This window comes from Crassostrea angulata, chromosome 5 (genome assembly GCF_025612915.1).
Source record: "Crassostrea angulata isolate pt1a10 chromosome 5, ASM2561291v2, whole genome shotgun sequence".
Taxonomy (NCBI): domain Eukaryota; kingdom Metazoa; phylum Mollusca; class Bivalvia; order Ostreida; family Ostreidae; genus Magallana; species Magallana angulata.
Genome location: NC_069115.1, coordinates 36,932,779 through 37,004,867, shown reverse-complemented (window position 1 = coordinate 37,004,867; position 72,089 = coordinate 36,932,779). Strand labels below are relative to the sequence as shown.

The window sequence follows — 72,089 nt, the reverse complement described above, 5'->3', positions numbered from 1 at the left end:
ATAAGGTTTCCGCAAATTTTCTCTTGCGTTCCGTTTTGGCTTCAATTGATATATTCTCATCTGAAGTTAGCTCTATAAAGAAGAAAATTGTTAACTATGAAATAGTGTATATAAACATCAAAGCTGTTCAGTCAAGATCTTTTGAAAGCGGGCATATAAAGTTTCACTAAGATGTTTTTTATGATTTATCAAATTATCAGCTCGTCCAGTATCGCATACAATTTATAAATCAACGACAGTGACGTAAAAACAAAACAAGGTGACGCATTAATAGGCAATGAGGCAAGGCAAGAGTAATGCGCACTAGCAGGACAGATAAAAGTATTTGCGAACAAAAGAGGAGTAAAACGGGTAGAACATTTCTTACATATTCTCTACGAGTGGCGAGATATCATTAGAGACTGTTTGATGACAAGGACCCTCAGGAATTGGTTAAGCACAAATTTACATTCGTGAATTGTCTGTGTTCAGTAAAATTTTCGTATGTTTCTCAATAAGTAAAATAAACACCAGACACGAATTATGTTCCTTTTCTGTCAGTGACCCTTGATATGGGTTGATCGAGTTGAAGTTAAAAAGACATACTAGTTGAATGAAAGATGGAAAGGAAGTACTGATAATAGACAAAGAAAGGATAGTGGAGCTATACTTAACGATCATAATGAGAATGCAAAACATAGGGAAACATTCGTCTTTAATGATTGTAACTTGTAATGTGAATGCAATTTTTATAAGTTTAAATATTACCTTTATCTTCTATAAGTTTCAGCAGCAATTTTTTTACTGTATATTCGTCCTCAACAAGCTCTTTCATTTTGTCTATATACTTTTTTTCCATGTCAGTATCTATGGCTCTCTCTTTTGCCTCTTCTAACCTTTGCGCATACATGAACAGTGTGTTTGGTATTTTGTTATCCATTCTTTTACAAATTTCAGATATTAAGCACCATGTTTCTTTAAAATCAGTTTCTGATATAGTAGGTGAGGAGATGTGCCCAAATAATTTATTCCTAATTAGGCGAATTCGTTCTATGTCATCTCCTTCTGTTGTTTCACTTTGAGCTGGCATATTTGATGTTCCCCAATTTTGAGTAGGATGTTGAATATTCGGACAGTGATTGCGTAAAAGTGTATACAGCAAAGATATATCAAACTCCTTGTAACCATTGACTTTTGCATTGCTTATAAGAACTATTTGTTCTGGTCGAAGGTTTTTAAAAATATTTTGTTTGACTTTATTAAGTATTTGACATGGTCGAATCTCCCTATGCAACAGATCTTGTAATATTGAGGTTAATTCTTCAATGATGACTGAACTCAATCTGAAGAACCTTGTCCTATCGTCATCAGATTGTGCTTTACTTAATGCCATTCTAAAAACAAAAGATAACATTGTTTATGCATTTCCTAAAACAGTGCTAAAATAGAACTTGTAGGAGACCAATTGTTACCTAAAGACAACATATTTAATTTAACTAATGCTTTAATTTTTTTTAACAATATGATGACATTCAACAGAAATATATAATTAGTCCATATGATTGACTTGCAAAATTTATAGCAATATTATAACTGTATCATGGCGATTGCTCTGAAATTAAGAAGAATGCATTGTAAACAGGTCCTTATATTTGCCCTAAAATTAAAATCCTAAGTCGTAGTCAAAAATTATAAAAAAAAAAAAAAATAAAAAATAACAACACATTTTTCATAGATTTTGAGGTGGAAAATAACCTACAAATAAAACTAATACATTCTTTTTGATATAACATGATACATTTATAATGTGATTTTCTTCATAGGCGACATATGTTAAAATGGTTTTCTATTACCAAAAAAACCCACTGAAGAAGTGGTGTTTTCTGCTCAGTTAAAAAAAAAAAGACACATTGTTAATGGTATTACATTTACCCTCATGAAAGTCTAATATAATTACTATTTATTAATTCTTAATTGTTAGGTTTTTTTTATGATAAATGTCACATTTCATTTTTTTGAAAATTTAAAAAAAAATCATTTAAAGCATGGCAAAATGTGAATGACACCGTACCGAGTTCTTACATCCTTGGCCATTGTAGAAAAAAGTAACCCATGTGTCATTTTATTCAATAAAACAAGTTGCAAGGGTATTGTTTTGACCCTTCCGTCAGTCAGTAAAGATATGTCTCCCATTCAGTAAGAACTGTTGTATTAGGAGGAGTTTTACTTTTAAACTTTTATTTAATATTGTTTTGAAACTGCTTATTAAAAATGATTTTCTTATCAGCTTTATAGCTTAGATATCACACGTTGAATGTTTCTAAAAAAAAATGTCAGTTTTAATATATCATTGCAATATCCAATATCATTGTAAAACCACTATAAAAATATCACAAAACGTTGTAATTAATTAAGGTTTTCCTTTTTGCATCGGAAGACCTTACAATCATTCTGAAAAAAAAAATTAACACAGGACAGGACATATACTTGAGATATTTTTTTAAAATCCGCGGCCAGAAAAATGAAAGTCGTTCCCACGGAACAAAAGTCGTGCCAACGAAATTAATTTCGATTCAACAAATTCTATATATTCAAATAAATTACAATTAAAGGATTTCTTCGAATAGTTATACGTTTAATGTTTCATCTTTAATACTAATTATGTCGCTTATGTTTTACTCGGACTTTTTATTTCTATTCATTAAATTTATATAATATAATATATATATATATATATATATATATATATATATATATATATATATATATATATATATATATATATATATATATAAACACCTAGAGTTCTTCTCAAAACCCTTCGATTCTCACTTTGTTACAACAACAAAAATTCGTGGTAACGAATTATTTTTCATTGCCACGACTTTTATTTCGTTGGGACGAGTTTTTTATTTCATGGGAACAAAATTTGTTTCGTAGGAACGGATTTAATTTCGTGGCCACGGATTTTTCTTCGTGGGAAAGACTTTTATTTCGTCGCCACAAAAATGGTTGGCAAAAAGCGGGAAATAATCATATTTCCCAGGACGATACCATTACTGGTATTTCCCAAGAAATACTGGGAAATAAAGTATAATTACATATCATAGTTCTTCATACTTAATCTTAATCAAATTTGATGGAATGTAGACAGTACAACTTGCCAGCTACAGCTATTAAAATTGTATAATTGTCTTTGATTTTAACAAGTTTTAACTGGCCAGTAATGCATTGGTTATCTTCTTATGAATATTTAAAAATTGGTTCATTCAAACACCATTGTTATTTGTTTTAATGACTTTAGTCAGGTATATCAATCCCTAAAACAGGAGCTCAAAACTGTCAAGAGTCAATTATTTAAACAACATGTGTGATCATTTATTTGTTACTTATAACACCTACAGTACTTATAACAGTTTATTATGTTGTTTGAATTATAAATCTGTAGCTTGGGGTTCAAATAGCTAGACTAAAAATTGTATTCTAGGAGCTATGGAAGTCTTTGGGAATAAGTGATCTGGTAAATTAAAGATAAAAAGATTAAAAATTTGTATTTCCCAGTTTAGTGAAAATCAGTAGTATATACCAGGGCGGGAAATACCGGTATTTGCAACAGGTAATTTCCAGTACTGGTACTATCCGGGCAACCCTGCCTACGAAAGACTTTTATTTCATAGCCTCGGGTTGAAAATAAAATATATCGAGCATATGTCCTATGGCAGCCACCAGAAAATACAGTTTGAGCCAGATCGGTCCATTTTCGTGGGGATGAGCACTGTTTTAAAAAAATATTAAATGAAATTTGGTTATGCACTAAATGAGACATATAGCGCCTAAAGATGATTCAAAATAAATTCCCGAATGTTTTCATTGAAAAGTAAATTTTCATTTCAAATACACGTACTTCTTTTACTTGAATTTAAATGTCTCTCTCTCTCTCTCTCTCTCTCTCTCTCTCTCTCTCTCTGTCTCTCGATCGATCGATCGATCGATTGATCGATCGAACTTGGAGTATATATATGTTCATATGACATGAAACATCTTTCCTTATGTCGTTATTGGAAGATGTGTTAATGAAATGGTTTTAATACATGGTAATTAAACTTATTTAAGTCATAATTACTGTATTATGCCTCGGTCAGATTTAAACCGGTGGTTGGGGGAACAAAATTCCTTGTTTCGTCGGAAACAAAATCGCACCACTCTTATTTGAACGCTGTGGAGCAGTCACATTTAAAATTTCTAGAACCACCGATATCTTTTAAAGTTTTAACATTAATTGGGCGCTAAATCGTAGCTCGATCACGAGTGTCGAGCTTAATTTTGATTTTTTACGGTTGGCCAATTAAACAAACACTTTTGCAATTGCAGACTGTTCACCCGTAACCACGTAGGCTTCAATATATTGAGAAAAAGTCTGCAGCATTGCGTTGAAGGAGTGGGAGCTGATTATTGACCGGTAGATGATAAATGTATAGATGCAGCAATATATACCCTACACTTTAACTTCACTTTTTGTATCTTTTTCTCCTATTCATTTTTTTTACACGGTTCCATAAAAGTGGGGGACCAACTCCATGTTGGTTCATTTTTTGTATCTAAATTTAAGAAAATTCTTTGCTGTGCAAAATAGCGGGGGGGGGGGGGGGGGGGGGCTGGACCTCCCTTGATGCTACGTTCCTGGGACGGACAATGCATTGTCTGATTGTTGGTCAGTTTTGGAAATGTGAATAGGGTTCACTGACATGAAAACCGGGACTTACAAATGTACGCTGGCAAAAGAACATTGGGTTGATTACAATACAACGTTCAAAGCATAATATATATATTAACATACATACATAATATCAATTGTCGATGATTGATAATATTTATAATAAGGAGATGATTTTTATCAAGAGGTCCATGGGCCATATCGTTCACCAGAGGAACAATAGGTATGATAAAATCAGCTTAATGGAGTTATAATTCAAACTATCTGGACAATGTAGTATATAATACATGTCAATCCTTTGTATATTTATCTCCATTCCCCTGGATATTCTTATGTTTATTGTCAAGCTTCTTTTCAAACAGGATGATTTTATAATCATATCACATGTTGAGCCTTGCATTTCTAAAAAAGATTTTAAACAATTGTTTATATTTGATGTAAACCTACATCAAACTCTAAGCCCCTTGTGAGGCCAAACAAAACGTCCAAGGGCCAAAGTCTAAGCAATGTTAAAGAATTAGCAATATGTCAAAATGCTTGCATGTACATGAACCTGTATATTAAAACATTTCAGTTGTTGTGAATAATTTAAATGGTTTCTTTCATAAAATTGGATTCCCAATGTAGCCCCACACTACTGCTCAAAATTTTAATTTGAATCTACATAATCTGAGGTTGCTTTCGTCAAAGTCACTGATTTTCTAGGCAAATGGTTCTTTAAAAGATTTAATTTAAAAATTTCATCGATATTTTCGTATGTAAATTTTTGTACCCTCACTTTGTGACTACATCTTACCGCAGGGGAATATATTTTTTTTAATTAATTAAATCTCCCTTACCTGAAATTGTTTTCAACAAGTAACAACTTTCCTAACCATTTGGTTTCTGTGAAGAAAATTATTTTCTATACATTCCTATGTTAAAATTCGACCCCTCATTTGCGGCCCAATCTTACTAATGCACATGTAGACTGCTTTCACCAGTGCCTGGCATAGTTAACGTGTCTAATCTGCAATCTGTGCATTTCAAGTTCATATACTACAATTGATAAACAAATACGTACCTGCAAACATCTTGGTGGTTTAGATGCGTGATCCTTTTTCCTCGGTTGTTTTGGTCCTGTCCACGACAACCTCCAGAGGTATGCCGACTAGGGTGATCAGCTTTTAGCTTGGGTCCATCCGGCTATATCCGCTTTTGTACCGATCTTACAAGCACAATTGTCTCTCACTGTTTTCCCCACTGTCCCTCTCTTATTCTCGAAAACCATATCGATGCCATTTCTGCCTCTCTACTTAGTCGCCCAATGAGCTGTTTTCCCCAATCCAATAACTACAATGCCTCCAAGGAGGGCATGCCACAAGGATTGTCCAACAAAGCCCCACACGCCAACCTCAACTGGGTAACGCCATACTCTTCATTCTCTTTCCTGTTAATCTGCCACAAGCTCCTCCATCCTCTCTCCTCTCAAATAACTCTCAGCTCCACCTGCCTACTTGACGAAAAAGAGATCACTATGTCAGGTCGCTGGTTGGTGGTTACTACCTACATTGGGAATTGCATTCTGATCTTCAAAGAAGCTTGCATTTGCTAGACTCTTGCCATGCCAAGACGTACTCTGCCCTCCCCAGTGCCGCAACTCTTCTACCTCCCTCCCGCTGTAACAAAGTTTGCAAACTTGAGTCGCTTGTTCTTTTGTGGTTTCTTTCTGGCTTTCTTGAAAGAGTTTGCAAGTACTGAAAGTATTGGGTCATGCCGCCGCGCATACCGGCCTTCAGACAATGCTACGGAACATGATGACAATATATGCTCAAAATTTGCTGGTTTTCTCAGATAAGCCCATATTGCCAAAAAAAAGAACAGTTTCTTTTAATGTTTGCCCAAAAATTCAAATATTGTTGAAATCCCATAAAAAGACACATACATCATCTTGAATATGTGTATTTATAAAGTACTAAGCTATAAAAATCTATCTTGTTTCAGAAATAAATTATGACTTCAACATTTTGGCATATTTCTAAGATTTGGTCAAAAATGATGAAAAACGTCACATTTTCTCAAAATGGAAAATGTGTCTGCGGCCGTTGTCCACTGCAAAATTGATATATTTTAAGTGATATAAATACTTAGGTTATAATGTGGGTTTAATCGTAGACGACGGCTGCAGATATACTTTTCTGACTAAGGGAATCGATGTAATCTGCTCAGTTTTATAAACACTATTGGAAATGCATTGTTTATGACGTCACAATTTACCATGTAACTGTCTAATCAAGTAACCATTTATAGATTTTTAATTTATAATTATGCTTGTGTAAATGAACATTAAATTTTAGTTTCTAAAGATATCTTTAAAAATCACTTCTAAACAGAAAAATATGTCGGAAACTGTAATTAGTTTTTTGGTGGGCTTGGTAACACAACATTCACTGATATGTGTAGAAATTGCAATCTGTATGGTTCCATCAACCATATGTCAATCCAGGTCACTTTCTGCTGCCTTGCTGTTTCCAAACTCGCCAAGCTTCCGTGTTTCTTCATGCCTACTGCTTTAACCATTCTTAAGTTTTCCTCCATCGCTCAGACTTCCTTTTACACTAGCTTCCTTTGCATTCCTTTGTCTGCTGTTCCCAATTTGGTTGATGTTACTTTTACCGAGCCTAATCTCCGGTCTGCTACATTTTCCACAATGGTTGCTTGCTTCAGGCGTAACTCTGCTTCAAGGACCGTTTCTTGAACAGACCATTTCCTGTCTGCTACTAAATTAAATCTGGCTACGCGCATATTCTCATCTTTATTGTCTCTAAGTGTCAGATGTTGTCGTTCTTATATACTTCGTCAAGAGATGAAAGCGGAAGTTGAAGTTGAGAGACCAACGCTACTAAAACATTGTGGTATTGATAGCTATCGGCGAAGAACTTTTATAGTCAGGCGCTTCATAGCTTCTATCCTGTATATTGGTATAGCATACACCTGCGAAGGCCACAGAATCTGAGGAAGTACTCTATGCTGGTATATCCAGGTTTTGTATTTTCCTGGCAGTCCACTGCATCCACTGTTGTAGTTTTCTACAGTGTTGGTTGTGCTCTTAGTGTCCCTCAGTGGGTAATCAGTGGATACTTCCCTAGGCATTTCACTAACGTCTCTGATACGAATAGAATTATATTCTATTCAAGCTGGAAATTGTAGTGTGTCACCCTTTCTTTAGTCAACACCGGACCTCTCGACTTTATTGGTTTGAATTTCACCATAGCCCAATCGATAAACTCTTCTATGTCTTTACGGGTCCATTTTGCTTCGATTGTGGTCTTATCAATGATCGTCGTGCCAACCTCAAAAGCACGCAGTGGTGGTTGCGTATGCCTGTCTTCATCCATTGGCTTCTACTCATTTTCTCCTCTGATTTTACCGGTAGGTTCATAGCCACCGAGAATAGTCTGACTGAGACAGTACGACCAATGACTATCCTAACTTCTAATCATTGCAATGAGGTCATGTAATATCAAACTGAGGGTCTCAGATTCAGTCTGTTGAAGTATTCCTCTTATAGATGTATTCTCTTCGCTGGAACATGATACTTCTCCAAGGTTAGCTGAACAAGTTTGTTTGGCATTGGTCCATAGGCATTGGCAAGATCCAACCAATTAATAGTTAGCTCACCTTTCCTTCTCTGGCCTGTCTAAAAAGTTGTGTGCTCAATGCAGCCTGATACACCCATGATTTCTTCTTTCTGCACTATTATGTCAACATAGTTGTAAGTCAAAATGTACCTAGTCATAAGCTTCGCCATTACTGAGAGCAAGATCTTTCCTTTCACGTTCAAGAGTGATATGGTTCATAACTGCGACATGGTCTTTAAAGTCACCTCCTTTGGGATATAGCATTTTTCTGTCCGATTCAAACTATCTGCCAGACGACCTCGTCTTCAGATGACCCGGATATGTTCCCATAGACGTATTGTCAGTCTTCCCCCGTTCTTATAAACTTTAAAGAATATGGTCCTGGCGATTTTGCTGTTCGTGTTTTCCTGATGACCTCGTTTACTTTTTTGACCGTTCGTTCACTTTCATCAAAGATGCGTTCTGGTTCACTTACTTGCATAAGTTTGGATTGCTCAGGCAATTCTTCATGCCTTCTTTCATAATTGTTGACTTATTTAAAATGTGTTTTTTTTCCGATTCCGCTTTCTTCATCAGCAGCTTACCTTAGCGTTTTTTCTCCTAATATCTTTGATTATGAATTAAACTGGGTTTGCTGTAAACCTTGTTCTTGTTCTTCTTGCCCTTTCTTTCCTTTGCGTCCTGCTTCTTTTTCAGATGTTCTCTCATACTTTGACTTAGCTTCGCCAATGCTGCTCTTTCCTTTTTGGAAGCGACTCTGTGTCTCTTTGACAACTGTCAATTATGGCCATAGCCTCCACTTTTAGGTCTATTCATCCAGCTAATGATGTGTTCAGGATAGAATCTACATCAAAATCGAAATGCCCCTAATCTGCTTTGTTCTAATTAGGTGGGTAGCTGATGTTCTGCTTCCGTTCTTGAGATATTGTTGTATCAGGTCTCGACTCAGACATCGCCTGGCTGTGAATCTCTGAAACTTTAACCTGCTCGTCAGCTTCATCGCTGTCTAAAAATGGACGCTGTGGTCACTTTGTGGTCACTTTGGTCGATCTCCTGGACCATCTCCTCTGTCTCATCAGGTTGCCGTGTGTGTTGTGCCTATCGCTTTTTTGGTCTGTACCTCATGCTTGCCATAGGGATCTTTAGCCCCTTGCGTTCTTCAGAATCTTTCCACAATTGCATGCATGCAAGTTGATCTGTTAGTCATTGTCATTTCAGTCCTTGGACGGTCGTTAGTTGTATCCTTATAATCATCATGGTTAGGTCGATCATCCTCCGCAATTCTCGTGCGACCTAGGGTGTATCTTAGTATGTATCTGCCTGGCTATAGCGTAAACAGTAGGTTCCTCTTCACAGATATATCGTGAAATGTATTTAATTTATTCGACTGAGTAAAAATTAAATATTCATATATTAATGCAAATTTTAAATACATTAGTTTTTCCGCTTTAATTAATGTTTCTATGGTTTTCTGCATCACTGTACACTTTTAGTTTCTCTCGAAATCAGAGAAATATGGAATGAGAGAAAAAGAAAGCATATGTAACAATATTTCATCTCATACGTGTGGTGTATTCTATCCGTGTGATAAACTTTTGCTATTCAACGAGTGATGATTAATCAAGTACCTCTTGTCAGGACTATTTTTGACCTAGCCCTTCGTCTGAACGCATCAGTTACTGAGTTTTCAAAGATTTGTCTGTATATTCCACATGATTATTTCATGCTGTGAACAACATGCTAGGTATGCACGTTAGCAACGCAATTAAACAAAAAATTATAGAAGGGCATTACATTGATCTGGCCTCTCTATTGCCTTCTAGACCTGGTATTGCCTTCTAGACCTGGTGGGGATGAAAAGAAATTAATTGTAAATAATATGGGGGAAATAATATCCAAAGATGCTAACCCCAAAAAGGTTGATATCATAGAACAGTGGACTGATCTCATGTTTATATTTGCTGGGATTTATCTTAGTGGCAACCCTGCTAAATCCATAGAGCTTTTGAAATACATATGTACATGCAGTGAGTTAGGATGGGGGCTAATAGGGGAGCAGTGAGATGGAAAGAATATGATGTTCAGTATAGGTTACGTAAGGCTCATAATCCAGCATCACCATGAGGGGAAGAGGATTCTGAGCTCTGGTTAATGTACATGACCCCAACTTCAACCGTCAATGCTCCTCAAACCCTGCCTAGAGCTACATCTATAGGAAAGTGCTACAACTTCAATTTCAAAGGGTCTTGCGAAAAGTTTCCTTGCATGTACACTCATAGTTGTTTAGGCTGTAGCGGCCAGCATGCTATGATACACAGCACTATTGCTCAAACTCATATGCATAATTTTCGTGCCCCCAGATTTCAAACACATCAACCAAGGTCACAACAATCCTATTTCAGGGGACCCCAGAACTCAAACAACCTGCGTCCCGGTTTTAGATTTACAAACCCACAAGGTGTGGGGTCTCGGCAAAACCCCTCATAAACTCCCGGCACTAGAGGAGTACTTGTCAGATTATCCAAAAACTCAGACTACGAAAAAATTATTTTTAGGGTTTTCCCAGGGTTTTCAATTATATTACACGGGACCAAGAATTCATATTCAATCGAACAATTTGATATCTGTGTGTGAACATCACAACGAGCTTCGAGAAAAAATAATGAAGGAAGTAGACGGGTCGGGGGGGGGGGGGGTGGGGGCATTTCGGGATCTACCAATTTCAAACCTCCGCATATTTCCTATTGGAGTGGTGCCAAAGGGGGACAACTCTGGTTGGAGATTGATAACACACCTCTCATTTCCTAAATTCAATAGCGTAAATTTTTTCAAAGACCCAGAGGAAAGCTCAGTTATATATACATCTTTTGACTCGCCTATACAGATGATTGCTACCATTGGTCAGGGGGAATTTACAGCAAAATGCGATTTGAAATAAGCTTTTAGACGTTTGCCAATACATGTATGTCCAGGGGGTTTTGACCTACTTGGTTTTATGTTTGATGATATGTACTACGTTGATAAGTGTTTACCAATGGGGTGTTCAGTGTTATGTTACGTCTTTGAAGAATTTTCAACATTTTTAAACTGGATGGCAATTAAAAAATCTCATGTAGACACAATAGACCACTATTTGGACGATTTTATATTTGCGGGTCACAATGCTTCTGTTTGTAAGGACACCATGTCAACATTTCATAGTATTTTTCATGATCTAGGGGTACCTTTAGCTGAGGGTAAAACTGTAGGTCCTACCACTTGCTTAACATTTTTAGGTTTGGATATCGACACTATTGAATTGCTGGTAAGAGTATCTTATCCAAAATGTGTTGAACTCCGAAATCTTTTAAAAAAATTGTTTACACTCAAAAAAGTCAAACTTAAGCAGTTGCAGTCATTGCTGGGAAACTTAATTTCTCTACAAGGGCAATTCGGCCAGGCCGCGCATTTGTTCGGCGCCTATATGACGCTACTATCGGTGTCACGCAACCACAGCATTACCTAAGAGTTACTCAATCGATGCGGGAGGACATTTTTATGTGGTTTAGGTTTTTGGAGGATTTTAACGGTGCAGTTTATTTCTTAGAAGAAGAATGGTATTCAGATCAAAATTTCAATTTGTTCACCGATAGCTCAGGGTCTGTTCAACTAGGATGTGGGGTGTATTTGAATGGGGAGTGGTGTTTCTTTAGTTGGCCCAAAAATTGGAAATATATCGATGGGCATCACGACATGACCCTATTAGAGTTTATCCCTGTGGTTTTATCTGTTATCATTTGGGGCAACAAATTAGCCAACGAAAAAATTACATTTCACATAGACAATCAGGCATTGGTTGCAGTTTTGAACAAACTAACCTCTAAATCTGAGCTTGTAATGGTATAAGTTAGAGCATTTGTCTTAAAATGCATGCGACACAACATTTTATTTCGTGCAGAATATATTTCAACCAAATCTAATAATATTGCTGATGCCATTTCTCGTAAACAGTGGACCAGGTTTCGCCAGGCTGCACCAAACGCAAGGAGGGACCCCGAACCCATCCCCCAGTCATTTCACAACCTTATTTCAAGTTTGAATTTGATCGGCTGCTAGAAGCTGCAATATCCGATAACACACATAGGGTTCAAAAAGTCGGTTTGCTGTCGTATCAAAAATTTTGTCATCAGTTAGCACTTGCATATTGGCCTCCAACCCTAGGTTCGGTGGTTCAGTACTTATTGCATCTATCAACATCTGGCCTTGCTTATTCAATGGTGCGTTCGTATTTGTCTGCAATTTCTTACCACTGCAAATTACAAGGAATAGGGGGCCCAACTTCTCAATTTTTAGTTACAAAGCTTTTGCATGGCATGAAACGCTTAAATCACAATTCTGATACAAGACTGCCTATAACTAAAGACTTGCTTGAAAAAATAATTTTGGTTTTACCCACTACATGCACTAATTCTTATGATACAGGTCTTTTCTCGGCAGCAGTTTCACTGGCATTTCATGGTTTAATCGTGTCGGTGAATTGACTGTTCACTGTTAAATTCCGAACAATATTGTACTTGGTATGGAAAATCTAACTTTAGACATGATAAACAGCTATTGTTAATCAATCTCAAACATTCCAAGACTGACCAGGTAGGGAAAGGTACCATTTTGCAAACTGGTAAATCTGAGGGAGTTGCGTGTCCATTTAAGCTTGTGGAGTAATATTTAAGTGTCAGTCTGTTGACTGCAGGGCCTTTTTTTGTCACTTTGATAAGACCCCGCTCACAAAATACCAGTTTACGGCAGTACTCTCAAAAGCAATAGTTCGTCTTAAGTTACAGGAAAACACAAGATACAAATCTCATTCTTTTCGGATTGGAGCTAGCACTGAATTGGCATTGCAAGGTTTTTCTGCGGAAACAATTCAGAAATGTGGAAGATGGAAATCTTCTTGTTATAAGTCATACATTCGCATACCAAAATTCTAACTCATAGGTTTTGCTTATCTATTATAGACAAACAAAAAGTGTGGTAAGTGGAGTCCTCAATACTGAAGCATGCTCAATTAGAAGCATTTTTAAGACCTGGAGGTCTTCACCTGAACTTGAAAAGGCTAAAAATTTCATTATGGTGGCAGGGGTACAGTGGCCTGAAATTGTCTCAAGTAGAGCAGAAGCTTAAAACCCTTGCAAAGGTGGCACCTCCACCTAATGTCATTTTAATACACTGTGGGGGAAATGACTTAGGGGAGACTTCAATAAGAAAACTCAGCCTAGTTTGCATGAAGCTTTTTCAATTTATTCAAAGCAACTTCCCACATTCTTAGGTCATTTGGACTTGTATCCTTCCATGCATACAATGGTGTTATTATCAAAACTCTCGTGCTATGGAATCACAACGTAAACGCCTTAATTCTTGTGCATCCAGGTTGGCCTTACGGTATGACGGCGCAATTATCCACCATCCTGATATAAAGCGTGACTCCTTGTTATACCCGCACTTTCTAAGGAAAGTTAGGGTATATTGTTGTTACTCTGTTCCGTCCGTCCGTCCGTCCGTCTGTCACGTTTTACTTTCTCAAACTGCTCTTACATCTTATAAACCAGCAATCTGAACTCTTAGAGTTTGATTTGGGGTGTCATGTTGTTTTGTAAAAAGGTTTCAAAAATTCTCTGGTAGTCCTGAGGTCAAATAATTGGTAAAAAATGACGTTTTTTAACAAAAAACCTTCTTTCTCCAACTCCTCCTACATTTTCAACAGTAGACAAATCATCTCTTGGAATATGTTTTAGGGTATCCTATAGATGCGCAATAAGGTTTCGAAATTTTCAACTTTGTCCTGGGGGTCAATTAATTGCTAAAAAATGACGGGTTTTTTTTACAAAAAAACTGGTTTCAAAAACGTCAATTTCTTTTTGCAGTAGCCAAATGATCTTCTAGAATATGATTTGGGGTGTCATATTGAAGTGTGATCAGGTTCCAGAATTTTTATTTATTAAGGGGATCAGGGGGCAACAAAAAATGACGTTTTTTTACAAAGTATGGTTCCCAGAACTCCACTTACAACTTTTGGGGTAGCTACGTCAACCCTTTGGATATAATTGTGGCTGTCCTAAAGATGTGCAATAAGATTTTAAAAATCTAAATTTGATCCCGGGAGTCAAATAGTAGCAGAAAATTGACGTTTATCACTTAAAAAAACCAACCATAGATCCCAGAACTCTTCTTATGATTTAATGGATAGACACACCATATCTTGGGATATGATAGGGACTGTTCTATAGATGTGCAGTAAGGTAAAAATTTAAATTTCAATCAGGGAGTCAGAAAGTAGCAGAAAATTGACGTTTACCACTTCAAAAAAATCATAGATCCTAGAACTCATTTTATGATTTAATGGTTAGACACATTATATAAATAGTGCCTGTTTGGGAGGGTAACAGTTGAAATTGATACCCCGAGAAAACCAGCTTCGCGTCGGTTGACAATGGTTTTCGAGGGGTGTCAATTTCAACTGTTATCCTCCCAAACAGGCACTATTTATTTTGTTATACTGAATGTCTTAATTTTTTAGAAAATTTTACTGCTTTTATATAGGAATAACGTGAATTCTACAGCGAACCGTACGCGCATACTTTTTGCGCATGTAACAATTTGTAATGTTACCCGTTGCTAAGTGTGTTGCTAGCGCTGAGGATAATAGTATATAAATAGTGCCTGTTAGTACGTTGCTAACGCTGATGGTAATAGAACGAATTATGAACTGCGTCTTAACCAATCAGATTTGAGTATTTAACATGAAAGTATAACAAAACGGATTATGAACTGCGTCTTAACCAATCAGATTTCAGTATTTAACTTGAAAGTATAACAACATATCTTGGGATATGATAGGAACTGTTCCATAGATCAATGTAGATGTGCATTACGGTTTTGAAAAAAATAAAATTAACCCTGAGGCCCATTACCTACATATCTGTGGATGCCCTTTAAGGATCAGGAATAAATATGGATAAGGGGTGGGGATCTCAACCGTTTTCGAGATATTCGTGTACTTCTTGTTCGAAGGGGATCATGACCATCCCTCGGGGCCCATGACCTACATACCGTTTGATGGCCCTTTACACAAGGATCAAGAATATATATGGTTTAAGGGTGGGGATCTCAACTGTTTTGAAGATATTAAGGGACTTGCTGTTTGAGGGGGTCAGGACCACTCACAGGGCCCATGACCTACATAACATTTGATGCCCCTTGACATCAGAAACATGAATATATATGGTTTAGGGGTCATGATTATAACAGTTTCTGAGATATATGGTAATTTCAAATTCCTGGGGGTGGGGATGACCCCAGGGGTCAGATTTAGTAAACCCTATAAATTGCCAGTTACAGTCAATATATGATTATGAAAACCCTATATTATTATCTTTGTCCGATTTCAAGTTACCATTTAAAATAGAGTCTACGATCCATCCTACAAGGTTCAATGTTAGACCCCACACCGTTTTGACACCCGTTAGGATCATGACTTACATGCCATAATGATCTGATGCGCCATGACCTAAGAAGGAATAATATCTTTGGATTAAGGTGGGGATCTCGATGTTTTTAATGATATTTGATAATTTCAGGAATAGCACTTGGGATCATGACCTACTTACCATCTAAAATGCCTTGAACAAAGAAACAATAATATAATATGTACATGATATATGATTCAATTTAAGAACCCAGATATAGATCAATCATCTATGTTTTGTAATACTTCCTATGTATATGTATACATGTATTAGTTTGTGTTTTGTTATATACTATTCATGTTCATGACTGTAGTATGGCTTAGTCTTGTTTTAAATTACATTAAAAAATTGTCAAATATATGACTTGGAACTCCCACCTCAAAACAAACACATAAATAAACCGCCCCCTCCCTTTATTGTCGAATGATCTATTAAATCAAAATATAATTTGGGTGTCTAAAAACTTTTATAAACTGGTAAAAAATGTTGTTCTTAAAAAAATTACATTACATCTTGCATAATTGACAAATGATCTATTGAGATTTGATCAGAGGTCATTTTTCTACCTTGGGATCAATAACTAGTATTGATTGACAAGTTAAAATTAATAACAATAAATGATTGAAATTATAAATGTTTATACTCCACATTCACCCCCCCCCCCCCCCAAAAAAAAAAATAACCTGGTTCTTAAGATTCAGTCTTCTTAATACATTCTTACATGTGTGCAGTAGCAAATTTTAAATCATTTCTTGATTGCTTTTTCTCTCTTGATGCACATTAACATTTTGAAATTGCTTAATTCAATTTTTAAGATTTATAAACAAAATGTTATATGCATGTGTATTCGCCTATTTGGGGCAATTGTAAAGTCTCCTAAACAAAGCAGAGACATCATTAGTCTAGGAATTACCCACATGGATCAAACACTACTGTAACATATGAATGATAAAATACTTTATTGGGAGTTGATTTTAATCAACTCTCCTATGCACTTACTCGGGCAAAGCGAGTTAAAGACAACACCTGGGGGTCGTTAATGTACTTTTCACCATTTGATGCATCATAATGACATTAGAAGATATTTTGTATTTTCCTGTTTCGTGGGGTCAGAACAGCTAGTCCCATAAGGTCATGACCTACATTGTATTTGATGCATTATACTACATTAAGAAAGAAATACTCCTTCCTTCCTATTATAACTCATATAAAAATGATAATTAAGTGTCTAGTACACTTACTTACATGTAATACACAAATTTAATAAGAAATTGTTTATACAGGGTCAAGATTGGGTCAACTCAATAGTGCAAGTCTGACAAATGAAAAAAATAACTTTTGCAACTAAAATGACAGAAATTTTACAAATGCAATAGAATAGGTAACGACGATAAGCTTATTTAAATATTAAAAGATGATGATACAGTATGCTGTCAAAGGGAGATCACATTTAGAAAGTGAAAGTAGAACTTATGTATGCTGGCATCTCATTATATTGTGAAACTGCTACTACATGTATTGTGCTTACCTATATTGGTCAGCATCATAATGATAATCCAATTAAAAAAACACAATAATGAATTCCTTTAGTTTATCTTAACTAATCCTTTTCTGCATATGGAAAACACAGACATGTATGTATACACGCGAACCCATCTAATCGAAGAGCTGGGTAAAACTAGTACCCGTTAATGATACCTGCAGACCTGTGTTGTGTGCGTAACTTCAGACAAAGATCAGTTATTTGTAACATGCATGTATTTTTATGACCTATTCATCAAATCTACTTGCACCATTTTATTATTTAAATAACAGCTTTAAGGTGGTGCAGGACACCTGCATATTGTGATGTATACTTCCTATTGGGATAAACAATAAAGTATATTAAATATTAATTAAATATTTACCCCCCAAATAATGTTACCTAACATTGAAGCGCAGTGGGTTAGAGCGTTTACATGTCTGTAAGAGCATTGGGGTCCAAGGTGTATTTTTGGTAATTTTAGAATTGATATAAATACCCCTCACTCCCACCCCTTCTCTAAATCTGTGCACACGGTGATGTACATATGTATGCACACAGAAGCAAATCTCAAACCGGCAACCGCCACGGGGAGGGGGCATAATTTAATTTTTAATTTTGTTTGTAATAATTATATAGACCGTTTTACTTTCTATGACATGAAATGTTAAGATTATTGATTAACTGAAAATTCACTGCAAACAGTTCAACCCCAAATTGCACATGAAGTGCTGCTCATGTGTATTATCATATGGGAAGGGATCTCATCCTTCAGTTATGAAAAATATAATTTCTAAATGTATTACCGGAGTTTGCATGTGGCCTTCATTTTTAATTAAACTGGTACAAAACAGTGTTATTTAAGGGCAAACACTTGGTGCGGGTATTACTGTCTAATGACAGCATCTAGTTTTTCTGTGATGGAGTACATTTGTCAAAATTGGCTAATGCTGTTTTCCTAAATACTCTTCAGGGGGGTCTTGAGGCTATCTTAACAAAAGGGCATGCTTGTTATCCGGCTAAGCAAGCTTACCCTAAGGCACGGTTGTAAGTTAAATCCGCTCATACCCCAACCCATATGGTGGCGGAGTTCCCAATCTCTAAAGCTCCATAGCTGCTTTCGAGTTTGGGGGAACTTATGGCGTGAATAAGCGGCGCTGGTCATTTCAGACTAGTGCATGTATCATTATGTGGACATCGACCCTGCACCTCCCAAGGGTCAATCGTAAAGTCTTGACTTCTGCACCTCCCAGAGTCAAGGTATTAAACCTGTGAACTTTGAAATTTGAGTGAACTTTGAGTGAACTTTGAACTTTGTTTGAATTTGTTGAATTATGTTAACAACATGTATGATGTTACTTGATGTGTTGAATTTTGAAATTTGGGGCATGCCCTTTGTCATGTATGGCGGCCCATTACCCTGAAACAGCCGTGCCCAATCATCGCCAGATTTGAAATAAAATTAAAGAAAATATTTTTCTATTTGTTTTTTGTCGCACACTTTTATGAGATAATTACAAATTACAGGTAGGACTCAATCAATTAAAAGAAAATGAATCCACCATTTCCATTCTAACCCTGCCTCCACAACAAGCATTTTTAGAACATTAACCGGAGAGGACTGTTACTCAATCTGCTAACACTGTCCGCGATCAACTCCTCTTAAACACTCAAAATGAGACCTTTTGGTTCACCTAAACTGAAAGCTCAGGTGAGCTATTCTAATCACATTTCGTCTGCCGAGCGTCTGTCTGTCTATCTGTTCGTCTGTAAACTTTTCACATTTTCAACATCTTCTCTTGAACCACTGGGCCAATATCAATCAAAGCACCCTTAAGCAAAGGGAATTCAAAGTTGTGAAAACTAAGGACTCCGCCCTTTTACAAGGTGAGATAATTAGGAATTATTGGAAAATTTTCAAAAATCTTATTTTCTCAAGAACTATATGGCCAAAAAGCTGAGATCATGTGGAAGCATTTTCATGTAGTATAGATTTAAAGTTAAGAAAATCATAAATCCAAGGGGTAGGGTGGGTCCACTAAAAGGGGGTCGAATTTTTACATTGGAATATGGAGAAAAAATCTTCTCCTCAGAAACCAATCAGCCAGGAAAGCTAAAACTATCCTCAGAAAGTGTAGATTTAAAGTTGTGATAACTCATGATTCTTGCGGAGGTAGGGCGGGCTATAACGAAGGGGGGGGGGGGGGGGGGTGGTCGAAGTTTTTCAAAGGAATATCTAAAGTTAAATTTTGACAAAATCCTCTTTGCCAAAACAACTTTGCCAGGAACTCTTAAACATGTGTGGAAACGTCCTCAGGTAGTGTAGATTCAAAGTTGTGAAAACCATTACCCTAAGGTGTACTGTAGTACAGGGGTGCAATGGGGGGTCGAATTTTTACATAGTAATATATAATGAAAATCTTTAAAAATCTACTTCTGAAACACCAATCCGCCAAGAAAGCTTAAACTTCAGTGGAAGCATCCTCGGGTAGTGCAGATTCAAAGTTGTGTAAATAATAACTCTCGGGAGTAGGGACACAATGGGGTTCGAATTTTTACATAGAAATATATAGAAATAATCCTTAAAATTATCCTTCTCAGAAAACAATCAGCCAGGACAGCTGAAACTTGTGTAATAGCATTCTCGGGTTGAAACTTGTGTAAAAGTCTTTAAAAAATTTTTTTCTTAGAAACCAATCAGACAGGAAAACTTTTTACATAGAAATTTTTACAAAGGATTATCTAGTGAGAAATCTTAAAATCTTTTTCAAAAAACCATTTGCATAAAAAAGCTTCAACCTTAGTGAAAGCAACTTCAGATGGTGTAGATTTTTTGTCAACGAAAACAATCTGAAGGAATAGGTAGGGGCCACATTGGGGATCCCGTTGTACAAAGGAAAACATATGTTGTTCACAAAAACTGAAATATTATATAAATAGTGCCTGTTTGGGAGGGTAACAGTTGAAATTGACACCCCGAGAAAACCATTGTCAACCGACGCGAAGCGGAGGTTGACAATGGTTTTCGAGGGGTGTCAATTTCAACTGTTATCCTCCCAAACAGGCACTATTTATTTTGTTATACTGAATGTCTTTTTTAAAATTTTTAAGAAAATTTTACTGCTTTTATATAGGAATAACGTGAATTTTACAGCGAACCGTAAGCGCATAATTTTCGCGCATGTAACATGTTTTAATGTTACCCGTTGCCAAGTGCGTTGCTAACGCTGAGGGTAATAGTAAATATTATTAACTGCGTCTTAACCAATCAGATTTCAGTATTTAACATGAAAGTATAACAATAATATATATTGTTTTATTTATATGCACGTATTTTTACATATTGCTGATATTTAAAAATTGTTTAGACTTTTGACCACAGGACGATTCTTTGGCCTCACAAGGGGTTCAGTGTTTGATGTAGGTTAACTTTATTTCCCATAAACCATTGTTTAGGATCTTTTTGAGAACTGCAAAGCTCAACATGTTATGTGACGATAAAATCGTCCTGTTAAAAAGAGACTTGATAATAAACATAAGAATATCCAGGGGGAAATGGGATATTTTTATACAGGATCTATATGCATTATACAACATTGTCCAGATTTTTTTTTTTGACTCCATTAAGTTGGTTTTATCATGCTTATTGTTGCTAAGGTGAGCGATGCGGCCCATGGACCTATTGTTATCTTTTATTCTTTTTAACTTGTGTACCTTTATCATTCATATTTGAAATCAAATACTTAGTACGGAAAACGTAATAATATGAGCAATGAACCAAGCCAAGGTGCCAAACTCTGTTAGAAAATAAATTCCCATATTTGTTAACTTTCAACATAGGTGTTTCTGTATGTGTTTTCATAGATAAACTTAAACAAGTTTGCTAGTATACAAGTTTTATTCAAAACCATCTCCCACCCCATATCACCAGTAGCAGACTGAAACTCTCCCTGTAGGCATTTAGACAAAAATAAAACGCGTTAAAAGCTATCATAATGAAACTTGTACATGTATTATTTTTACTACTAACAGGTCTATTTGTTTATTTATAAAGTTCAAAAACTGTCTTTCTTTCAAAGTTAAAAAGACTTGCATTGATAACTCCTTTGATCATACTACTTTTTCAGGTTCTCCAATCCTCAGCCTCATTCTTTTCATAATCAAAAATGTTTTTTTAAAAGTTAATAAGTAAAATGAAATAAAAAGAAAATCACTGCTGGTATCCATGCATGTAATGAAGTTATTGCATTTTGCCCACGATGGATATAATGTAATCAATTTACAAGTTGAGATCAATTTAGAAAAAAAAACCCAGATATACCGGTGCAACGGAGGATCGAACCCCAATCCCCGTTTATAGTAATTCTCAGTGATACCATTAAGCTATAAAGTTCGTTAAATTACTGCAGGTAATATTAAAACTACCTTGTCTATATAAAAGGCGGATCTATAGTGCGAAAAAAAAATCCTGATAATTTAGAGTTATCAAACAATGCTGAGGATCAGAGATCATTAATTACATTATATTCATTATATTCAATAATGAATTACTAAATATTAAAAATCGAAGGAAGATAACTGTATTGTAATAAACCAACGAAAGATAGTTCCATTGGTTGCTTAAACTTTTTCCAAATGATTCACAATTTCTCAGCTTAAATAGACAACTTCTTTTCTAAAAATGTGAAATTACTCCAGCTCATTTCATTCATTGAAATTCCTGCGCAGAATAAATGACATCATATAAACAGTGCCTGTTTGAGAGGGTTACAGTTATGCCACCCCGAAAAAAAAAAACAATTTCAACCAAAGCAAAGGGTGTTGCTAATGCTGAGGGTAATAAAACGTATTTTTAACTACGTCTTAACCAACCAGATTTCAGTATTTGGAATGAAAATATGATAATGAATATTTATAAAGATGACAGCTTACTTTTTATTCTGAATTTTAATTATGCAGTCAGTTTTTATTCTGTGCCAGTAGACGTTTTTAAAACATTATATACATTAGCTAAAATGACCATTTTGGCGAAACCCTGCATTAACTTACTTATACATTTTATGAGTGTTTTGGTCACACACTAGATTCAAATCCCTACATTGGAAGACATGACATTTAAAATTTTAATAAATGGCTTTATTTTCTTTCTTTTATGTACTCACTTTTTATTCAGTACTGGCACTGTACTAGGTATCGGCTAAGACCAGTTATCGGCTAAACTGAGAGTTCGAGTTATTAGCACGCGACTATCCGTGATTTTTTTTAATCCCGTCGTCTGATTTGAATTAAGAAAAGTAAGTTTGTTTGAGAACTTTGTTGAATATGTTTTGAACATGAGCTTAAACGATTATTGTTTACCGCTGAATTACATCGTTGCACTTTCAGCAGTGGGGAAAGTGATGTAATAAGTTAAAAAAGAATATTAATTACCTTTTTGTGATACGTTATTTTATCCCTTTTTTGATTTGACATATAATATCAATACATATAACATGCATAAACAAAGGGAATTCACTAAATTTCGTGAGATTTATAGCGCAGCTGAACGCCTGATTGCACATTTATGATTTAATAGTGTACGATTTTGTGTATTACCGTATGATAACAAAAGAATACTATCATGAGGTTTGTGTTTCATAACCCCTAGGACCTTTAGTCTGACACCACAAGGGGTATAAGTTAAATTACATTTTGCAGAATATAAAATCAACATATACATGTACAGGGATTTTACAATGTAATTCAGTGTCAGCAGAAATAAGGAAAACATTTTTTTAGAAACATTGAATCACTTTCTGTTTGCCAGTCTGCATTCCGTTCCGTGTTTTAGCAACACCCGTCAATCAACGGTATAAATACTTGAAGATTTGTACTTGATAAATGCATATTTTTCGTAATTTACGTTTTTCGTAATTACGTTTTTAGACGTTTTAAACTTGGTCGAAATAATATGCTATTTTCAAGTCGCAAATAACCAATGTTATTCTGTCTCCAATGACTCATTTATTTTGAAATACGACATGTTCTAATTATTGATCTACTTTCGATTCATATTAACATATTATCCGGGCAAGTAAAAACAATACCACTGAAATTTAAACAGTGCATTTATACATACATTCATTTTATATAATGGTGAAGAACGTTTTCTGTTTTGCTTTATTTGCGTTTATAAAGCATGTGGCTTTGGATCTAAAATAATTCATAGTCTAATTCAATTTCGTGTGCAAACAGTATTAATGCAACATAATTTCTAATTCTGAAGTAGTGTTCAAGCTTAAAAAACTCACCTTAATGATTCCTAATCAACACTGCAATGTAGTGTATTTAGTTTGAATTTGAAAGACGTGCATGTACGTCACTATTACTTAATTGACTTCAAGCATTTCGGCAGCCATTAACAATACATAAGGCAACATGTCTGTTCACGAATGCTGATCAAAAGTGTCACATTCAAAGAGAGATAAATCTGAAATTAAAAATAACTCCAGAAACTCAGTTTCAAGTTTTTAAGTAATAACTTTAACGAAAATGAATCTCGTTTCATACAACAATATATACAACCATCAAAATATTGAGTTGGAAGGAACATATTATAAATAGGAGACATTGCTCAGCCCTTCTCTCTCTCTTTCTCTCTCTCTCTCTCTCTCTCTTTCTCTCTCTCTAAATATATATATTTGCTGTTAATTTTTATACAAGTAATTTGTAGAATAGAAAAGGTAGATGATAACCATGTCAATCGCTAAGAACTATTGATAAAGCTTTCTTTTTTATACAATGAACATTGTTATTCGAAAGAATTGTTCAAAGTATGAAATGTATAACAATCTGCCTAATGATAAACATGTTTAAAAGAGGTAAAATTCTTATCCCTAAGCTTTGGTTGTACACCGAACTGCCTATGCCAATGGTGGAGGATTATCTTTACATGGTTGTATAGTTCCCGTATTCCTAGCAGAACAACCACAAATATGCTTCGAACTTAGTAGTTTTGCTACGTTGAGTAACAAATACCAAATATTAAGTAAAACCTGACAATTGTTGTATCTAAGCAATAAAACGCAGATTAAGTTCGAACAATTTGTAGCCTGCTTTGTAGGAGTGTTCGAGTCCAGGTTATTGTGTTTCTTTATAACAATTGTGAACACAATTCGTCTCCGATATAGAAATCAAAACATCTTATTTTTGAGTAAGACAGTCTATACTTTAATTAGATACAATGACTCAATCTGCCAAAGTAAATACTAGTGTGTAGACTGCAAACCACGCCAGAAATGCTATAAAAATAATTACTTGAATAATTAAAAGAAAACTAAAACGCATGTACTTCAAAGAAAGATGTGTATTCTGACTCATGCTTTGAATGTCCAAAGAATGACAAAGTCTTTGCAGTCACCATCGACAGAGTCACTTCACAAGGATGTGTGATGGGGAGAATCGGACCAGAAATAGAACGTTCCGCTATTTTTATACATGTTTAATACACTTTATTTTCTAAATATTCCCGCTGTACACTAGTAAAAATGTACCTGCATATGTTAAAAACGTATATCGGTCAAGGTTAGCCTGTTCATTCCCATAAATTTAAAGTTCCTTATCGTGTCAGCTAAACACTAATGGCGGCTGCGTATGTATTTTTTTACAAGCAATTATCATATTTGGTTTTGACAAAAGTTGAAGAAGGTAATAAATATATACTTTAAATGTATCAACAAATATCAACGACTCTCACTTAAAAACGCTGCAAGAGCAATAAAGAGAGAGAGAGAGAGAGAGAGAGAGAGAGAGAGAGAGAGAGAGAGAGAGGGGGGGGGAGAATATCACACTACCTAGAAAAAAACCATTTACATTACCATGGTTTTGATACTCTGAGGTGACTTTTTAAAGTCCCTAAAATGTTTTTCAAACGTTGCGGGGTCAACTGTTGCATTACCTACATGTATACAAAAAAATTGTGTTTAACTTTAAAGTATAATATTACATGTTAACATGCTTTATAGTTTATTTTTGGTAATTAGATTTCAGTTTTATATTGGCATTTCAATGCTACAGACAGACATTGTAAAACAAAGGCTAGGTAAATATACGCACCAGTTACAATCTGTAAGTCAAACAATAAAAAAAGGTATAGTAATTGTATAGTGTTTGCTTATCAATAATACCTATTTTAATCATTTATAGTGCAAATTGAGATCACATACCTAGCATGATATAAAGAACAATGTGGTTTACCTGGACATTCTATTAACAATGTTGAGTACATTTATTCAACCTTTATCTGAAAACACATACATGTATCAGCATATATGGAATTGATATTACTTAAAAACGACCAAAGCATGTTTTGAATGCCTCTTCCGCATTATATCGAATAATTTATCATTTTATCATTTAAAGGTGAGCTACGTTTAACTATTGTATAAAATTGTACCTTGATAAAAGTAAGCTTCAGTGTACCAGTCAGATCTTGAGATTGCGAAATCTGGAGATGTCTAACAGGTCGTCTACACAGTTATACATTTTTTTTAGGCAACATCTTTCGTCGTGAACAATTACTATATCTTTTTTGAAACCGTTGCATGAATATTTTGGATGGCACTCGGCGTTCCAAGGTAACAAAACCAATAAGAATGATGATCCAGAGAGAATATGCGGGAAAAAAACAAAATTATCTTGATTTGCGAAGAATTCAAATTTAGAAAATAGTCACCGTGTTTTCTTCAAAGACAGACCAATACACTTATAATCACAATCGTTGAAACTTCACTGAAGACAAATTTACAAAAAAAGATTTTATAAACAAAACTGAATTGCAGGTGCAAAGTATGACGCAGCAATGTTAAAGTGTCCCGGAGCTAAAATATGGTTGAAAAACGATATTTTTTTTAATCAACGAAAAAATACTTTGACCGGGTGTTACATGTGTATATAGTGCCTTTCCCCCCTAACTATCTTTCTCCCCGGAACAATGGCTATATCATAACGTCCATTTCTATATCATAATTCCTCCAGTCTATTTTATAAAAGTCGACTTGGGGTTATATGGACTGTTATGATATTTAAATTATTTAGATCCTCGAGATCTTTGTTCCAACATCCCCACACTTGGCGGGTGCCCTAGCCAAGGTGTTTCCGGAATGTCTCTTCCTCTACATGGGGAGTAGCCTGTGTCCCGGTCTATTTAAAAGGGGAGGCAGAAAGACAGCTTCCAGATGACTACTCTTTTATTAATTTAATATGACATTTTAACAATAAATATCAATATTAATTACAATGAAATTTATCAACATTAATATTTATTACAAAAATATCTGAAAATAAAATATTAGTTGAACCCTCTGAATCTATTAACTTTACTTTTGAGAATGCGCTCAAGCGTTAAAAGTTATCTTACCTATATAAAAGAGGAGGCAGAAAGACAGCTTCCAGATGACTACTGGAGAGCCGTGTTTCCCGCGCCCCAATTTATACGCACGGACACTGCGCTACAATATTCTCCTCCTAATAAGCAAATGCGATCAAGTGCATACTAATGATCTGACGCACCGCGGTCAGTAGGATCGCGTTTTATTTAGATTTCTGACCCGGCGTCGGCAGGCTCATCACTGGACTTAATAACACATTTCTCCATGAACATAAATAAACATACGCTATCTATCTAACGCATGTACTTTAACCAATTTCTATAGAATTTCCGTTATGATAGCTATATAGCAATTCTTACCCCCGGAAAAATGGCAAAATAGCAGTTTTTCCCCCACGGATAGCAGACTATATAGTAGGCTTTCCCCCTTTTTATGGCCAGATTACCCCCAGGGAAAACCTACTATATAGTGGATTTTCCCCCATTTTTACTTTCCGGCCACATTTATTGCGGACCATTCGTGACAATAATTTGTAATAACTGATATGATATTAATTTCTCACAAAAAAGGATAATTATGGCATTTATTAATACATAGAATAAAATACATGGTTTTTCAATCCCAAATATGAAGTAAGGCAGGCGCCTTCATAACATTCATGTGTCATCATCGTTTATTTCACCTGTTCTCACACCTTTTTAGAACACCTTTACACAGATTTCGGAATACCTCGAATCTTTTTCATCTAATCGATGCTTATCTACAGTTTTGACATCGACGTTATTAACACGTGAGAACACATTTGAGTGAAAATACGCCGGTTTGGAACTTTAATTTTCCAATGTATTACCACCAATGCATAAGTTTCTCCCAGGGAACTAACTGACCAATCTTGACTTAATTTTGTAGAGGAAGGGAATAAAAAGTGGAAATGTATTACTCCCTTCGTCCAAAAGGCTATCAGTTTTAAATTAATACCGTTAGAATTGACGATCTTAAAACAATTATATATTTCTTCTTCTAAATATCAAACGGGAGACGGGATGCAATGATATGATAAAAAACTGAAATGTTTTACTTTTATTTTGATTGATGGGGTTCTAAATCATGGGTAAAGGGTATTTTGGTTATGTATTAAAAGCATGTGTAAAATTTGTGTTTACGATTTCGTTTTAAAGTTACGCATATTCATATTTTTAAGCACATTTCTACGAAACGCGATATATTATGATGTAAACATTTTAAAACACAATGAAATGTCTTCACAACCAGAACAATGTCGGTTCTTTGCTGGTTACTTTGCAAAATGTGAAATGGAGCCTGAACTAACTTAATGTTTATATTGTCACTCACTATTTGCTAATTTTTCCACTTTAAAGTTTGCAACGTGATTTATAAATATACAATTTTGAAAACAAAGTCGTATACTGTAAATTTCTAATTAAACGCGGAGAATTAATATCCGCGTAAAATCGCGAGAAGCCCGTCTCGCGAATTTTAAAATCTCGCTTTTAATTCTGGGACACATGTAAACAACATGAAAGTAAGATAAAATTTTGGCATTCGCAATTTTATGTTCTCGCGATTTGATTGTAAATCGTTGAATCGCGGAATTAAGTACTCGCGTAAAATAAAGAATCTACAGTAAATTCAATTACCTAATAAAAAAGTATACTATTTGTTTCTTCGAACAATTAAACAAGGGTAATTAAAAAAAACAAAACAACCCCCCCTCCCCCCCCCCCAAAAAAAACAATTAACACATATATTGTGATGAGCTGACTTTTTCAAATATAAGCTTGTTCTTCTAATCAACTAACAACAACAAAAAAAACAACCCCCAAAACAACCAACACATATATTGTGATGAGCTGACTTTTTTTTTTTTTTGAAATATCAGCTTGTTCTTCTAATCAACTAACAATTAAAAAAGTCGTATATGCGCTTAGCTATATAAAGGTTGGTTATTTATTTTTGATTTTTGGTTTCTCCTTTTATAAATAAAAGTTCATCGATTTATTTATCTAATTATTTATGATATCATTAGTCATCTTATGAATTGATTAATAGTCTTGTAGAATAATGAATTTTACCCGCGTACCTTTTTTAAAAAGTTCGTAAATTTTTAAAAAAGCAGCATAATTAAACATAATTTTCAATCATTTTGATAAAGAAATATATGAGTGATTGTGTATTTTTAAATGATGTTTTTAATTTTAAATGACCGTAAAAATATGTTCATCTGGACATCTATAGTTTTTGAGATATAGGGCCCAAAAAAATACATATTCTTTATAATTGGATTTCAAACATCGGGCTCGAAAACAACAAAGGCTCCTACCCTGGGGGCTTAAATTTTTGGTGTCATCTACTAGTGGTATACCACTATCACTGTGAAAATATGGTTAATTGGTCATCTCTAGAATTTGAGATTCGGGTCCCCACTTATAGAACACTATTCAGTCATTATAATTGGGTTTTAAACATCGGGCCCTGAAACATCAAGGGACCCTACCCTGAGGGCTGAAATTTTCAGAGTCATCTTCAAGTGGTAAACCACTGCCACTATAAAAATATGGTGATATGGTCATCTCTAGTTTATGACACATTGGACCCTAAAGAATAGGCACCATAATTATTATAATAGGATTTTAAAAATCGGGTTCTGAAACATCGGAAACAAAAAACAGTCTGATAGATTTATCAAAAAATTATTCAAACATTCTCTCTGAATACAATTTCAGAACACAGAATTGTGCATATAAGCGTATAACTTGTAAAACTTTTTTCAATAAATTACCTAAAATAAGTTCTATATGCAATTCCATTGCACACATGTTCAACTTTCAGCATTGTCTATAAAAATAATAAATCGGCAAAACGAAACTTAACCTGTACAGATGAATGCAGATATACATGTATGCAACCTGGGAGTGTAGAAACATTGATTTTAATCCTTACTGGATTTCAATGAATATTTTTGTAAAAATCTGAACCAAAAATGTGAGGAGAAACCCTACTATGGGGGAAAATCTACTATATAGTAGCTTTTCTCCCCGGGGGAAAGGCTCCTATATAGTAGGTTTTCCAGAGAAAATTGCTATACAACACCGGGAGTACTGGTTATTAATATGAATACATTCTATAGACTAGCATTCAGGGCAGCATTTGTGTAAAGGAAACATGAAGGTTTAATGACTATTTCATTGTAATATTCACAACAATATTTACTTTTACGTTTCGTACAAACTGTTTTTCTCTTTCCCACAGCCTTGACGACTCTGCGATGAGTTAACTTTAGCTTCTCCAGATTTCTTTCTGCTTTCACTATTTTTCAAAATTGTTTTTCCTGTAAAATGAATAATATAATGAAAAATTTTAATTCTTAATATGGCATTATTTTGAAAAAAAATATTTTTAAAAGCATGAATATAGTTTGTAACTCATTAGGACAGTTTACACTTTAATAAATATAAATACAAGACTATCGACACAAATAGAAAATAATGTTGACAGAAGTTTCAATCGTGTCCATGATCAAATCCGTTGTAATGTTTAAAATTGATATTTTATCTAAAATAAGTACCTCTCTTTAGTCGGTATCGTTATAGTGATTGAAGATTTTAAGTATTGTTTTTTCATCGTCTAATTCATTAAAAAAAGTATAATATTACTACAAAGCATGTAGGTAAACATCGGTATTATATCATCATTTGGATCAGAACATATGACCTTCATTCATTTCTTTTTATCTTTTTAAATACCTCTATTGCGCACATCATACACCTAAATTTAAATCTTGCGTGCATTCTGTATCAAAGTTTAACATCTCGTGTAATATATTATGAGTATTTTGGGACTCGGAATAGGTTGTTGAGGGAGGGGAAGAATGTTCCAATCAAGAATTTTTTAAAGCAAATAAATTTGTCTTTTGAATCAGATATAAACACACCTACGTTAAATTCCATATTCTTTCCCAAAATCTGCAAAGTATTCATATAAAATTAATATCGATCCAAAAAAACTGAAAAACCCACTGAGACATTAGGCATACATAAATATATTTTCTAACAAACAGCATGGATTTTTTTAATAAGTTCCTTCAACGTATTCAAAGTTAAAATGATGCTTTATAAAAAAAATTTTATTTTGGCTATCTCTTAAATAATGTGCAAGCGACTTAATTACTTAAGGCAGTTGGTTTTTTAAACATAGTTTTATTTAGTCTCATAACATCCAAAACAACAGACTGAATTTGTACACATCGGTATTATCTGCGATTGTGAATCAAGTAATTTTACCTTCTTTCACTTCTTGTTGTCTATTTATATACTCTCATTACACACACTATAAAATTTGCTGAATGATACTGGATTTTAAAATGTGTAAACTATGTAGTCAGCGTCTCGTGTATCATTTTATGAGTTCACTTGGATTTTATTTCGGATTCGCAAAAAGTTTTTGAAGGCGATAAAGGGGGGAGGTAGGGAAATCCAAAAGGCAATTCCAAAGGCAAATAACAATTTATATTTATCATTACCAATTTTACCAGGTTTCTTCACACATCAAAAGTATTTAAAAAAAATGGTTTTGATATAAGAGACGTAAACACTTTTTTCGGAGTTATTTGTTTTTTTGTACATGTATTTAAAATGATGTATTTTTATCCAGTAAAAGTAATCAGTAGCTCCTAAATACTTTTTGATCATACACCACATGAGTGTACGACACTACAATTTTCTTGCCCTTGAATTAAATGTCTCCAGAGTCTGACATAAACCTGGCAGTTTTTGTTGACGAAACCAAAAAACTATATATCTAATGTGAGAGGGACGAAGGAAACTCATTGGAAAGTGTCAGCTTATGGGTATATTTATTCAACGTCTTTACAATAAATCTACGGTATATTGCGTTGAAGAAAGATGTCAGTCAAATGTTAGTAATCCTTCCAAACAAAATTTAGGATTCGTTATGGTTAGTAAATAAAGGTGTTCGAGCTTGCAATTTCTGTTTTGTTTTATAAGCATTGTATATACCTTGTCGACTAGAATCTGGTATTTTTATGGATTGACAACCAATTGGTCATACCTCATTATGCAAACAATAAATAACAAAAACATGTTTATTATATTTTGCAATGTAGTATTCTGCTGGTGTACATTTCAAGCATTTACAATATGATAAACCTATTTTGACAATATTATGTATGATTTCCAGATAAGGCTACTTTCCTTTCGTACAAAATAGTTTAAGAGCATTGAAACTACATGTATTTGCTTCAGCACAGATAACTGTAACTTTACTCATCAATACCTTAATATAGGTTTAAAAGTCAAATGAGACAAATGTATAGCACAATTTTATCTGTCAAATCTATCTTTACATACCACATATCTAAATAACTCTGTGTGTGGAAAAAGGAGACAATAATACAAAATTTAGACAAATGCTTGCAAACAAAATGACTACTAGTATTTGGTTAGCACAAATGTTCTTTAATCAGTAGTATGCCACGTCTACACTTTTGGAATCTACCTGTGACATTCAACAACCCATATCTATATTAGTCGACATCCAGAAAATTTGCGTTGGTTGGATTACTCATGTATTTTCCAGATTCGTTCTTTTAAAATACCCATGTATGTAATTTAAGATCAAGGACTACACATCTGGCGTAGCCAGTAAAATCGGCTTTTTGTCATTAACTCACATATTTTGGGATCTGGATAATATAACTAGTACATCCACAAAAACATACTTTCGTTATTAATAAAGTTGTGGTTATTTAATAAGTAATGCAAATGAATTCTCTTGGTTTCCTAAAAAATAATTATAAAAATCACTGTCTGTTTAATATTCAAAGCTTATCTGCCAGCAGTTGTATTTCCGACAAAGAGGTGCTGACACCACGATGATATCCTTCATGTTAGCAAGGATTTTAGCGAGAGGGGAGGGGGGGGGGTCGACGTTAGAGGGAGTAAAAGTACCATGCGTGTCCAAGCGGATAACCATCATACTCTTTAACAGACATCTACTGTCAAAGAAAGAGAATAACTTCGGGTTGCAGCGGTGAGTAATCTGTACATTGCTTCACATTGACACCCACTCATTATATCTTAAGAAAATGTATCTTACTATAGAAAAAATATACATGTATCTTGTTTATAAAAATAGATTTTAAATCATTAGTGCAAAAATACGACGGCATCCTAACATCCAGACATGTCTTAAACTTCTTAGAACCCGACACTCTTAATGAAGCATTTGGTCAATTGCTTATATGTCATAGCTAGTTAAGAGTGTTTCGGCGGTATAAATAGCACATGTCATTTCAGAATTGTAATAAGGTCCGCCTCGTCAGGAGTTAACATTATGCATAAATCAATTAATCTCTTTGAACTTCATTTGGTTTGAATTTAGATCTAATGATTAGATCACCTATATTTTTGTGTTTACTGAATGCAACCATAGGAGGTGTTGTAAATAATTTTTTGCATACTTCGTCATGTTGTATGCTATCCCAATATTTCATAAGTCGTTTTCTTAACCCTTTAATACATGGGTTAAATTTGGTCACCAATACGTTCGGTACAGCCTTTTTAGTGTTTTTCTTCTTTTGTTTATTGAGAAGATCCATTCTTTTTGCAGAAAGAGTTTCTTGCATAATAGGTTCCATTTCTGATTGTCTGTAAACTCTTTTTCCGAGATGACTTTTGAAATCGTTGAAAATATTTAGTAATACAGCTTGATCAGTGGTATTTCTCAGATGTCTGGTACATTCTCCTTTAATTAGGCCCTTGAAAATGATGAGCTATGAGCACTTTGTCTGTGCAGGTATTGGAAGCTGTTGGTAGGTTTGATAATGTGAAGTGATGTCTTTCATACGTATATCTGTAATTTCTGGTGACGGGCGTGCCCCCATCGCCGCGCCTATAATTTGTTTGTAATATTTTCCGTTAAACTCGAAAAAATTATTTTCAAGTATTGTATCTGAGAAAAAAGATTAAATCAGAACTGCAAGGTCGAGGTAATTCTAGACTAGAATTGTCTGCTAAATAAGCTTTCTCGACAGAATGAAGTAATTCATCAAATTCCCTGTTGGTGTACATGCTGGTCACGTCATAAGTAACCAAGATGACATTTTCAGGTACAATTTAGAGATTCGATTTTTAGTATAAAATCAGACGTGCCTTTGATGTAAGAATTCTGTTTCTGAACAATGGGCACAAGGAAATGATCACAGTAGTGACCTATATTTTCCGTTGGTGTGCCGCATTGAGAGATAATTGGTCGACCAGGTGAAATTTTTCGTAGGCTGCATTGGCCTTTTAAAGGTGCATCAAGCACTTGATTGTTTAGTTTATGTATTTTAGGGAGCAAATACAGACTCCCACATTTCAAATTGACATTTTTATTTGTGCTTAAAAACCGATAGGTTTCTTTGTCTAAAGTTTTGTTTTGATGCATCTCAAAAACTTTAGATTGGCTGATCTGATGTAGAGCTTCTAAATCAGGTTTTTCGTTCTGGACATAATAGGCAGAATCGAGTTTCTCATACCGTCTGAGATATATTTATCTCTGTCCATTACAACAATTGTGTTGCTTTTGTCCGCCTTTTTAATTACAATCCCAAGATTCCAAGATTGTTTGTTAATGAGACAAATGCTTGCCTCTCATGTTAAGTGGGATTGCCTTCAAAACGTTTGATTGGCATTGATGTTAATTCGAGTTTAGTCTTATCGATATACTTTTCTAATGCATCACATGTGTGCTCTGGTATGTAACCTGAGCGCTGTGTAAAGGAATGCAGTAAGTTGACATCGGAATTGCTGAACATATATTTGCATCTAAATTTTCGTTCAAATTCGTCAAAATCTCTTAGTACAGAGTTTTTGGTATTGATTTTTGGCATTGTTTAGAAATTAAATGGCAATACCTTGGCAGCCATTGTCGACTACAATGTATACAAAAATGTAATTATTCGTTTTATGGGAAAGGTAAGAAACCTATTGACATGGTCAAATGTTTGTTTTTACATGTATTCATCACGCTTTTTTAACAATTTGTCTTGAATAAAGAGTTCAAATCAATTTTGGATAAAACACTTATGAGCACTCCAAAATTATTTGAGGTCCTTCATGTGTCAGCAAAATAATGCACCGAAGGCATAAATGTAAATGCACAAAAAAACCGGTTTTAGCGTTAATGATTTTTCTTTTTTATATTGGCCTCATTAAATACACTAGAATTTTGCTATTTTAGTGAAATAACTTTCATACTATTTGTTCTGTCTACTATAGTCCGTCAGCCACAACTATAAAAAAAAAACGCGTAGCACACGCACAATTACTAATCACGCACGGCTAGTTGAGACTAAGGCTTTAGCAATTGAGCGTATCAGTAATTACAATAATTTTACTATGTTTATCGACGACACAAAGAAAGTTTCTTTTTACTGAGAGGTAGTGGCAGAGAAACTCACAGGAAAATTTAAATTATTGTGTTTCATTTCTTCACAATTCGTCTCCGAAATAGAAATCCGAACATATGATGGTCAAATGCTCCCCTGCTTTGTAAATAAAATGAAATATGCCTTTTGTGTTCGCGAAAAACGCAACAAATGGCACAAATCTATTGAGGGTTTTCCGCTTGCCATTTCTGTTTTTTTATTGGCATCTAGATCTGATAGTAAATAAAATTTTGATATTTCAATAGATTAACAACAAAGTGATACCCATTGAGAAAAAAATAAAGTTTTTTTTTTAATTTATGCATCTAATAGAAGGCAGCACCAATGCTGATGTCAGTGATCTACATTGCATTTTACACACGCTAATTCACAGAGTGAAAATGTCATCAACAAAATGTGAATTGAGACTTGAAATAAAAGGAAAGTTCATTTTGATACAGAGTTTATGCAGAAAACATTTTGATCTCGGAACATTACTTTTTTTACTAGCAATCATTGTTAACTACAGGGGATCATCCCTGCATCCAATGGCATGAAAAAGATGTTTAATTTTACTTGCATTCTAAGAGTTTCTTGATTTATTTTTTTTTTACTTCAAACATTATGTGTGATACACACAAGGTGCATTGCTCAGCATCTTGATTTTGACACTGTTATCCTTCTGACACCATAAACCGAACATACGCACCATCTTAATCTATTCCTAGATTGAAAAATCAAATAGGAAGAAGATGTCAAAATTATTTTGATAAAAAAGTAACGGTAAGACATCCTCTAAAGGAAATGAAGTTGCCTTTAATATTTATTAGAAATCTACAAACATTTCATTTTTTGATAAATACTGTGACAGTCGAATTTCTGTTCAAACATTTGGAATGCGATGGTCTAATATTTCACAATTATGTACTAGTGTCCAATGTTTAGCACAATTTTTTTTTTGGTTACCTAAGGGTCAGTAATGAAATTATAATGAATCCTTGTCCTTTTATCCAGAACAATCTTCGCCTCACATCCAGACATACATGTATTAAGTTTAAATAAGTTTTTTTTCAATATTGTAAAAATATTGACCAAATCACCATCAGCAATGTGACTTATTTACGTCAAAGAACAGATGCATGCTAAGGTAAAATTAAATGGATTAACTCCAGAAATCTATCACTGAGAGTGTTTTATTGATAAAATTTCATGATTGATACACAAAAAAGTTTACAGGTCTCACTATCAATTAAAAAAAAAGGCTTTTAAAATTCATTTAGCAACAGTTTTTTTTTCATGAGTAAACGTATCACAGCGTTTTTGGCGGAATGCAACTTCCATTAAATCAAATACATCCCTAAATCCTATGCATATGTGTTAAAGAGTATGCATAACCAGAAACTATCAGAAACTATCAACCATAGATATAGACAATGCTTCTATTTTAACATATACTGAAAACCAATTTTTATTCGCGTGCGAGAAATTTTTGCGAGCCTCGCGAGAATATCGTCTCTCGAATATTTCTCGCCACAAACCAGTCAATGTCACATAGTTGTTATAACAAGACGGGTCTGGAGAAGGCTCGTTCGCGAACATTAGTTGTCGCAAACCAGTTCTTAGGAAGTAAGTCGCGAAATAAAGTCGTCGCAAATAAAGCTTGGTTTACAGTATTGAATTTTCAATTACTCTATAAATTTAAATAACTTTTCTTATATTTCTCTCCAGTTTAGCAGCTCAAATTCTACAAGAAAAAACCCACATTTGTAGACAATGTTGAGCAATAAGTCGTAATCATTAATCATTTTAACTAGATAAATACATTTGAAGCTTTTAATACTAAACTGCTATGCGGTATATAAATCACAAAGAGTTTATTTTCATATAAATTTGATATAGCTTTCTGCTGATATAAGCTTGCTGTATATGTGATTAAATCAAGACAAAAATATTTTAATATCTAAAAAGAATGATAACTTACTTCTCTTTGTACACATCCTCAGTAATACTCAACCAATAGTGAAAGTTGTGATTAGAAACGCTGAACATATACCAATGATGATAACGTAGTTCCTGTCACTTGATTCTATCGGACTGCAATCAATAATTACATTCTTAGACAAATCCATACATATCAGGATTTTTTTTTCTTTGATATCTCATTTCTACTCATATCCATCATGTGGCTTACGTAGTTGTAGTTATGTAAATATTTTAAACCTCAAGTGACTTATTTAGAATTAATATGATATTCAAAATTCAATAAATTGATATAAATGGTTAAAATTAAGATGTTTTTCATACATGCATTTGGAATTTTTAATAAATCATATTTTTTATTAATTCGGATGTAAGGATGTTTACAATATTAATTTACCAATATATATAAAAGAAATTAACATCAAAAGTTAGAAAACTTCTGTTGATTCTGAAAGTTGAAATTGTTTCGTTATTTTTTTTTTCAAAGAGATGATAATTGCACTGTTTACCCTAATATCATAGTTTTTTAATATACGGAGAATTTCAACGTAACAAGGAGCATATATGTCAACTTCGTAGTTAAAATCTTAAGGGGATCAACAATTTGATCCTTCCATGGTACTCTATTTTCAAGTTTGCGCATCATGAAATTGTTAAAATTGTTGAAAACAATTCAAAGTTAGTAATTGAGAAGCTTACTTAAATTGTCCTTCAGACGTGTTCTGTAAGTGGTGAGGCTGTGGCTGTAAGTCAGAGACTTCTTTTTTAATATGATTTTTCACGATGTCATAGCAGCCTTTGTCTAAAAGTGAAATGTAAATGATCGAAGAATACATGAATTTAAAGTGATTTTTAAATAAGAAAAATATAGTATGAATTGAATGTTAACAACTCATAAATTTCATTTAAGAAGTCTTCATAAATTATTTCATTGAAGAAAAGCTGTATTGCAAATAGTCTTGTTTAACAATTTACGCGTTTTTGCTTTTACATGTAAACCTCTTAAAAGGGAAGGAAAATCAAAAACATATCTTATATAAATCAATGAAGTTGTTTAAATTATCATAGTGTATAGTCATGCTGTTTGAAAATAACTACATAATTAAGTTTTATTGCATCTTTGAAGTTAGAGAAATCGTATTTACCAGAGGTTGACCTGACGCAGAACTCTTTTATAATAAAAACAAAAAACATTAATTAGTTTGACTTCACACCATTTATTCCGGTTTGGTGTACATATACAATATACACAGTACTCTGAATAAAACGCTGGTTTATGCTTTTCTGTTACTCAAGTATCCAACTGAATATAATTAATTATGTTTAGGTTCACACGTCAATCTAAAGGATAAATACAGCTATGCATAAATAAATTTAATATATAGTTATTGATATTTTTTTAAATAAATTACAGCTGTAAATCTGCTATCATTAAAAGTTGAAATTGACCTCGAGTAAATCTTTATTTCAAAACAAGTTCTTTGTTAACTAATGAAGTATATATGTTATAGCTGTAATCGGGGTGTTTGAAATACATTCTCTAAAGTCGGAATTACCATGTAACGACAGCATACATAGTCTTCGATACTTGGCATCTGTTGACAATTTCCACAACAACGCAGAAATTCCTCCGACACTATCCTCCACTTTGAGTTATCAACGAACATGCTCCGTTTGACGTTATATTAAGTGGAAAATCAAAGGTAGAAGAACGATCTCAAATCGATAATGTTTCAAAATTTCCAGATATTTTCATTAAGAGCGAATATCTTGATTTGCTATAGCTAACACTGATGCTATGAATATAAAACCAACCGAATATATGATGTGACTTCATAGATTAAATTTTAATGGCAGGTCTCATAGCGGCGGGAAATTTAAATTAAGCGATCGATTTCTGTGTTCATTCATTTTTTCTGGTTTTTTAATAAAAATATTTACAATTTACACTTACATAGATGGTAATTCATTAATTTATTGTACAACATGTTTTAAGTTCCCTTCCCTTTTAAAATTAATGAAACATAACGGTTAAGCAAAAAAGTATTAAACTTCAGTTATTTCAAAGTATTTTTTAAAAGCATCATTATTGACGTTATGTTAAAAGAAATTGGCCCGTAACATATTTTACCAAATGCACACCACATAATGATAATAATAAACTCTCTGAAATTTCAGTAGACAACATGAGACTTCAAATCATATTCCACGAGATGGTCTTGGAACGAGTTTTCTATTAACTCTAAAGAAAACATACCAGAGGATTAAGCATCAAATTTGACCTTACAAAGAGATATTATCAGAGGCGTATTTCATTATTTTCTCCGTTATTTTTACTTTACGCAGTTAATCACATCTAAATTAACTTAACTTTTTTATAATTAAAATATGCCTTTTTCGTAATGTTCTTTGAAATCGAAACATCAAGCACAACTCTAAACGTATCAGAGAAAAAAAAACATTTTGATAAAAATAAATTGGTTTGTTTAAGCTAGCGTTCAATAATTCCGAAAAAAAAACTACACAAATAGAAGTTGTTGTATGCAAACCACCTAAGCCAATTCAATTTATAGAATGAACTTAAACTAGATTAAGCCAGTGAAGTCGGTGTCATGATCACATTTCTACAAATCATCTTAGATTGATATTAACATTTCATAAAAAGTGTGTTGTATTCTTACAATGATAAGCATCTGAAGACAAATAACGGTCTGCACATGGTGGATCTATGTTGCTGCACTTTAAGCGGTAATTTGACTGTATCACAGCCCCATATGTATTGTACTCTGTGCAAAATCCTGTGAAATAATAAATATTTTTAAAAAATATGGTACATAATATATTAATCTACTTGTCAAATGTAAAAACTCTCCTTTAGACCATTCGATAAATTCCCATGTTTAAAACATCCAAATAAGAACGTTATTTATTTGTCGAAGAGGATTATTTAATAGATTAAATAATTATAAATCAAACAACTTTACAAGGTACATTTGAAAAGAGAAAAGATTGTCTAAATATGGATATAATAAGACTTATTATATTTGTTATTTGCTATTTATTTCATATATATATATATATATATATATATATATATATATATATATATATATATATATATATATATATATATATATATATATATATATATATATATATATATAATATATATATATATATAATATTATATATATTAAAGAGAACATACCTAGTATGTAAGATGATGGTGCACATACTTCCACTAAAGCGTTCTGAAATTCGTTCATTACGCAGTGATACTTATATTTAGTAGGCTCGGTGCAGTTCTGAATAAAAGCCAATGATTCACAATTTTTCAGGGCTGCCCTTTTTGCCACACCAGTCTTCGTTTCTGGACAAGAAGTGACAAAGCTGAGCGTTTGATTGGACCAGGAGCAATATTCACTACCTGCTTCCTAGAGAAAATTTGGATACACAAATTTAATAATTTGGTTATGTTAATGAAAAACAACTCTATATATACAGAGCAAGGATGGGGTAATGGTAATCTTAAATGGTAATTGAGTGTAATTAATTACAAATTTTGATGTAATTTAAAGTAATGTGTAATTGGCCAAATTTTCAATTACATGTAATGGTAATTTAATTAATTACTTTCAAAAAAGGCATGTAATTCCAATTACTTTTCAATTACATTCAATTACACACTGATGTACATATAAATATAAAGTTGTCCACTACCCATTGTTCACAAGGTCAAGATAGGAAGAGTAGCTAAAAAGCATTGAACTATATATATATATATATATATATATATATATATATATATATATATATATATATATATATATATATATATATATATATATCATACTAAATATTTTTCAAAATGAATTTTATCAGTGATTCAATATTTAATCATAAGTTTCCGAAATTTAATTAAGTACATGAATTTGATGATTTGCTTCATCTCTTTTTTCTCAAAAAATACTTATTGCCCTTCTTGTTAGAACAATTAGTGTGACAATTATCATTGAATTAGTTTAAAAAATAACTTTTTAATTTACAAGCGTAATCAGTGTTACCTAAATTATATAAACTATCAAGTCATGCTTTGTAATTGATAGTCTAAAATATATAGAGCTGATAATGCATAGCTTCAAATGGGGTTTAAGTTTTTGATGCCTAACATGTCCACAGGGTTTGTTCCCTTAGTGCAAACAATTGATAATTACTTGTAGGTACAGAGCAACAGGTTGAATTGTGTTTTAATAACAATTATTGTCTGTCCTCTACCTGAGATTAACCTGTATTTTGGCATTGTATTTATAATTTAGAAAAAAAATAGCGGATAAAAATGCAAAGGGGAAAGTTTTCATATAATAGTTTTGCATGCAGGAAATACTTTAGTTGACATGAAAGGTGTAGGTTAGGGGATATGACTTTCAAATTTTAAGTAAATATCAAGGTGGTATGGGACACCTTCATATTGTGACTACCGGTACCTGCGTTTTGAAATAAGCAATAAAACAAAATTTATATTTTTTCTACTTATCAGAGTACTAGTTATAACATACGCAAGTTCTCAAATAATGAAAGTATTTTGAATTTGACAAACCTTTATTTACATTATTCACATACCTCCTTAAATGTTTATGTGTTGTTGATAAATCATGGTTATAGTATATTTTGATGAAAATGTAATATGTAATTTAATTAATTACATTTGCAAAGTAATTGTAATTTAATTAATTACATTTGAAAACTCTTGTAATGGTAATGGTAATTTAATTGAAGAATTTAAGTATGCAATTGTAATTTAATTAATTACTTTCCATTGTAATTTACCCCATCCCTGATACAGAAACTCTTCTCTGATTGTTATTACATAATAACAAAATTAGAAAGTATCAATTCTGGTATATATGTCTCAATCAAAACGAGAGCTATGTCTAAACAACGCAAAGAAAATAACAAAATGATTTTTAATATTCTAAAGGGTTTTTTTACTAACGAGTTCATCCATGGTCGAAACTAGTACATGCTGATCTCGATTTTTAAGATGTTTGTTAATAATATTTGGTCAAATCATAAAGGGGTAATATAAATACTACATGTAAATGAAATGTTAAGTTCGTGGAGTGTATTTATAAGTATAATTTATAGACTAACCGTTACGCAGTTCATCACGATAAGTAGAAAAATTCCTTCTGTGAAACTCATTTTTAAAAGAACTTGTTATATATAATCTGTTTCCTTTCCTGTAAAAGAAACAAAATATTAAACATCTTTTATAGTTTCAGTTGCGTAGCAACAATCAAATCAAGAATCATTTATCTAACGATACGTGTTTTTTTTAATCATTTTTAAATTAAGTAAAAAAGTTTTCGACAACCGGAATCTCTCTCTCTCTCTCTCTCTCTCTCTCTCCAAAAAGTTTCAAAGCGGGCGTTTCTGGCGGGCTTTTATGAACAAGTCTTGGATTCAGCCATTGTCATAAATCCCCCTCCCCGGCTTTCGATTCCTCATACCTTTTTTCATTCATGTATGATGCACTATTAAAATATGCATAGCACAGTATATTTTAAAACATCCTCTTTTAAAATTTTTTTTCCAAATCCATTCCGTGGTCACATGAAAATCAATGTACTTTTTTAAAAATGTATTTCCTCTTTTTTAAAATGCATTTAACTCATCTGACTGACTGTCGAGCATGTTGTACGTATTTGAATAAATAAAGAAGTGCACAAGAATGAAAAGAAAATCCATTTCATGTATCAATGATATTTTTACACATTTTACTTGGACAGTATTATTTTGCAATATGTTAAGCAGGCTTGGGGCAAATAACATTGTAAAGTAATGCTTTAAATTACCATTACTTCATGGATTTGGGCAATAAATTATCATTACCATTACTTACTTTTCTTGAAATAATGCTTTACATTACCATCACTTGAGTAAAGTAATGCACTACCATTACCATTCCTTTGTGAAAAAACAATAATAAGTTTTTAAAAAGTAAAGCTTCAGAGATAAGCATATGTTTCAAATATAAAACATAGTTTAACATATCTACAGGTTCATGTTCACTATCAGGTTCAAATAAAATGACTTATGAAAAAGATAACTGTTACACTTTTTGATCACGAAAGTTTTAAGGATTTCATTTTTTAACTGCATCCTGTCGGGTTTGAAAATCCTTCAAACTGCACTAAATAAACTTCTACAGAAATAGTGGAATTTGGGATCAAAAGATACTGTTTGCCATTCTTAAACTTAAAATATATCAAGTGTTCAGACAATAAGAGAAATTGTATTTTCTATCAGTCCAAACTAATACACTTTATATAAAACATAGAGATTGTTAGAGAGAGAGAGAGAGAGAGAGAGAGAGAGAGAGAGAGAGAGTAATTATTTGCAAATGGGTTATAATAATGGAATTGATTTTTGAGCTTCCAGAAATCATGGTTGGACAGCACATTAATTTTAGCTTTTAAAGGTGCATGTCTGTCCTCTTTATAGGTAGGTCATAGCCAAAAAAAGATGATAGGTGATTAGCACTTTTTAAAACAACAGATTGATTTGATATTAAGATTATCCTGTGGGCATTGAAATGAGTGCTGTTGACACATTCATCATTATATAAATAGTGCCTGTTTGGGAGGGTAACCGTTGACATTGACACCTGAGAAAATCATTGTCAACCGACACGAAGCTACCAAACAGGCACTGTTTTTCATTATACTGAATGTCTTAATTTTAAAGAAAATTTTACTGCTTTTATATAGATATGACGTGCATTCCACGGCGAACGGTAAGCGCATAATTTACGCGCATGTAACAATTCGCTGTGTTACCCGTTGTCAAGTGTGTTGCTAACGCTGAGGGTAAAAGAAGGATTATCAATTGCATCTAAACCAATCAGATTTCAGTATCTAACATGAAAGTATAATACAGTTAAAAAATTAATCGAGTAAGCAATTAATTGGAGTAAATTATTCAAATGATTTCACAACTCTTTATAACAACACTTTTTAAGATATTTTTTATTGTGCTGTTAAAGCTAATAATATTGACATAATTTTATATTTGTTAATCATACAACTAAAATATTTTTATCTCAAGTATCATTATGTTATTATTACAAATCATTTTTCATCAGATGCAATTTCAGTTGTTCAATTTATCACAATTTTACAAATGAACATGCATGAATAAGCATAATTATGCAAAGTAATGACATGCAATGCCAGCATTATACTAGATTTTGGAAAGTAATGCATTACATTACCATTTCTTGTAATGCTAAATTTGTGGCATTACACATTACTAGTATTACTTTGAAAACATGTAATGCATTGCAATGCATTACCATTACATATAGCATTACCCAAAGCCTGTTGCTAAGTGATATCAGTATTTGCATGTTATCAGTAGATTATGTAGTACGAATTAATATATTACATCATTTTTACTCAAGATCTTGAGATCTCTTTACATAAATATTAACTGGACTAGTTTAGATGACTCTTATTGCATGACAAACAGCCATCATAGATGAAGATATCAAACTAATGATAACATTCAAGTGAAATAAATCAACTTATAAAAAACCAATTGGAAATAAATAATTATCACCATATGATAGATAACAAATTTATAAATAAACATTAAAATACTAAATGATTACACGTATACAGTGCATGATGCATGAAGTCAAGTACAATCAAATCTCTCTCTCTCTCTCTCTCTCTCTCTCTCTCTGTCTTTAAAAAGTTTCAAAGCGCGCGTTTCTGCCGAGCTATTATGAACATGACTCGATCTGTAATTCTTACTTTCATATCTTAGAATCGATCGCTTTCTGACGGCCACCGGTGTAGTTTTACGAGTATACGTAATTTGGCTGAATTCTATATACGCGATTTTATCCTAACATTATTTTTGAAAAATGATGAATCATTACTTGCCTTCAAGTGCCTTTTCTAGCCAAGAGTCTTCCAATGCAAGCTTTAAATACCCAAGTCAGCAGTACAGCTGAATGTGCTCTGTTGCATACAAATTCATTGTATATCACCGACTAATTACACACCAAGCCGAATGAAAAGCATTATTTGCGTTGTGTAAGGGCATGTTGATGTTTGTAAATGGAATAAATACAAAATATTTCTTTTCAGTTGGTGTAATTTTAAGAATGGAAACCGGTAACTCTAAGCATGTAAACAGACCAAGCTTGGTATTGTGGAAGAATTTAGAAAAATGGAAATGCAAGATAGCATTGTAACGTGCAAGGGGGTAACTGCCTGTGATCCCCGCGGGCCCGTACCCGAGATAGAATCGGATAGCCCTGATTGCTGCCAAGATTTACAAGTGCAGACTTTAATCACCGCTACTGCACATATACAGGAACTCAACGTTACGCAGGCAGAGATTACCGCACACCTTCGCAACTCAACAGGTACCAACGTTAACGCAGGGAAGACCGCACATTTACGCCAACAAGTCAACCTAACGCAAGCAGGAAGTGTAATAACTCAATACAATAATACAAAAAGATTCTAATGAAAAAATAGCTGCCTGATTCATTACCCCGTCCTCGCAAAACAAAAATTCAAACCCCCAACTTCACAAAATGGTGAAGTGGTATTCCAGGTAAAACAAAATACCCCCCAAAATTGGCTTAAAAAACTCTGCCCCTCTTTCCTTGGCCCAAGCTTCATCAATGAATACAAACAATGCTAGGTTTTATTTACAATCAGGCGTTTGCAAATTATTCCGTAATCTAGACGCTTTCCGTCTGTCGAACTTCTGCAGCTGATGTTCTTTAAAGTCAGGACGTTTCAACGCTGCTTTACCAGGTAACATTGCCATTACCTGCATGCAATTGTCATTTGCATATACACCTTAGGGTCTCATCAACATTTTCTTAGGAACACGGCGCATTCTCCTCTTACGTCTTCTTCCATTGTGGCAGCATCTGCACGGGTTCTTGCGCTCTTTTCTCCCATCAAAATCATGACCATGACTTGGGTCCTTGCAATTTACAAAGGTTCGCCCAACCATCGAACTAATGCTGTATGTAGCAAACTTCTTCTCAGAACTTCCAATTTGGCCCTCTACCATCAATTTTCTGTCATTGCAGTTTGACGTTGCAACTACGCGGTAGCATGCATTGGTCTTCCCTTTAGTCAGATTTTCCCCCTGTTTGTCTCCATCAGTTCCATATGATTGTTCGGGCTGTTCTGAATTGGCAACGCATTTAGCTAGCTTTTTGACAATGCATTCTCCCCGCAAGTGCCCTGGTTTTCGACAATAATAGTATACTCCTTGCAGTTTGTCAACTTTCCGCCCATTATCTGTAATTTGTCGCTTGCTAGGACGTTTCACGTTTTTCTAAGGAGAGTCGACTTTATCACTCAGCCGTTTGACCATTTCCACAACCTCTGTATATGAAGTTTCTGCTGCTCCTGTCTTCTGGGTCTTAACTGCGCATCGTCTTCAGCTCGGTTGCTCTTTAACGACTAAACCTCCAACTGTAGGGAGTCTATCTTGGCGTTAAGAGCATTTAACGTGTTTGACAACGCATCATTTCTTGGATCAAGAGCAGTTGAGCGAGCATAGCTTTTTCTCTCAGCTTTAGTGTATGCCTCTAGCTCCACAGCCAGTTGAATCGCATCATTCAGGTGTCTTGGGCGGGACTGTTTTAAGCGAATGCGCATTTTTGAGTCTACCTGTGCGTCTTCGAATTGGTCTTTGGCCAACGTTTCTCGAATCTCCGCAGAGGCAGTAGGGTATGCCAAATAGGCGAGTCGCTGAATGCCTTGGCCTAGCTCAGGAAGAGTCTCACTCGCTCTCTGACGTCTTTCTCTTATCTGGACTCTATAGATCTCGGTTTGGCTTGGCGGCGCAAATCGATTCTCCAAAGCTTGAACGAGGGAATCAAAATCAGGTTTTGTACCTCTTGGCATATTTCCCAAAACTCCCTGCGCATTGCCACGTAAGGAAACTGCCTGGTATAAACCTCTAGTGGCATAACTCCAGCCGTTGATGTCGTCGCAGGCTTCAAAATGCGCATGGTAATCAAGCCAAGGGCTACTTCCGTCATATGTAGCTGGCTTGATGGATTGCTTGGCAATGGCATTGTCTGTCTCATTTCCTCCTGGACGGCATAATGCGCATTTCCTCAGCGCAATTGACACTGTCCCTATATATGTGCCGGCCTAAAATAATTCATAGTATCTAAAAATTGGAAATCAAAAATAAACAAAGTTATCCGGCCTAACCCAAAACTACTGATGCAGAACAACTTATATAAATTGAATATTTATATTGTATAAAAATAATCATCACAATAATTGGTTAACAGTGGATGCATTAATTAAGATAATCAAGAATCAATAAATCAAGGACAATAACTCAATACAGAAATACAAACAGATCCTAATGAAAAAATAGCTGCCTGCTTGAGCATATCCAGAGCATACTTTTTTGGAGACGTTAAATGATCCGTTGTGACTTGAACAAAGACATGAAATCAAAAAAAGTTTAAAAAAAAAAACGTTCCGGAGTTATAACTAAAGGTCAGTTAAAGTTTGAAATGTATTTTGGCAATCGGTTTTTGGAGCGCACTTCGCTATTTGCAATTCTAGTTTTTGAGATCTGGGCTTATAAGCAGTATAAAAGTAAACTACAATTCAGATTTGTAATTCATTTTGAGGACTGAACTTTTCAGGATCATCTATCATTAGTATACTACTACCACTGTACAAAAAAATTGTAAAGTGGTTTTAGAGATTCGGGCTTATACACGGTACAGAGTTAAACTCATTCTAGAAACACAGGCATATTCTTTACTTTACCTAATCCTTAACAAAAAAGTTATTAAGGTAATAGCATAATGGTTTTATAATCATACCTGAGTATTGTTATTTTTGTCACACACGGCGAAAACAAAATTATTGATAAGATATATTTACAGCCTGGGTATATGTATATATATCACATCGTTCAACTCTAATGACGGAAAGTTTTATTTCAATTGCCCGTGGTATACATGTATTATTTATTCATGCACTAGTCTTTTTGAATGAAAAGTGTTAATTGATTAATCATTGGACCAATCACTCAGGTCAGCTACAATTTATTTCCATAGGATGTTTAACAGACAAACTATTTTAAATTAATTAAAAATTACATTTAGAACGTTTAATAGTGATGTATCGAAATGAACTCTACAAGTGCAATGAATGCAAAAACAGAAGTTAAAATGTCATTCTGTCACTTTAAGTTACATTACAAAAAAGTGACTACATCTCAAAACACTGTTGACTGTTTATCTAGTTACAGTCCTTACCTTTCAAACCTGACAATCCGTATAACAACCCTTAAATATATTAAGTAGAGACTGCTGATAGTCCTGTTTTATCAACTTTTCGCATTAACTGAGAGACAAAATATCCGTATGCAGGTGATGATAAATAATGAATATGATTTTAATGGGTAATATCGACATGGATCAACATAAATACTATCTTTCTACCGGCCACAATGAATGGTGCTATAGCATGACAACGACAAATGACAAACACATATTTATATAAAACTTTTTTACAAGAAAACCTATCATTAATGTTGATTATTTCGAACGGTTCTGGTCCGATGTTAAGATCAGAAGATGAAGTTATCTATCTTTTTGGTGCAATATTATCTTTTAGAGACGATTGTGGCAAAACTTAACGAAAATCACGGCAAAATTATACATCATATTCATATGATAATTCATCGTGTTCATTAAAAGTTACTTTGCAAATATATCGTTAAGTTGTAGAGGTAGTTGAATGTGTGTATACAAAGAATAGACAGATCCTTAATGCAACAATTGATTATAACACCCATATTTGTTGCCGAAAATTAGGAGTCATGGAGAGAATTCAACAGGGACAGGAAGTGTATGGTTGTCGAGGAAAATAATGATACGCATTTCTTTATAAACGTACTTTTCTATGTAATACATAGAAAGACAATCACACTGTTTATTAAAATTCTGAACAGGAAATGAAATTGGGAAACTTTGTAATAAGTTTGATAATCAATCGAAATACTTTTATTATCAATATTTTAAATTTTGGATGTAAAATGATGTTTAAGACTTTTAACTGCCACTTTTGTTAATAATGTTAAAAATATAATATTTTCATATTTCTTTTTCTTTAAATAGAGTGAATTTTGAATCATCTTGCTTATGAATTGCAATAGAGTTAAAAAAAAAAAACTGCGCAATGCTTTTATAGTACGTTTACCGTTTGGGCGAAAAAGATTAGAAAATTCAGATAAAACGTAACATGTTAGCAAAGATAAGATTTAAACAAACACTTACGATTCGTTATGTTTGATATTCCCTGAGTGTTTTCTACCCCAACGCCTACGTTCGGTGTTACATGTAGTCAATGCCCAGCTCAATGATCCTGCAGTTAATGACAGATGCAACATTCGTCAGTTTTTGATAAGTTTCCTTTATAGATTGTTTTTTCTTCATTTGCATTAAAACCTGTTAATGCCCAAAAACTTTGCGTGCATTACCAGGTAAATTTTGGAGTAATTGCATACAAAAAGACACAAAAACAGTTTGGTGAATTTAAACACCTTAACGGTCACCTGAGTAGCATATACTAGTATGCATTTAATTAGGTTTCTTTCTTGTGTAGAACAAAAAATTAAAAAAATTGTAATGACGACCACCGCCCTGCCTGAAATCTTTCAAAAAGAATTATGAAACCTATAATTTTGCCGAAAAACTTAAAAATCTGGTCTACAAAATCATGAATTCAGTTTTCCTTTCAGATGTGTGGGAGTAAAGACGGTAATTTTTAAACATTATATGCAGTAACAACTATACATCCATTTTGGCCCTGCCCTAGAGTCAAACCCCATACCTCAGGGGACATGACATTTCAAATTGTAGTAGAGGACTTCCTGGTAAACATAATTATGAAGTCAGTATTTCATACACATGTGTGAGAATAGAGAAAAATATTTTTAAACATGCCTTATATGCCTTAACACTATTTTGCCATATCCCTCCCCCCCCCCATGTCCTGAACTCCTGACCCAGGTGCCATAAATTTCATTATTTAGTTAGAGGAGTTAGTGGACATCATAACCATGTACTCAGTTTTTTGCCCACATGTGTGGAGGTAAAGAAGAAGATTTTTAAGGAGTTAATACATTTTTATTATATTGCCATATCGGTCCTATCCTAGAGCCTGAACCCCTGACACTGGGGTCATGAATTTTACAATTTTGGTAGAGGGCTTCATGGACATTATAACCAGGCATTTAGTTTTTAACAAATGTATATTGGAGTAGAGAAGAAGATTTTCTAAGATTTAATACATTCTTACTAAATGGCCATATTAGCCCAACTCTAGAGCCTGAACCCATAACCCAGGGGCCATGAATTTCACAATTTTGGTAGAAGGCTTCATGGACATTATAATTATGCATTTAGTTTTAAACAAATATGTATGGGAGTAAAAACGAAGATTTTCTAAGATTTAATACATTTTAACTTTATGGTCATATTGGCCCTACCCTAGAGCATGAACCCCTTACCCAGGGGCCATGAATTTCACAATTTTAGTAGAGGGCTTCATGGACATCATAATTGCATGCATTGAGTTTTTAAGAAATATCTATGGGAGAAAAGAAGAAGATTTTCTAAGATTGATACATTTTACTATATGGCCATATTGGCCACATCCTAGAGCTAGAACCCTTTACCCAGGGGCCATGAATTTCACAATTTTGGTAAAGGGCTTTATGGAAATAATAACAATGCAACCAGTTTTTTTTCCTTACATGAAGAATTTTTTTTTAAATTTGGCTTTTTTGCAAATTTGGCCCCACCTGTGGTGCCCCGGGGTGGTAGAGCCATAAATTTCACAATTTCGATTTCTCTTACCATAGAAATGCTTCACATCAAAAAAGGTAACAATTAGGCTTGTAGTTTTTAAGAAGAATTAAAAATGACAAAATTTTAACGCACAACGGACGACGGTGGAAGAAAACGGATAGCAATAGATCACCTGAGTCTACTCAGGTGACCTAAAACGTTCAACAAACGTACTACATATACGTGTATTCGTCATCTGTGTGCATTACCAGGTAAATTTTTCAGTTAGAATTTTAATTTTTTTTTATTGTAATTGCATACAAAATGCAAATGCAATTAGATGCTTTTCAATTCACTTATTGTAGACACAGAAACAGCTTAGTGTTATTAAAATAAGTTCAACAAACGTCCTACATATAATTGTATTCGTCATAAAGGATATAACACTTAGATAATGAAAAATTCAAAAAAAAAATTCTAATTTTCTTTCTGTTTTTTTTTTTACTTACAAAAATACGTTTTAATCTGATACAGTTAGTCACATTTTTGGGAGTTGATTTTTATCAACTCTCCTATGCAGTTACTCAGACAAACCGAAAGTGAAACAGTGTTTGGACCTCAGCACAAATCATTGCTGCTGACAAGACTTAGTTCTTGAAAATAATTGATAAATTCGATGTAATGTATGCTTAGGCATTGATTATCAAGGAAACTTATTTATAAATACCTTGAAAATAGTCAGATTTTAAATGGTACGAACAATTAAAATATTTTTGTAGTCGTATGTGTATTCCTACGCCCGAGTTCAATATAGTCTCGTTCAACTCGACGCTCGGCTGTCTCCGTAAATCCTTGTCAAGCGTTTGGTTAAACGAGACTAGAGTTCAATATTGCTTGGATCCATGCAATTTTTGAGAAATATTTCTATTACTGATACATAGGTTGATTGAATTAATTTTATCTTTAAATATTATTTAACATGATTCATAAGGGGATTTCTCGACATTCTTGTCGAATAAGTACAAAAATTTATTTATAAAAATGTGCGTAATTCAAATCAAAATAGAAACTACATATACTTGTCATGCAAAATAACATATCATTGATTTTAAGATAAATAAACATCATCGATAAAATCAACTCCCATCAGTTCTTCAGTACTTTGATTTCCATGAAAGTTGCACTGAAATTGTTTTTTTTTATTTATCCTTTACAGTGTTAATAACGCAATCAAGAAGGTATTGGCTAGACAATATGTCATCTGCAGGTATATTTTGGGTTAATCATTGCTATGAATGAAGTTTGTTCTTTATTTATATAAAAAGGGTTGTCTTGAATACATGTAAATTTTTTTTGCTAGCTACATGTAGAATGACCCAAGATATTCGAAATCGCCGGACAAATTGAAACTCGAGGTAATTGTGTAATAGTCGCTTATTGGCTGTTAAATTGGGATCAAATACCAGGTACGAATAACCATTATGACATAAAAGCTGAAACACAGTAATATAAAGAGTAAATCGTAAACATCTTATTCTCAGGAACCGCTCAGCCAAGAGAGCTTAAAATTGTGTGGAAGCATTCTCAGGTAGAATATACTCAAAGTTGTGAAAATCATGACCCCGGGTGTAGGGTGGGGCCATAATGGGGGGCGTACTTTTACAGAGGAATATATAGAGTAAATCTTTATTTAAAAAAATTCCAGAAACCAGTCATTCGGGAACGCTGAAACTTGTGCGGAAACATTTTCAGGTAGTGAAGATTTAAAGTTGTAACAAGTATTCCTTTTAAAGGAATGATCGGCAATAATGATATATTGATAGCTAGAAGCAATCAACATGATCAGTTTGGTGTAAAATAATTATTTAAAGTACTGTATTTTTCATCAGCAAAGTGGACCGAAAACCCTTGCCTAGCGAAGATATGTATTTTTACAAAATATAGAATATTTTGAATCTGTACACCATAAGTTCATCATTATAAACCGTCAAAAAATTTAATTTTGAAATAAATTTTGGGAAAACCGTTCGTAAACTCCTTGTCTAGTTTTATATTTTTAACTTAAGTATTAAATTTTGATGTATCTTCAGAATACTGAATAAATAGGGCTCTTCAAAGAGCATTAATTAACACGTATACAAAGAAAGAGTTGTATTAAATAATTTAATGCGACTGAAAAACATTGAATGCCATCATAACTTGCTATTGAGGCACAGGGGCTCGTCACAAAGTTTTTCAACCTTTTATATATACCACCTCTATACTATAAAATACACGTGTATTTTATAGTATAGAGGTGGTATATATAAAAGGTTGAAAAACTTCGTGACGAGCCCCTGTGATTGAGGTCGCATGATAACGTAACCTTGTTTATAAATCAAGCCGTCTTTCTAGCTACTATTTTGCAACACCAATAGATCGAGGTCAGTTCATGGAGCATCTTCTTATGATTGAGGTCAGTTCATCGAGGTCACTTGCATTACTGAATGAATCTTTCGATCGAAATTCTTACGCGTGAGACAAAATGTGCATTCTTGAATTACTAGGTCGAACTGTATTTTATGTATGTTTGCATCTCGTAAGGTAAATGAATTGAAATAAAACTGAGTAAAATGTTATATAAATACTAAAGCAAACTTCAAGTTTTTTAAGAACTACTTATGCAAGCGGAATGTGTGCGCACGTGGAAGCATTTGCCGGAAGCCTCATATGGACACAATAGTGATTGGCCGAAGCCGATCACAAAAATCATTACCCTCGGGGGTAAAGTGAGGCCACAGTAGGGGGTCAACTTTTAACAAAGGTATAGAAAATATAAAGTAGATCTTTTTAAATATTTCTGCTTAAAAACCAATCAGCTAGGAAAGCTGAAACTTGTGTGGAAGCATTGTCAGGTAACAAAGACTCAAGTTCATATTCAAATCATGATTCCCGGGGGTAGGATGGGGTTACAACGGGCGGAAGGATAAAAAAAATTACATAGGAATATACATTAGGAAATCTTAAAATCTTTTTTTTTAAAAGCATTTGCCTAGAAAAGCTGTAACTTTAGTGAAAGCAACTTCGGATAAGGAGAAAGGGAGGGGGCATATTGGAAATCCAGTTGTTTAAAAGAAAACAGTTTAAATATTCACAAAAACTGAAACGTTATCATATACACTAACTTATATACAAGCATTTGGACATATAGCTAATAATTTAAAGATTTTTAGACTTTAGCCACTGGACGGTTCTTGTGGTTCACAAGGGGTTCAGAGTTTGATTTATATCCCGTATACAAACAATTGTTTAGGATCTTGTTTAGAAGAATATCCGGGGGGAATGGATTTTTATTAATACAAGATATACATGTAATTTACCACATTGTCCAGATATTATTTTCTAATGACTCCTTAAAGCTGATATCATCATACCTATTGTTGCTCAGTTGAGCGATGTGGCCCATGGGTCTCTTGTCTTTGTACACTATCAAACAATTAATGTCTTAACACATTCTATCAATATTTAGATGAAGGTAAGTTTTGTTAACATCAATCGTTTAGTATTTATATTGACAGTACAATTAAAATATGGGCATAGCGTTTTTATTAATAAGTGTCGATTAAAATCAATTACGTAAAATGCGAACAAATGTTTCCTTGGTCATATCATGATATCAGTTGAGTGGGTAAAATGTGAGAAATATCAATATTCATTGAAATACCCTTTTATTTCCAAAAACCGGATGATAACCTTTTTTTAACAATGGTAAACAATGTTATACATTTACATCACGCTGTATAAATTCTTCTATTTCTTTAGGAAATTAATTGTAATTCACAGCTCTTTTGAAATCTGACCAGTTTATCTGTTGGTCGGAATTTTCCGTAACCTAAGAAAAAATTACGAAATGAACAAAACAATATTTATAATAGCATCTTCAAATGTCCATGTAAGACGACTAAGCTATTATATTTTATTCATCGTACTCGTGTAAATTAACAATAACTTTTAATTTTTCTTTCAACGATTTGTTAAAAGAAAGATGTAAATATAAACAATAAAATGCTCTCTTTGATAATTGATGTGGGTAATGAAGAAACTTATATTTGTCGTAAAATTGATTTAAAACCCTTACTCGGATAATGCATTTTTTCGTTATTGTCGCTACCTTCATATCTGGCATGAATTTATTGTTAAAATATTTGCAACAGCATGATCTGCTTTTATGATTTTGTTTAAATTTGGCTCTTTAAATATATGATACGAAATTTATTTCTCACATCCCAATACACATTCCCTGTTGCAATAAAGGTCCATATACACCATATCAAGAAGTGAATTTCCGTTTAATACATCGTATGATGATAATGCACTATGCATTAAGATGTTTATAAATATATTCTTTGTTTACAATTACCAAGTCATTGTGGAAAATATTGGCGAGAAATTATCCCGAGTTTCATCGACGATTCATTTGGTCTTATTTATATTTCCATGCATCATTTAAACCCTTTCGTTTCATTAATTCCTCAATCACAACTCCCGCTATTGCCTTTCGATAATACATATCGTCAAAACGCCGTTATTCACGTGTTTCAGTTCTCCCATCTTGTTTACTGTTTTCCTCATAACGGCAGGTTTGTATAGCATGCGGTATGACGTCATAACGGCCGAGCCCGATGCCTTAAATAACGAGCTCAGCTGTTTGCACGGCAGTTGGTTTGATCTGCCACGGCAGATCAGACGGTCAAGTTCACTTCTGGCCAACAGCCATACATTGGAAATGACCGAGGAAATATCCCGTTGGGTAAATGCTGAGCTGATGAAATAACCTAATTTTATCAATCAATTTAATATATTGAAGTTTATAGGCAAAATATATAAAGGGAGAGGATTATTATAGGAGCGGGACTCCCGCACGGTTAAGTGGGATTTAGAGCAATATTTATTAAGGGTTTTGGCTATTTATAATATTTGTATTTTAATCCCATCAAGTTGGGAATTCATTTATGTTATATTTACACTCCCAGAGTCTTGGGACTATCCTCATTTAATAAACTGAAATATCTATGTTTTATTTGAATCCTGACTTTGAGTTTTCTTTGGTATCAATATACAGATTTGGGAGACCCACAAGTTGCGTTTCACAATATCCCGGGTTATATATAAAACCCAAGTTCAGTAAAATATAATTTATAAGCGGGACAGTTTTAAAAACGCAACATATATTAAGACTTAAACAAATCAAAGCTTTATCTGAACAGTCAAGTGATTTTGTATTTATTCCTCATATAATAAAATGATAATTTAGCAAGCATGCGGTTTAAAATGTTAAAAATAAGAAAATATATACGAATCATTGTCATTGCAAAATTTTCAAAACACCAGTGTTGTTTTGTCAATCTGAGACTTAAACATTTATAACTTTTTATGTTCCTAAAAACGTTTCCCAGATGACATATTATATCTTGCAATTAATAAATAACGGAAACATGGGGGTTGATATTGGACAAAAAAGGGGATATTTTCAACGCCCTAGCAAAGTAATACCATATAAGCAAGACATCCCCAAGTACCTGTAATTTAACAAATAATAATTTCCTCTCAACAAATATGTTTATTTTAATCTTGCTAGCTTTTGGGCTCCAGTGCAAAACAGCTGCAGTAATTAATAATAAGAGTATAGGTAAATATTTTTTTAAACAAAAGAAAAATCTTTACTGTTATGTTTATTGGTATAATTTTATAATTTTACATGACAAATGATACAGTTGTAGATGACGAGTGTGTGTACACAAAGAATGGTGAAATTAAGCATGCAAAATTTAATGAAACAACACAAATTTGCCGCCCCAGATCTGGTGTTCACGACAAATGTCAGCAGGAACAAGAAGTACAATGCTGTGGGGGTAAGTGCAAATTAAAGATATTATTACTATACCAATCATAACTTTAGACTTCCTTTTTTAATAAAATCATTTTTGATAAAACTCAAAGGGCAACGTCCAAAGATGCATTATAATCGATATTTCTAGTTCATTGCTTTCCTTTTTTATAATGAGTGTTTATTTTGGTGTAAGAACCCGACATTTTATTACACGGTTACTTTGTTTATATATTTTTTTGATTTCATTTTACTTTACTTTTGACGTTAAATAGGTGAAATTAAGTATTGTTTGTTAATTAATGAACCGAAATTGTAAATTTTGACCAGTGGAAAAAGAAACATCAAGGTCATGATGTCGTTTCGTACAAAAAAATCAGGTCTTTCTGATTGGTTAAGTTTTGTTTTTATTTAACTAATTATAGATAAAATCTACAACCCAAATGAAGAGATTTGCTGTGAAAATTAACCTTACTCATCACAACACTATAGATGCTGTAGAAACAAAGTTACAAGTTTAACAGAAAGGTATATAAAAGTGTAAGCTATAAAATTTATCAAGGATGGTAATGAAACATGTCAGCTTTGATTTTAAAACATTATGGACATTTTTTTTTTTTGCAATCTTGTAGATGCGGTAGCAAGAGAAGAAGGGGCATTATGCGCTTTACAAGACGCATCTGGAAATCGTGGCTAAGAAAATCGAGACGAGGGAAATCAATGTAAATGATAATATTTTGTTGAAAAAAAATAGCTTAGTGTCGTGCAAGGTTTGTATGCAAATTTCTTATTGTGAAATAAATTTTGTAAAATATTAATCCTTTTTTTTTTTTGTTTAATTTGGTCAAAATTTATAACTTTTCAAATTTTGTGCTACATTTTTGTTCAGAAAATGAATCTTTTCTTTAGATCTTTGAAAAAATCTCGTGTTTATTTGTGTTTATATCAGCATATAATAATTTACATTTTAAATATATTTTGGAATTTGCTACCAATTTGTAGTCAGCTTTTCTAGAGATAAATTTCACGACAACAAGGTTATTTTCTTTTATGATGATAAAAAGCTTGGTATAAAAAAATGTTAAAATACGTGTAGTAAGATTTTTTGCCTTTAACCGTAAAAACACAGTACCTGAAAAAATTCTTCCCCGCTTATCGTACTTGATTTTGTGGATGTATGACGTCACAGAGACCCAACGATGTAAACAATGCATTAAAACGTCGTAGTACAGATGACTTAGTTTTAATTGGTCGTTAATTTAATGAAAGAGATGCAATAGTAACAGCTGATTAATGAATTATTCTAATCCTTTTGAAACAAACACATCCTTCTTCTACGATACGTATGAAGACTGAGTTACATTTAAAAAAAATTAAATATTTTTAGTTCATTTGATTTATTTTGTCACATGAAAAAGTATAAGACAGGTCACTGAAAATGTTTGAGGCATTGTGTACAGTTTGGATTTAAAAGCTGCTATAAAATACCGCAAAAATATTCTTATTAATTTTAAAAATTAGATTGGCAATTTCTAATTAATCTGGCCTAAATAGTTCTGACTTATTGATATATACATGTATATACATGTAGCAATACCTTTAGAAAATACTTTGTGTACTCGTGTATTTACAGATCGCGGAAACATGGCATTTAAGGATTTGAAAATGTACCGGTAAAATAAAACGGTTGTTTGATAAAAATCAAATGTGAAAGAATGCGTAATCAAATGTGAAAGAATGCGTAGTTAATCAACAGAATTATAAATTAAGAACAAGCATCAATAAATATAATAAAGGAACGAAAGCAAACACTAAGGAAGAAAGTGAGATAAAAGGAATCATTGAGTAAACACCGAACATACACGTTGTAAGAACAAAACACCGAACATACAAATACACGTTTTAAAATCAAAACATTGGAAGGAATTTTCTAAGACTAAAAATGATTTAATGGTATTATATTTCTAATTTTAAAACAAAACTAACAATTCAATCTTGAAGTGAATGAGGCAGCATATGTTGCTTATAACATGTGTAAAAAAATCATTATGAATTGCATGAAACTGGAAATGAGAAAAAAAAACCGATCAGTTCTTTCTGAATTTGACAATTTTATTCAAATTAATTGAAACACAACATATATACATGTACATGCATATATTAAAATCATATTATAAATACATGTAAATCTATGGAGAAAATCATTGATTCTCGAGTCTCTAATATAAATTTAATATATACACAATATTAAATATAAACGCACACGATTTAATTTCTTGAGAAGATTATACTGTCATGGTTGATTATTGTATGATTTTAAGTTTTTATGTAAAATAGCATTTTTAAGGTTTTCCGCTCTCAGCGGAAAACCTTACTATTATTCTGAAAAATTTTCAAATTTCTTATTATTTTTTTTTTTCTTCTAGACGCCAACTTTGATCCTTAATATCTCGCTCGTTTGTTCACCGACTGTTTTGAAATTTTCAGGACTGATAACATGCCGCGTGATGTTGTCGTTGCATATTTTAGTTGTGGAAAATCCCTATTCGGTTTTGAGTTATTCCCCTTTTAGTAAAATTTAACGACTTCTTTTGTCCAGGAGGTTTAGCTTTAACGATGACTGGCAGAGTCTCACAGATGGGCTGGTTTGGAAGCTAATACATTGAATTTGTGCGAGATATATTTTATTTATTATTTAAATGCAAATAAAAGGGGTGGTATAGATGTTGAAACAAAGGTAAGAAAAAAAATCAAAAAAATTCGCGTATTTTCCGTGTTGGTTTTCTACCTGATAAAAATTTGTTATAACATGTATTTTAAAAGTTCTTGGTCTTACCCAGACCTTTCATTCGGTATACCGAAAAAGGGGCTGGCCCTTATAATTAAGGAGTTAGAGGCGTCCAAAGTTTCTTGTCAATAACTTAAAAAGGAATAAACATTTCTAATGCATTATTGAAGCAAAGTTGTAAAGAAATAAATTTTTAATCCTTCTATAGTATTCAATTTAATGTTTTCGTAATTTATAGTCAGTATTTGCAGAAACAATTGTTGTCAGTTCGTTCCATTTTTGTGGGGGTGCGCACGTTTATGAGGTTATGAAGGGGCTTCTTGTAATGCACTAATTGATACATGTAGCGCGCAAAAATAATTCCACATAAAATTCCCAAATGTTTTTATACATATGTACATTTTCATTTCATATAGATAAACCTCTTTGACCTTATTTTTGTTGTTTGTTTCATAACTGTGCCCCTGTCTATATTTAGATGCATTACGAGACTCGGGTAACCGATCGATAGGAGAGTCGCTAGCTGTATTCAGGCCGTCGCCTAGACGACAGTGCATGTGCTTGTAGAGCTGGACGTACACGATTAACGCCCCACTGTGTTACTGTAACAGAGACCTTTTGAATTGTTTCAGTACTGGGAGATGTGTTAATAAAATGGTTCCAATGCATGGTAATTAAACTCAACTTTTCTACAATACGTATACACGGCCGTCATATAAAGCACAATGTGTATTACTGACATGACAAATGTACGCTGGCAATTTAAACGAACGCGGGATTGCTCCCGATAGAACAATTCTTTTAAAAGAAAAAAAAAATACTGATTTGCGATGGATATAATATAATTATCATCGTGGAGATGATTTTAAAAAGTGAACTTAATATTCGTATACGATAATATTTGAATCCAAAGCCGCTAGTTTTAAGTTACGGTTATTAGGGATATTAATTATGACTTGCCCCGCGTTTCAGGTTGTTTACTTGCAAAACATCTACAAACGAAAATACCAAACAACCTTCAGCAGCAACTTATAAATTATTTATTCCATACACAATTCTAAAGAGGTAATTAAATAAATTTTATAAATGCTTTATACTTGTATTTGCTATCTTCCATGGAAAAAATTGCATGGAAAAAATGTTGTTCAATGTTCATCAAATACGCTGTAGCCTTTGCAATCGAAAATAAATAACAAACTGTATATTGATAGATTGACATATCAACAAACATTCAGACCCGCAATGTGTTTTCTTACAAGTTCTATAAAACGTAGACTCAATGACTGAATTCTTTACCGTTTTCCGTTGGGGTTATTTTGAATCACGTGTGTACGTTATGTGTAGCCATATAGACGAACACTTTAAGTGTTTAATTTTTAAAAGAAATTGTGTACATGCAGAGCAATGCAATGCTAGGACAATAAAATTCCAACAATGTATATGGTGAGGCCGGTCAGACTGATACTGGTTCTGCTTGTTCTACAAATAGCGAATGTAAGACGAAGTATTTGGGTGTTATGTTTTAAACAAATATAAGTATTGCTTTCTTAAAAGCTTGCATTACTCAACAAAGTATTTTATTGGAATCCTTCTTAGTTACCTTAGCTGCATATATGTACCGCTCGGTCTGTATCCCGGAAAAATTGACTACCATCCGAAATTTTTCATACAAGGTCTACAGACTTGCAGCTAACATTTCCTTTAAAAATACATTTTAGAATTTGCCGCTGTTTATAAATTCATTAAAATGACGCGCAGAATCAAGTGGTAATATGTCGTTTGATATGGGATTTATGACGTCTATGTATATTGTTTTCATTATTTCAAGCTTGTGGGTGGAATGAAATCAGTTTCACATGTTATATGACATAAAGATGTCATCTCCCCACTTTTCTCGAAGCAACTATTTTTATAAAATTTACATAAAAAAATTGAATTATCATGGAGTTGCCCTCCCCCCCCCCCCAATTTGGGAGCATGTAAAAAAAAAATGGTATGAAAATCATAAAATGAGTGAAATTTTGAAAATTGTGGAAAATTCAACAAAAAAAAAAATCTTTATTTGCTTGTCAAGATTTGTTGGATGAGTTTGCCCCCCCACACACTTTCAAAAACGATGCTACGTGTTTGGAAATTACTCATTTCTTTATTCCCCTCTATAATAAACCAAACAAACATAACCGATCCAGATAAATATAATTACATGTATCAAAAATAAACTTAAAAAACAAACTACATATTCATCCTTCACCCACAATATTGCCTTTTCGATATTTGTCATCGTTGTAGCCCCGTGTAACAATCTGTTAAATAGGTGCTTGCACGAAAAAGAAACCCTTGCTGATCTACATTTTCATTAACGCATACAAAGAAAAAATATATTTTGATTTATTTTTGAATTTCTTTTGATGTAAAAAAAAGAGAAGAAATTGGTTCTTAGTCTCTCTTTATGCCTGTTTGTTAGCGGTTAATCCAAGTTCATTTTGAATATCCTTTTGTAATTTAAAAAATGCGATGTAGATTTTTTTCATGCAATATTTCAGATAAAGCAATGAAGAGTTGTTTCTTGAAATTTTATTAGACCATACAATTGTAAAATGCTAACATTGAAAATTGTGCCCGATTTCTTTCTTTTTTTTAAGGTAAAACTTTATTGATTTAAAAAATGATTCTTTGAGACAAACAAATTGACATAATCAATAAGAGTTTGACAATCTCTAACTGCAGGTCTGTAGCTTTTAGTCAGAAAAAGAATCGGATGGACGACCTAGGACACAGATCGTCCATCCGAATTTCTTGAAAATTGCCATTATTTTCGCACGCGGACGCAATACTCACCGAGACTAAATGGTTCGTATCTTAAGTTTTAAGTTTTAACTGCTTTGAAAGGTAATATTGGTTTTCTGATAATTATGAACATGAATAATTAAATAAAAATGGTTAAAATTACAGTAAAATTACCGGCCTCGGTCTTCTCCGTGCGCGGATCTAGAAGGGGAAGGGTTCCAGACCACCCCCCCCCCCAGCGAAATTTCTTTCAATTACGTGTACATTATAAACTTACCAAATATGCCTCGGACATCCCTTGGCAAACTCAAATAACCGTCTGACTTTTCAACCCCCACCCCGGAAAAATTTTCTGATCCGCGCATGTTCTCCCTCCTCGAAATACAAAATTATTCTTCAAAACCCCTTGTAAAATTTCCAGGATCTCCGCATATATACTAAGAGATTCATTGGCGCTTGCGTTCGATAAAAATGTATGGAACGCCATGGCTGCCTTATAGCATAATACTATAGGTACATTATGTCAAATTATCATTACATTATGTCAAAGTCCATTACGTGGTGTGAATATATCTTTACGCTAGGTCAAATCGTTATTACGTGATGTCAAAAGCACGTTAGGTGAAGTAAACATGTCTTAACATGATGTCAATTTTTTACGTTGTGATGTAAAATCATCCTTACGTTATGCCAACATTGTACAACCAAAGGTCAATACATCATGACATTATTTCGACACTGTATTACATGGGGCGAATGTATCCTTACATTATGTCAACATTTTATTACATGATATCAATATATCCTTACATTATATCAACACCGCAGTACGTATCGCGATTCTATCCTTACATTATGTCAACATTTTATTATATGATATCAATGCGTTTTTACATTTTATCAACACCTTAATACATGGTGTTAACTCATCCTTTCATTATGTCAACACTTTATCACTTTATGTCAAAAGTACATTACTTGATACGAAAATGTCTTGACTTTTTGTCTAAACTTTATTACGTGATGTAAATAAGTCTTTACATTAGGCAAATTCTCTATTCCGTGATGTATACGCTCTATTACTTTAAGTCGAAACATCATTCCGTTATACAAACACGAAATCCTTGGTCTTTGTATATTTGTCAGGTTTTAAATACAAAATTTACTATATAGAAACGGTACGCCGATTTACCCAAATGGACCCAGAAAAACCCCAACAGTAGATACTAGTAAGAAGCAGTGATTTAATCATACAAGAATGAAAATATATACAGGCCTATATATAGGTCTTCTGAAAGCTGTAAAAGACTTAGTTGCTGACAATTTAATTTCTCGAGAGTGAATGAGCATTTACGTATTTAAACATTGAATTTATAGTTTAGATAGACCTAAGTTATAAGAATAAGACTTAAAATCCAAGTTTTCTCGTGCTCATCGGCCCTTGAATATTTAAAATGAAATGGATATAAAATCTAAAAATAACCCCTTCATTGGTTTTTTTTTTTTGGGGGGGGGGGTTAAAATTTTATTTTTGATTTATACTTTTTTTTACTTCAATAATATTCAAATTACGTTCGTTACTACACACTCAGTCATTTAGCAGTCAGGGTTCTTTATCGTTCCAAAGCCTGTATGTCGTGGCGCAGACACCCAGTGCATATTTAATTTTTTAAAATTTAGTCTCAAAGTATTTAGTAGTTAAAATAAAGTATTTAGTAGTTAAAAGTAAACGTTGCTATTGCTATCTTAAATTAAGGATACTGACCCTAACTACACATGTAGGTATGGCCGTTCTGCTACAAAATTATTATGCTATGAAAATGATTTTTTTCTTATTGCTGCAGAGGGGGTGGGAATGGTGTTTGTGGAGGGGGTACGCTACGTTCGTCTGAATAAATTTTCTCCTTTTCATCCAAGAGGGCACTTGATAACTTATATGAAATAAAATCTACAAATAAATTACAAGAGATCTTTAACCCCTTTAAAGACCTTCTCCATCTTGATATAGATGTTTTTATGAAATGTTTGTTTTAGGTAATTGTTCAGACAGAGGGTATAAATAAGAAATATGTCATAATAAAAACGCACACAAATAAGAGAGGGGAACTGTATTCGCCGATTTCAGAATTAGTATAAAGAAAGGCAAACACTTTTGGTAGAATCGGTACTGTCTTCAGGGTTTGCCCCATACATGTAACTTACTAATTTTTAATTAAATGAAATAATTCGACAGCATGAGTGTTGGTTTTTGTAAACAGTTAAATGTATGATCATGTTACATATATTTTCGTTGTAAGTATAGAATAGGCGTGAAAATAGGTTGAGAAGGAAATTTACGCTCATTCCGTTCTGTTCCGTTGAATACCAATATCCACAGGGGTAATGATATATTGCGGAACGTAACGGAACCAGAATCTTACAAATAAGTCAAGTACTGCTGACATTGTAATTTTAAAGATGGTATGCTTTGGAATGCGTTTCGTTTGTTTTAAATCTCGAACTAATAGAGAATATTTTTTGCTAGCTTAAACTAATTAGTAAGTTCTGCCGTGAAAATACTGTAATATGTTAATATTAGAGTAGTAAGTAATATGATTATGTTTATTTTTCTTTAAACAACGAATTTAAACAATAAAATTAAAGATCAATCTTATTTTGAAATGAAATGAATAAAAACATAATAAATCATTATTTTTAAATTTCTATTTTCCCATTGGATGACCCTTTACTGGTTCCGTTCTGTTCCACAAAGTTTCAATAACCCCTGGATACATTTGGGTAAGCTTACCGTTTCCTTGTATATAGAAAGGCCGATGTATCCGTGTTCGCGTAACGAAATGATGTTTCACCTTAAAGTAATGGAGCATGTACATCATGAAATAGAGAACTGACCTACAGCAAAGACTTATTCACATCACGTTATTAAGTTTAGACATAACGTCATAAACTTATGACATCAAGTTATAAAGGTTTGACATAATAAAACGATATATTTACACCATGTAATAAAGTGTTGATAAAATGTAAAAATGCATTGATATCATGTAATAGAATGTTGACATAATGTAAGGATAGAATCGCGATACGTACTGCGGTGTTGATATAATGTAAGGATATATTGATATCATGTAATAAAATGTTGACATAATGTAAGGATACATTCGCCCCATGTAATACAGTGTCGAAATAATGTCATGATGTATTGACCTTTGGTTGTACAATGTTGGCATAACGTAAGGATGATTTTACATCACAACGTAAAAAATTGACATCATGTTAAGACATGTTTACTTCACCTAACGTGCTTTTGACATCACGTAATAACGATTTGACCTAGCGTAAAGATATATTCACACCACGTAATGGACTTTGACATAATGTAATGGTAATTTGACATAATGTACCTATAGTCTAATGCTATAAGGCAGCCATGGCGTTCCATAAAAATGCGTGTAAAACGTTTGACAATGGTCTTTTTACCTTCGTGCCGGGCATAACCACAGTCCCACTCTGTGAATAAAATGCGGCGAATCAAAATAGAGACAAGTTGTTAAGATCTGTATTTGCTTATAAACATGTAGTATCATCGTGCAAAATGCACTGTTCAATTATAATTTTTTTTTACTTTACTTGTAAAATTCAACATCTGTTTCGTAATTTTTTCTCACAGTTTATTTCTTAGATAGTTACTTTTTTTATTTAGTGATTGACACTTTTCAGACTTCATATGTGATTTCAAAGAGACAGAGTGTCATGTCTCAAGGACTGTTAATCTCTTAAAACAACATTGTGCAATTATCAGAGTTTCATTTCTTGGACATCAAAGACTCATTGAGTTTATTTAATTATTTTATATCTGTGAACCTTTCACTCAGCTTATTATATCATTACCTGTCAATTGCAATTTATACTCATTGTTAAGATTCTTATAAATAGTTATGTACAATTGTCAATGCGCAGTCTGGAATACGGCGGCCAGCCCCGGCCACGTCCGACTCTCCCAGGGTCTTGAGTCCGGAGGCCACTTCTGGCCATATCCGACTTGTTTGTAACATGTCTGTCTGTTAAATTGTTATAATGTTGCCATCGTTGAGTCTCGTCCAATAATGTGGAATCCTGCCTCAATTGCCTGTTTATTTCTCTGGAACTGTATACTGGTGGACCTTCGGGAATACGGCAAACCTACCCTTCGTTTTAGCTTACGGCCCACAGCGCGCCCTAACCTTTTACCTTATACACTTTACGCAAACATTCCCTCACCCGGTTCGTACTGCACACGACCGATGCAGATCCAGACGAATTCTCTATCACCGTAAAATCTACGCGGTCACAGAAACATAATACTTTATTTCTCAGTGTTTACACATCTAATATTGTACTATTGTCAGCTATCAATTTTTTGTAATACGTCACAAGTATGACGCAGCTACGACGGAAAACCAAATCGTTGCTTGCAACGAGCTCGTCTCTAGTTTTCTTTTAAAATACTGCAAACGACATGGATATTTGAATTCACTATAGAGCTTTATAAGACCATTGGGTCTTACTGGCGTATTAAACAAGGGAGGTAAGCCGCGTTAGTCAATGTTCCTTTTCCCGATTAAGTGATTTTGATAGACCGTGGCGCTAAAATTTTGCATAAAATAAAAAAAAAACAATGCCAGTCTTATTGAATAAGCACTTATGAACTCATTCCCGTATATAACTCATTATTGTCAGGATATCGTTTCATATGAACTTTGATAAATGTAAGAACATATGTAAATCATTAAAGTTTTGTGTTTGCGTTAGTTGCTTACACCCACAAATAAAAGTATTATGCTACGTTTTATCATTGTTTTTTTTTGACATTCATTCATTTTTGTTCACAGTGAATAATTCTAAGCATTGTAATTTATTTCTTACCCCCACAACAGTCCATTTCCTTGCCTTGATGAAATCTTTCATGGACTCCTGATTGTTGACAGCAGATCTGTGTTGCCGGGTCAAACTTTGCATCTGAGAGTGTGTCCTTTTCTGTATACACGCACTTTAAATCTACGATAACTAAAAACACTTCTAAAGTTACCATATGTTTACAAATAGTTTTTGTTTAAATTTCATACCTATATCAAATTCTTTAACCACCTTTCGCAATAATCGTCTTGCCGAGAGATGCGACTATCATCAAATAAAAAACGTCCATCTTGAGGACTTGTAGACTTATCAAATGTTGCTTCAAGCTTATAGCGCCAAGGCCCTTGGGAATTGGTTATGTTCAAAACAAGATTGAGATGTGATTTTTAAAGCAGTATAAATCGAGGTATTGTTTACTCGATGAGTGTGGGCAAAAAACTTTCATGATAACAGAAATGTGCATACTATTCAAAATCATTCTTTCATTTACGTTAACCACGTGCACATCTTGTTGCTTTTTTTCTATAAAACATTTTTCAGTTTATACTTGCAAGTAATTAAGCCTATATGTTAGGAATATATTGTTACTAAATGATAGTAATTGAGAACCTGTTCTTCGAAAATTATCGATGATACTTAGGTTTTTGTAATTCTTGACAATTATTTCTTTTAACTTATGGTCAACCAAGGAAGGTTATGTATCTCACATTACTGATTGTAAAGCTTTACGATTAGGAATACTGTTGTTGAAATTGATATCTTAAGTGCATTTTTAAAATGTTTAAAGACACAATACTGGAAGGATTACATACTCAAAGTATTAAAAATGGATTATATCGGGCTACATATCAACAACCTATTGTAGATCATAATTTTAACCGTAAAAATGATATTCATCCAATATTGTCGAACATAAATTGAAAATTTCAAATTTAACAAAATGCGCCATGTCCCTATTAGCATAAACAATTTAAGGACTTTTGAGGGGGAAGCATGGAAAACCATCGAAAAGTTCCACTTTTTATTTATCAGATTTTTTTCTGTGACAATATCTGCATAGATAAATACATTTGTCGGTCAAACACCTACGTTCTTTTATTTTTTTAGATAAAACTCATGGCTGTTTTGGTATCAGCAAAATTATTATTTAACTTAGTAGATATATAAACTATATGAAATTTATAATTTGACCATAAAAAATACTACTGCTTAATTCTAATATACAATTTGACATGTATATCGGGAATGGGAGGGATTGGTTAAAATGAAACTTGCAACAAAATATTTTGTGATACAGGTAATTCTAGTTCTCTACGTTTACAAAATTCAAACATTAAAAGCACTTAGCATGCTGAATTATTTCACATATAAAATGTAAAATGAAAAATCATAACCGCATGAAGTGAATAATTGTCAGCATCGATTTTTTTTACTTTATTGTCCTTTTTAATTTTAAACAATATTTGTATTTACGTTTTTGCTACACTGTTTAATCTTTTGGTTAAACACAAGGTATTCATTGGATATTTCAAGCCAGTCAATTAAGTTTCAATAAAGAAAAATATACCATTTCATGCCAATATAACAGAAATTTTGTTATCGCTAAAACATTATCTTTGTGGAAGAAAAAAAGACGGTTGTACAAATCTAGGACAATTTGTTTATTTTCAAATTGACCAGATTAATTGGTAGTAGTGTGGTATGTTGATGACCATGATTTTCAATTGTGACTTGACTAACGAATATAATTAGTTTTTGTGACATTTTCACGCTGTTTTGGCGAAATCAGCTAAACACAGATTAACAAAACACGAATAAATGTGATTATGATTATATTTAATGATTTATCAATTAGAAATTGGTAAGCTATGTCTAATATTGCAATGATTGATCTTTAAAATAATGTAAACCTAAATTATCTTAATGATATTGTATTTCGGCAGTTTAACATGCCAAAGTTTATTTTTTTCATTCATGGCTCTCTGTTAATGCAGATAAAACTTTAATGAAGAAGATTATCTAATCGCCTATTTCATGATTTTATGAGGGGGAGAAAGGTTAAGAAAATTGAAATTTCGATGGAGTTTTAGAGATACCAATCAGTAGATTGGAGAGTTTTATCTACTTCTTTAGTGCATATTGTAAATATACCTACAAAACAATATAATGTGACATGCGAAAAATTTTAAATCTTTATGATCCATTAATACAGCTTAGCCCGCTTTAGAAAATTTTTGTGGGTTTTTTTTTATGAATGAAGTTTATGCATTTAAAAAGCAGAATAAAAGTTGATATTTTAAATTATCCTTCTAAACATTACATGTGCCACGAATAAAGATACTAAATATCCATTCACCTATATACGTGCCTTTTAAATGTTTTTTGGAGATGTCATCAGTTTTGCTTACGATCAAATTATAATTTTATATGCGCATTCCAAAAATCGTGACGGTATTTGAAGCCATTCTTTAAACGTATGTTAAATGGTGCAGCAATCACTTGTAGTGAGGTTAAATAAGGATTTTGTCGGGAGATTTTGAAACTTAACTCGGAATTCTCTAAGAACTGGTAGAAACTAATTAATACAATGTTGATTCGTTAACAACTAACAAGCGTGCCTTAAACATTTTCAAACTTTATCAGCAAATATTGTATAAAAGGGCGACTTGTTATTTATTAAATTTAATTTTTATTGCAATAACAGTATTCTTTTAAAACAACCACATTTGAGAAAGATTCAATATATATGCAGATAATCAACATATCGATTGAAATATTTAGTTATTATAAACCTAAGCAAACAATACGTAATCAATGATGTCATAAAATGTCAGCAAAGTTCTACGGTCAGGAGATGTTTATTACTAAGAAAATATTTTAGTATTTGTATGACTTTGTGCATTGTTTATAAGATCAATACCACGCAATGTAAAAAGACTTTCCTATATTGGTTGTTTTTGCTACATTTTGTAATTGACATGTATTTATAAGTTGCATTCAGATTTGTTGGAATACAGGAGATATAAGATATTATCGGATCATATAATTGCATTCAATATTATTGATCAAAATGTTGATTGAAAGAATTGTCTACTAAAGTATCCATGTCTTCTGATAAAAAGCTGAAAGGTTCAAAAGGTATTTCTGTCCTTGTATTATTGAAAAAAACTACCAAAATATTTTAGTTTGATATATTAGACAGTCTATACTTTGATTATATACAATGACTCTATCTGCCAAAGTAAATACCAGTGTGAAGGCTGCAGACCACGCCAGAAATGCAGTAAAAAATAAGAAGCAAATCAAAACGCATGTTCTTCAAAGAATGATAGTATTCTGACTCATGTTTTGAATGTCCAAGGCATGACAATGTTTTGGCAGTCATCATCGACAGAGTCACTTTACAAGGATGTGTGATGGGGAGAATCGGACCAGAAATAGAACGTTCCGCTATTTTTATACATGTTTAATGCACTTTATGTCCCAAATATATCAAAAATTCTAAACATTTCCGCTATACACTAGTATAAATGTACCTGCATATGTTAAAACGTATATCGGTCAAGGTTAGCGTGTTCTTTCCCATAAATTTAAAGTTCCTTATCGTGTCAGCTAAACACTAATGGCGGCTGCGTATATATTTTTTTTTACAAGCAATTCTTATATTTTGTTTTGACAAAAGTTGAAGAAGGTAATACATATATACTTTAAATGTATCCACAAATAACAATGACTCTCACTTAAAAACATTGCAGGAACCAATACAATGCAGGAGAGAAAAAAAGAGAGAGAGAGAGAGAGAGAGAGAGAGATATTAGTTACATTAGATATAAATTAATGTCTTGGTTGAAGCTCATGGATCGAATTTGTTCGAGAAAACTTTATCAAAAAGAATGTAACTAATATATGCAAACAATTTTATATAAAAAAGTAGGTCAGGACATCCCCAAGTCATCAAGTCCAGTTTATTTTCGTATTCGTCATTTTTAGATGCGTTTTCAATAAACATTGAAACTCAATTCACAACCATTTTTACATAACATTAAAATCTGAATTATTTTTTGTCTGATGTAAATATACGCGATAAAATAAGAATGGACCTTTAAGTTTTAAACTCTTTATGTTGTATAGGAAAATGATATCAGTCCAACAGACTTGTAAGACAAACATTACTGCTAGTGTCAACACTTAAATACATTAAGATATTTACAATTTTTAACTGTCTTTGATAATATTACGAATCATTTTTTGAAGCTTATACCCTAATTATGTTTTAAAGATGAGTGGCACAAAAAGGGGGATGTCTGATAGCAAAACGTAAAAAAAAAACGTATTGACTGCGCCATATAATAATACAAAGCATTTGGATACTATATATGAGGTGATAATTTCGGTCGGACCGTGGTCACATCTATCATAAAGCCACTCTGGCTCTATTATATTTGACCATTATAAATTAAATTACAACAAAAAACATTATATATGTATGGTTGAGCTTTGTCCTTTAATACTTGAATTATTTTGATGACACATTACGGTTAAAAAAGATTGATTATCTGTTTGCGTAAACCAGGACAGTTTTATAAATTCAGTCACCTGTTAAGGTATGTTTAAATACCGTCCTTGAAAAGAACATTCAGGTGTCTTGTTGAAAAGATTACGCGTGTGTTGTGTACTACGGTGTAATGCCTGTCATATATCAATGAAGTGTTTAGTGAATCATTTGACATGGATTTGTTTTAGAGCAC

General features: G+C 33.2%; 1 protein-coding gene and 2 pseudogenes across 2 annotated transcripts; 2 read left to right on the top strand and 1 right to left on the bottom strand.

The window, feature by feature from the left end:
• Positions 1–10,035: 10,035 nt before the first annotated feature.
• On the top strand, positions 10,036–10,800 carry LOC128185395 (uncharacterized; annotated as a pseudogene).
• A 25,180-nt stretch (positions 10,801–35,980) lies between these two features.
• Positions 35,981–67,462, bottom strand: LOC128182736 (uncharacterized). Of its 2 annotated transcripts, none has more exons than XM_052851470.1 (7): positions 67,351–67,462; positions 42,286–42,374; positions 40,343–40,568; positions 39,816–39,932; positions 37,834–37,936; positions 37,136–37,248; positions 35,981–36,898 (listed from the first exon to the last, which is right to left on the bottom strand). In XM_052851470.1, exons 2-6 carry the CDS (start codon positions 42,334–42,336, stop codon positions 37,164–37,166), a joined length of 582 nt encoding a protein of 193 aa, XP_052707430.1. In that variant the 5' UTR covers positions 42,337–42,374; positions 67,351–67,462; the 3' UTR covers positions 35,981–36,898; positions 37,136–37,163. The 2 variants fall into 2 exon arrangements, with proteins under 2 accessions (XP_052707430.1, XP_052707431.1); XM_052851471.1 differs by lacking the exon at positions 67,351–67,462 and adding an exon at positions 43,037–43,056.
• LOC128185394 (uncharacterized) lies at positions 56,440–57,614 on the top strand (annotated as a pseudogene).
• Positions 67,463–72,089: the final 4,627 nt, after the last annotated feature.

Bases quoted from the DNA above. Each gene is read 5' to 3' on its own strand.
- LOC128182736 (XM_052851470.1), bottom strand. From the start codon at position 42,336: ATGAGTTTCACAGAAGGAATTTTTCTACTTATCGTGATGAACTGCGTA. The intron at 40,569-42,285 runs GTTAGTCTATAA...AATTTTCTCTAG, and splicing joins TCGTGATGAACTGCGTAACG to GAAGCAGGTAGTGAATATTG. The intron at 37,937-39,815 runs GTAAGAATACAA...TTTCACTTTTAG, and splicing joins GTCTTCAGATGCTTATCATT to ACAAAGGCTGCTATGACATC.